General features: G+C 35.4%; 2 protein-coding genes, 1 long non-coding RNA gene and 1 other non-coding gene across 8 annotated transcripts; 2 read left to right on the top strand and 2 right to left on the bottom strand.

Moving 5' to 3' along the window:
• Nucleotides 1-9,290: 9,290 nt before the first annotated feature.
• On the bottom strand, nt 9,291-11,216 carry LOC103500068 (protein ANTAGONIST OF LIKE HETEROCHROMATIN PROTEIN 1). The gene is made up of 2 exons (XM_008463260.3): nt 10,924-11,216; nt 9,291-10,544 (listed from the first exon to the last, which is right to left on the bottom strand). Exons 1-2 carry the CDS (start codon nt 11,069-11,071, stop codon nt 9,490-9,492), a joined length of 1,203 nt encoding a protein of 400 aa, XP_008461482.2. The 5' UTR covers nt 11,072-11,216; the 3' UTR covers nt 9,291-9,489.
• An 8,222-nt stretch (nt 11,217-19,438) lies between these two features.
• On the top strand, nt 19,439-19,827 carry LOC107991833 (uncharacterized). Its single transcript, XR_001764105.2, has 2 exons — nt 19,439-19,510; nt 19,583-19,827. It is a non-coding gene; the product is annotated as an uncharacterized LOC107991833 (long non-coding RNA).
• Nucleotides 19,828-26,260: 6,433 nt separating this feature from the next.
• Nucleotides 26,261-26,332, top strand: TRNAE-UUC (transfer RNA glutamic acid (anticodon UUC)). Its single transcript has one exon. It is a non-coding gene; the product is annotated as a tRNA-Glu (tRNA).
• Nucleotides 26,333-28,468: 2,136 nt separating this feature from the next.
• Nucleotides 28,469-47,144, bottom strand: LOC103500067 (factor of DNA methylation 1-like). 5 transcript variants are annotated; one of them, XR_007824232.1, is made up of 10 exons: nt 46,932-47,115; nt 45,871-46,762; nt 45,369-45,550; nt 45,020-45,109; nt 44,573-44,860; nt 44,155-44,370; nt 36,018-36,284; nt 34,419-34,562; nt 29,169-29,296; nt 28,469-28,768 (listed from the first exon to the last, which is right to left on the bottom strand). XR_007824232.1 is itself a non-coding variant. In XM_008463258.3 (8 exons), the coding sequence occupies exons 2-7, from the start codon at nt 46,760-46,762 to the stop codon at nt 36,054-36,056; spliced, it is 1,899 nt and encodes a 632-aa protein (XP_008461480.2). In that variant the 5' UTR covers nt 46,932-47,144; the 3' UTR covers nt 34,184-34,562; nt 36,018-36,053. The 5 variants fall into 5 exon arrangements, 2 of the variants coding, with proteins under 2 accessions (XP_008461480.2, XP_016902700.2); XR_007824236.1 differs by having other exon boundaries at nt 28,469-29,215; XR_539969.3 differs by having other exon boundaries at nt 28,469-29,296.
• Nucleotides 47,145-66,326: the final 19,182 nt, after the last annotated feature.

The following is a 66,326-nucleotide window of genomic DNA, read 5'->3' on the forward strand; positions in this document are numbered from 1 at the left end:
TTGTAAGTGCCAGCAACACGCGTACCATATGCAATCGCTTAGCATGTAAACGATTGTTTAAGCGCTTAGCGTTACGCGTACCTTACGCAATCGCTTAGCGGATATACGATCACTTCAGAGGTAAACGATCGTTTCGCGCTAGCACAACACATACCTTACGTGATCGCCTAGTGGGTATACGATCGTTTCTTACGCAAACGATACACGTACCTTACGCGATCGTTTAGTTGGTAAGCTTGATGTTCACTGGCTCAAGCTATACGCATACCATATGCGATCGTTGAAAGGGTGAACGATAGGCTTGATTCATCTCCTTTTGAGCTTCTTTAAACAACATCATCTTCTTCTTGAATGAAAAATTTGCAACCTATACTCAACTCTAATGACTCCAATAAATTACAGACTCTTTGCAAAAATAAATTAAGCCACAAACAGGGTTAATTACAAAGATTAAAGCAAATAAACAACTTAATTTAGAGCCAAAACCAAAACTAATCTATTTTAGTTCAACCACATCAATTTATCGCATAAATTGTAAGAACCTACCATATGCATATGAGTGAAGCTAAGCATGCTTTGATACCACATGATGGAAAAAACACTAGAGGCATGCTGTAGCAGAAGATATAGATCATGCTTTACTCTATATGCATCTAAACGATTTAGAAGCTAACATGCACATGCTATGCGATGGACCTAAAAGAAAAGTGTGGAAGGTAAATGATGTATTTACCTTTGTAGTTCTCAACTTCTTCTTCGATCCAAAGCTTCTTCTATGCCTGAAAATCACGAGCAAGGATAACCACTAAACTGACCTACTATGCTCAAGACCAAGAACAGAGTTGTGGGACTCGGTTTTTTGAAGTGATATATTGAGAGAGATGAGGAGTGTATCGTTTAGATGTTGATTTTTAGAGAAAACCTCATCCTTTTTTCATTCGGTAATGAGAAGTTTTTTATATGAAATTTACATACAATTTGAATGTAAATTATTTCATATATAATCAACACCTAATCAGAGTTAGTTTATTTTCCCTTTTTCCTCTACAGAAGCATGCTTAGGCTTGAGTTTTTGCTTTCTCTGAGTTTTTTTTTTTTTTTTTTTACAAATTGAATTCTATTTGCAAGACATTCATACGCTTCCGCTTTGAAAATTTCATTCCTTAACTATCAATGCAATGGAGGAAGAATGCATCATTTCGAGATCAGTAAAGAGGAGGGAGTGTCAAAAGATCTATCAAGGTTCAATGTCGATAATCTATTACCACTTCCTCAAGAAACCAAAACCATTCTTATTAATTCATTGTTAAATTCAAGAGCATCAAGTTCAAGTGCTTCGACTGCAACATATGAAAGTGCTTCTTATTGTATGTTTATAGGCTTCTCAAATGAGGATTTGTTGTTGGGATCCAAACTTCATAGTAGATCCTTGTATGTCCCTGGATACGTTTAAGAACATAAAGTCGACCGGATTCTCATTGATAATGTATTGACTGTCAACATAATGTCGAAGTCGACTATGACGCAATTAAGCATCTTGATGAATGAACTCTCAAATAGCAAGTCGGTAATCCAAGGTTTGAATCAGGACAACCAAAGAGCAATAAGCATGATACACTTAGAACTCATAATTGGCAACCTAAAGGCTAGTGTGTTGTTTCATGTCATAGACTCAAGGACCACTTATAAGTTGTTACTAGGTTGTTCAAGAATTCATGGAAATATTGTAGTAACTTCAACACTACATCAATGTTTTAAATTTTATCAAGACGGTGTAGAGAACGTTGAAGCCGACTCTAACCCATTCTTACAAGCTTAGTCTCACTTTGCAGATGCAAACTTTCATTTGAAGAATGATAATATCCCAGACGTTATGCCGGCAAAAATTTTCCTCATAAAAGGAGAACATAATTCACAACTAAAGTCACTTGCAAGCATAAGAAAGGAACCACATGAAAGTACAGGAACCTTTAGCTCTATAAAAGGTAAGGCATCTTCTAGCATTACAAAGAGTATGATCTTGAAGGATGAAAAGGCTTCAAACCCGCCAGTCTTACGCTATGTCCCTTTGTAAAGGTGTAAGAAGGGTGAGTCACTATTCATGTAGTCACCAAAGGGCTTGAAGGTTGGTGATATCGAAGTATTAAAAGAAAGCTCCACTACACCACTGATTAAGATAACGAAGCAAGAGATAAAGTTAGACCTGACGAAAACAAACTTGCCCTAAAGGTGAACGAAAGACGGATTTGAATCCAAAAGCAGTTTATGACTTCACAACTCATGTCGTGTTCAAAAGCTTGAAAATTCAGGAACAATCTGAGTGCTCCTTAACCTAAAAGAAGATTTTACGGGAAGGACATGCTATACCCATGTCAAGAAAAGTACTCAGATACAAGTTGCCAAAGTTGATCCATATAACTACGATGGAGGAAAGAATAGTTGGCAACAATTATATAATTATAGAAAATGTTAATAGTATGGAAGAAAAATGAGGTGATAGTCAAAAAACCTCGGTGATTGACCAAATTAGACCACTCGTTTCACGCACCCTAGTATTTGAAAGACTGAAGGCAGAAAGAGAAAGTCACCAGTCAGTGCCTAACCTTGATCGATGTTCAACCTTTCGAAGGCTAACTATGACTTCTTGAAAAGAGAAAAACACATGTCAGGCCTCAACGACTACAAGACCATCAACCTTTGAAAGGCTACGCATGGCTAGAAAGAAAAATATACGGTTTGTGCTCAAATTTTTTATCATTTTGGATATGGATACCCACATGTCAAAATTGGTTCCAACATAGGTACATAGAAGAAGAATCAATATCTCACGGCGTTAGTTTAATGTTGCATTAAGCACAAAGACATCAAGAATTTCCATGGTAAGGAGTTTCCTTGTGAGGCAAAGGGGAGGGAGAAATTCATAGCAAGATTCCTTGAAGGTGAAAATGTGTGATGTTATACTAACTAATCCTGAAAAGGAAGGCTCAAAACAGGGAGAAGGTGAAATTTCATGTCATCACATCACCATAATTGAAGAATCAGAGATTGAAACTCTTAAAGAAGACGCAGAAGATGTCCCACAGAGTTTAGAGAATGGTGGTTAATCTACCATAGATAAGCTAAAGAAGGTGAATCTTAGTACAATAGAGGAACTGGACCCAACTTTCATTAATGCATCTCTCTTTTATGAAGAAGACGGTAAATACATAAGTTTGTTCACCAAGTATAAGAACATCTTTGCTTGGTCATACAAGGAGATGCTGAGACTTGATCCAAAAGTAGCAGTTAATCATCTTATAATCAAACTAGGGTATCAATCGATTAACCAACCGCAGCAACACTTTCAACCAGAGCTTATTCCCTAAATAAAGGCTGAAGTCAAAAATTTGATCGAAGCAGAATTCATTCACGAGGTCAAATATGCAACCTGAATAGCAAGCATTGTCCTTGTTAGAAAAAAAAGAATGGCCAGCTTTGCATTCGTGTAGACTTTCGTGACTTGAATAATGCATGCCTTAAAGATGACTTTCCTCTGCCCATCATGGAAATCAAGGTTGTTGCAACCACTAGGCACGAGGCATTATTCTTTATGGATGGTTCGTTTGGATATAACCAAATATGGATGACCCTTTCAGATGAAGAAATGACAACCTTCAAGACTCTAAAGGAAATATATTGTTACAAGGTGATGCCTTTCGAATTGAAAAATGTTGGTGTTACTTATCAACACACTATGCAAAAAGTGTTTAACGATATGCTACATAAGCATGTCGAGTGCTATATTGATGACCTTATGGTCATATCTAAAAGAGGACATTAACATTTGAAGGATCTAAAAGTTGTGTTTGATTGCTTACAAAAATATCAACTGATAATGAACTCTCTCGAGTGCGCACTCGGTATGACTTTAGGAAAGTTTCTTGGTTTCATTGGAAGCCACCAACAGATTGAGATAGTCCAAGATTTATGTCATTTAAAAGATGTCAAGGCCAAAGGATTTATACGACCTAAGAATTCTCCAGGGACGACTGGCTTACATTCAAAGGTTCAATCCCAATCTGACTGGTTGATTGTAACGTCTCAAAGATTAAAGTAATTTTAAATTTAATTACCTTAATTTTATTTAATTATGTTGGAATCATTGGGTGTAAATTTTTAGTTATTTTTTTTAGAATGAATTGATTTTATGAAAATTAAAATTAATTAAATATTCGATGGATCAATTTTTAATTAATTAGAGGATTTGATTTTTGGTGTTATGGAAATTTAAATTTAAGTTGTATGATAGGTGGTTTTAAGTAAAATGGTGAATTTTTATGGAATTATGGTTATGTATATATATACATATAATCAATTTATGGACTGAAAATAATTATATTGTGATAATATAATTATCTAAGAAGTATATTATATAATTATGTTTTTGGGAAGAGAAAAAGTTGATTTGATGGAAGTTATGGAGGAAAGAGAAAAGAAATTACGGATATTTGTTCTTTGAACAGAGAAAATAAGAAGAAAAGATAATAATAATAATAATAAACAAAGGAAAATATATTATTATTACTATTGTTATTATTATTAATTTAAATAACAAGTGTCCCTTGAATCACGTGCCTCTACAACTATTCATCATCTTCTTCACTCTCCTTCTTCTCCCTTCAACCCTAGCCGCCACTTAACATTGTCGTCCACCTTTCGTTGTCGAGCAGTGTCGTCCAGTCGTTAGTCGTGCTCATCATTCTCCGACCATGCTCCAACGAAGCCCATCTGAACCCAATCTTTGTCGTCGTTGCCAAAACACGTTCAAAATTGTTGAAGCCATTCCAAGCCGTTTCTATTTTGGCTAGCAAGCACATCCAGGATCTAGCCGTGCGCGTCTGCCATCTGAGTTGAGTCCTCTGTCCAAGCCATTCGAGCCACAAGTTGTCCTCCTTCTTTCCTCTTGTTTAGCCAAGCCACCAGTGAGCTAAGTTAAACCATTTTCCTATTTTGGTGAGTATTTGATTGGGTTTTAGGTATGCTCATTAAATATTAAGTTTGGTTCTAAATAATTTAATTTTGGATTTGAGTGGATTATGTTTCCTTGAAGGCTATTGGCAAAAATTGTTGGAGTAAATTGTGGAATTCTCCCAACTAAGGTTGTTTTGGTCGCAACTCAGCTTTGGGGATTGGGTTATTTGAATTCTAACTGTCAACCAAGATTTTTAAGCTAATCTCTCCGAATTTTTAAGCTTTCTCTCATGTAAGAGATTCTACTACTAGACCTCATAAATAGAATTAAGAGCTTGCATGTATTTATTGTTATGCATTGATGTAGTTAAGATGCATAATGTGTTGATATTGAGAACTGGTATGAATTACTGATATTGATGACTGATATGGATGATTGATATTCACTCCATGTTATGATATTTATAATATGCTACATGTTATGGACTATGGTATTCTGTTAATTTTGTCTATTAGGGTTGTCCCTCGAGATTACCACCTTCACATATTTATGATTGTGTGAGTTCAACAGGACCACCAGTCTGTCATAATATGTTTTATGAGTGGTTTGACGGGGTCACTTATAACCCAATTCTCTTAGGTGTTCCTTCGGGTTCACTAACAGACCAGATATGTTCCTATGGGATCACTAGATTACGTGTACTCGGGAGCACGATAGTTTTTTATACTTCTTTTCGGGACCCTAATGGAAAGTTAACAGACACCTAGCAGGACTAGTACTGGGTCCTTTACAGACGATATATTTATACTAGGGTCCCTTAAAGAGTATATACTTATACTAACTCTTTTTATGTTTAATTTTTCAAGCAAAGGTAGAGGTAGAGGAAAGCTGGCAAATGACAAGGGTCTGTGACGTGCCATAGGAAAATTTTATGTTGCTTCCACCTTCCATGTTTTCAGTATTTGATCTTTAGTATTTTTGTTTGAATTTATCGAACTTATAAAGTATTTTTATGTTATTTTTCTTTAGAAGTTAGATAAAGCACGAACTAGGACTAAATTTGTTAGTATTTATTTCTATTTTTTTCCAAATTATTAGTTATAATGAGTATTTGAAAGTCTTTATTAAGAACTTAGTTTTTCTCTTTCTCTTTTGAATGGAATACGAATTTTATTGGTTTTGATAGTAATGACCACAACTTAGTATAAAAAGTTGGGTCGTTACATCGGTGCCAACCTTTTCAAAAGTTAAAGAGAAAATGAGAAAATTTGGTGTGGGATAAGGCTTGCCAAAATGCCTTTGATGGCTTAAAGAAATACTTGCTTAGTTCTCTAATTGCTAGGAGCTCTTGTACCTGACAAGTCATTATACTGTACATTGTTCCACAAGGAAGGTCACTAAGGGCATTGTTGGCATAAGAGGAGGATAAGGGAAGAAAACGTGCTCTCTACTATATAAGCATAACCTTAGTTGGCCGAAGCCAACTATTCTTCCATTGAGATAATGTGCCTTGCAGTTTTCTTTGCCATCTATAAGTTGAGGTATTATATGCAAGCCTCCACGATTCATTTAGTGGCAAAGGCAGACCCTATAAAGTACATTATGTCCAGGGCAATCATCTTTGGACGCTTAGCCAAATGGGCAGTTCTGCTCTAGCAATATGACATTGTCTATATTCCACAAAAGGTGATAAAAGGACAAGCGCTAGCAGACCACCCGACTCCGCCAAATTTGAAGTTATGTGAAGACTTGCCAGACAATGAAGTTTTCTTCATGAATCATATAAAATCAGGCATAGGCACTCAACCGAGAGAGAATCAGATAATCAATACAAGTGGTGTGGGAGCATGTTTATGACTTCAAGTCTTCATGAATCATATAAAATCAGGCATAGGCACTCAACCGAGAGAGAAACTCCTGAAGCTGACCAGATTACAAGGCTCCAACTTTAAGAATATCACGTGCTCCGTTTTCTCAAATCAGGCATAGGCACTCAACCGAGAGAGAATCAGATAATCAAGCACTAGAGATCGAATCACATTTTTATCTTGCCTTAAAATATTTTAAGTTTGGTTTTGTTTGGTATTTTTTTACTCCAAAAATCTCGGTATTTAGATCTTTTACATTTGTTTTGCATCTAAGTTAACTTTTACAACAGTGATTTTAGGATTGAGTTATTGATTTATTGATGTTATGTTTTTACTTTTTTATAAAAAAAAATGATAAATGATTTCGTAGTAGAAGAAGAAGTATATTGGAATGGAAATTGGATTTCAGCTGAGATAAGGGATTACCTTTAAAATTGGGTAAAGACTAGTTTGGGTATTATATTTTTGTATGGTGTACTTGAATGTCTTGAATTTAAATGCAAACGTAGATATATAAAATGTCATTTATGAAAACTCTTCCTAAGAAACAAGATGTGAATTGTATATGCTATAGCTATGTTTTGCGGGAGTCGTGAATACCATTTTTAGTTTAAGTTAGAAAAGAAAAACATTTAAGTTAACCAAGTGATTTAAGTCATATAGGTTAAAATCTTTGTCATGTTAAAGACTATTTGTCTAATGCTAATACTCATCAAGATAGATGGGCAAGGTAAACTACTTCAACAATATATTATAAATAACAATATTTGCATTTCAAATCGACGTGAAAAAAGCTCAGTCCAAGTATATCTTATGTTGCCTTTTCAATTGCTAACCACAGTTGTTTAGAGGGTTGAAGTGTAATTCGAATCGTCAGAAATCAAAGGAGTGTTGGAGAGCATGAGTATTAGAAGATCGAGTGGAAATGAGATCGTGAAGTATGAAAACAGTGAGAAAAAATATAAGTAATTGAAAAAGGAACAAAAATGAGATCCTGAGGTTTGAAAACAACGAGAAAAATGGTTCAATTGATTGTGGAAACAGAATAAGTTTTGTATTACAAATTGAACTCAAAATGTTAAATTTATGCATGGATTTTGGATTACATTACGTTACAAACTCATTACATTAAAGTAGATCACACCTTAGCTACAAAATGAGCAGCTTGAGTCAAATGTGTTGGGAAGCCATCCAAAACATTTGGATGCACCAATGCGTAATTTAGTTATAATTGGAATAAAATTACAAAGAAAATATATGAGTAAGAAAAACACTCACTACAGCTTGATCTTCTCCAATTATCTTCTGGTGTCTTTCTTTGCACACTGCAATCCCTCTGATATAGATGCAGAATAGTTCTCCCTCAAAATGTACGGCTTCAAAATTATAGGATTAAAGATCAAATGCACAAACAAAAGAAAGCAATAAGCATGCGTCTTAAGCTGTGATTAATTCATGAGTCCAACATGGAGGAGTTGTGGGCCCTAGTCGCTCTTTTTTATTCTACTTGAATGAAATGAATTAAAAGCTTAAAAAATGAAATTTTGTGAGGTCAGTTGTGGAGTAATTGTACTCGAACATAAATTTCATGTAAACTAAGTTGTCTGTTACGCTTTCCAGATGCAACTTCTACATTTTCCTGGGAAACCATGAAAGGATTAAAGGAACCAAAGATAAACTCAATGAAAAAGCTTTCAAGGTGCCGATAACAGGCTTCAACTCTATACTCATTTCCTTCATTTCTGTTATCAGAATGAGAAAGTTACAATCCACAACCCGAAAGTGCTGCAATTTGACTCAATAGGCTAATAAGGAGTCGACTCCTCTTAAATGATGTGAGATACTCCGTTCCCTACACCGTGCTACTTTGTAACTTCATCTCCTCTCTTGCATAACTGTAGCAAATAGGAGCTTTTTTTTTTCCTTTTTTTTTTTAAGAAACAAATTTCATTGGTAAATTGATGCTCAAATTTACAAAAGAAAGGCGAAAAGACCAACCCAACGGAGCTACAAAAGATGTCTCCAATTGGTCAAAAGGGAAGAAAGAGAATAAGATCTATAGACGGTTGTGCATTTGCACCAAGTCAGAGCAAGGAATGTAATGTGTTCTATCAAAGGCGATTCCCTTATCGTTTGGAGAAGCGGTTCACGTTCATTCCAAATGCCCCATAAGAAGGCCTTAATAAGGTGCATCCACATAATTCTCTTACCATCTGTGAATGGTTGACCGGTTAGGGTATAAGTGAGGAGATTAATGATCTCATTCAGAAGGGCAGTCAGTAACCCAAAGGAGAGAGCAATTTCCCTTCCAAAATCTAGCAGCATAATTGCAAGTGATGAACAAATAGTCAGGTGTATCAGGTTCTGCCGTACATAAGGGCTGCAATTAGGTGAGAGAGCAATGGGGCCGTACATAGGGGCTGCAGTAAGGTAAGCGCCGCTGAACTTTGCCACGTTTATTAAGAGCCCTGTAACTAATCTCCCAGAGGAAAATTGGAGTTTTCATTGAAGAATATATACTTACAGAAACTAACATGACATGACTTAAATACTCCTCTTCACAATGGGGAAAATTTCGAACAAAATATGCATTGCTTCATCAGTGTAAATACAAATCTAAGTTATACTAGATCGTTGACAAGTTCTGGGAAACCTATGCAATTTTGGGTCTTATGAAGAACAAACTCTCTCTTTATTTTGATGCAAGTGCTTGGCTAAGTTTTCCCTTAGATTGTTCCCCAATGGATCTAACTGTTTACAACAATGCTCCTGATATCCCAAATCGTGATGACCAGATAAAGCAACATCTGGTTGCAACTCATCTCCATTGTCAATTATAATGTTTTGAAGTAAACAGCATACCAGTATAATGCTTGGCAGCTTCCGCTTATCGGGTCTCCACATCACCTTGTTGAGGATTCTCCAGCTTCCCTTCAACTGAGAGAATGCCCTCACAGCAAGCGATTTCGCAGCTCCTTGCACAGCATTGAAGTTGAATTTCAACGGCGATAGGTTGTCACTTTCGTAAGGAGTAATCAACCAAGGAAGAAGAGGATAACCAACTCCACCAACTAAGTATTCTCTGATTTCTGACCCTCCAGAGAACTTCTTTACATTCCCATTCAAGCGTTCACCGGCATCGCATAGTTTGAAAATTTGTGAGCACTTCAATAACCTACTAGTTGTCATGGCCCCAGGCCAACCAGTTACAATGTCAAGAAATCTCATCTGGTGATCAACAATTCCCTGCAAGAACATACTGTAATTATTGTTGGTATCACACCAATCATCTGATGTTTGTACAGCTGGAAGTGTCATAATGATGTGCGTTGCATCTATGGCTCCACAACAATTAGGCAAACTAAAGCAAGCTTCAAAATGTGATTTGATTTCCTCCAACCTAGAGGAACTCGGCCACTGAAGATGGTGCTTCGCACGTTGCTCCAAAGCTTCGACAAATCTCCAAGTAACCTGAGAGACTGTGGACTGGCCAACTCCAAAGGCAGCTCCCACAGAAACTTGTGATTCTCCCGATGCCAATCTTCGCATAGCAATTGCAACCTGCTTCTCCACACTAAGAAGTCTCCCTTCAATATTGATAAGCCCAGACGGTGGCCTTGAAATGAGATCTTCTCGTACGAGGGAACAAATGTAGTCGAAAGTTTTCTTCGAAGTTCGAAAGAAATACTTGAATCCAACTGCTTCATCATCACCTCCAGGAGAACCTATATTTAGAAAGATGTTTGAAAATGCCTCAGCAATCAAAGTTAAGACTGAAAATGTGTAATGAGCAACAGTTCATAAATTCCCAACTCTTCAACCATAGCACCCTAAACCTGAATCATTCTCAGCATTCCAATTATTACAAAAAAAAAAAAAAATCCTATTCAATTCTCAGAACTGATCTAAATGGCTAAAATTTTCAAACTTTCTCTCTCGACGAAAGCTCTCACACTACTCCTACAGCTACTAAAAAGAAAAGGGCAGAAAATATTCAACATTTCAAAATGATCCAGCCAAAAGAAATATGAAGTTCAACTCAAAAAAAAAAAAAAAACAAAACAAAACAAAAATGAAGTAGAAATGTTAGGATTGGGGAGTGACCTGAGAGGGAACAGTTTTTGTGCCAGAAAATTTCCCACCAATCAGGGTCTGATGCTCTGGGTTCCATGGGAACAACGCTCAAATTTTTACGTTTCTTCAGTTTCTTGGAATCCTTGTTGCGCTTTTTCGATTTCTTTGTAGGCGCCATTTCTGATTGAACAAGGAATCAATGGTCCAACGCCCGGACTCTTCTCTGTTCCGTTCGTGGGTTCGTTCGCACCGCTCGTCCTGCTTCCAGATTCGTGATTTGCTCGTGAAATCTGTCAGGTTCGTTCGCAAGGTTCGAATTTTGGATTTGCTCTTTAATCCTTACTCGCGATATCCAAGACCCCCGCCGGTTCGGTCCGGTCCGATAAAAGTGGTTGGTTTGTTTATTCTGTTTTTGGTCCAAAAGTTTGGTTAACTTATAAAAGTCCATTCAGACAAATTATTTTTTTAGAATTTCTGATTTGTTTTTACTCTTTTATAACGATCTTTCAAATCTAATAGTTCTTCTTCTTCCCGATTTTTTCACGATCGTTGTTTTCGAGTTATTCATCTCATCTTTTATATATCTTTCATCTTGATCATTCTTTGCCTTTTTCGTAATTTTCAACAACATTTGCTCTCATATCCATCGTCTTTGATAACATTGTTTCTCTTTTTGTCATCTTGAACAATCAAGATCATCTATATTGCTCTGTTAATATCGTCTCGATGATTTTGGTTTCCGTGAGTATTCTAAATATTGTTTTTTGTTTGAACTATTTAGTTGATTATAAAATTTTGTTCGGAATTATATATTTCGACATCAAGATAGAATACTTAGATAGTTTAGAATATGTAGGTATTAAATTAAGACATTTTGTATTTCGTTATGAATATCGTTGAAGATTTTAATGATCGTTTATACGTCGAACTAAGAATTTATATTTCAGTATGAATGTCGTTTTTGTTTTTTGTTGTTTGTAAGAATTTAAAGTTTTTTTTTCGTTTAGAACTTTTAAGAATTACTGTAAGAATTGTGTATTTCATTATGAAGATCGATAATTTGAAGTTTTTCACGATAATTTTTATTGAATTACTTGATCGTTTACCACTATCAATATCATCATTTATTGATAAAGACAATTGTTTTGCTATGTGTGAACACGATCTTTCATCTTTATGAACACAAAAATTTTCAATATTTGTATGATCAACGTCTTTAAACAATCCTTTAGTTTATTTTATACGATGGTTTAATTTATTTTATACAATCGTCTATAGTTGTTAAATGATCGTTTAGTATTTAAAATCTTTTTTGCACAATCATTTATTTAGTTTTTGCATTGTGTTTATTTTTATTGTTTAGTACATTTTATTCTCTTATTCTGTGATAGATATCTATCTAATTCTTTCTTTCACCATTAAATACTTAATTATATTTCTTTTTTTTTTCAGATTATAATGTATATTTCTATTGTTGTTTTTCATAGAGGTCAATGGAATGGCTGCAATGTTTATGAAAATTACTTAGTGTCCGAAATTTTGATAGATATGCAAGTTAGCTTTAATTCTTTGGTTGCTTTGACATGTGAACAAATTGAATTGGATAAATCAGTAGAATTATCTATGTTACTTGATTTTGATAAAACCAATGTTCAAATTATGGTGCCAATAAAGAAAGACAATAATGTTGTGACAATTTAAATTCTGAAATCAATTTAATTTCAAGAATAAGTTTCCAAAAATGGTATTGTCTAATTACATTAAAAATAGAAGATTTCAAAATTACTTTAAAGGCACTAATAGACATATACCCAGAAAGAGACCCACTATTAGGTCTGTTAGGTTAATAACAATTAGCTTTCTATTAAGGGGTACCCTACATAAAACAGTCTAGTGGTTCCGTAGAACGCACACATCAATCAGTCTAGTAATCCCGAAGGATACACGTATCAGTCTAGTGATCCCGAAGGATATACGTATCAGTTTAGTGATCCCGAAGGATGCACATATCAGTTTAGTAATCCCAAAAGATGCACATATCAGTCTAGTAATCCCGAAAGATGTACATATCAGTCTAGTGATCCCGAAAAATACATGAATCAGTCTAGTGATCCCAAAGGATGCACTTATCAGTCTAATGATCCCGAAGGATACACGTATCAGTCTAGTGATCCTGACGGATGCACCTATCAGTCTAGTAATCTCGAAGGATACACGTATCGATCTATTGATCCCGAAGGATGCACATATCAGTCTAATGATCCTGAAGGACACCGTGCCTACAAGGTACACTACCCCAATAAATAAAGCTAACCATTACCCCTCAATCCATACTAAATCGTCTACAACAGTCACATCATAATATCGTTCAACTAGCAATTCAATTTATAAGCTTAGTCAGTCAGATAGTTTAGGTTTAGTCAACAGTTTCATCTATCACTATACATATATCCAATCCACACGATGCTGTTACATTACCTAAACCCAGTCAACAAGTCAAATCATCACTTTGTAAATTCATCTGACAGTCACTTCGTCTCAATCCAAACCCTAGCACAACTACAAGTAATCTATATTGTGCTTAACGTCCATATTCAGTCTACATCAGAGTCCATCAGCGAATACACAACCTACACATGAGGTTTTGAACCTTTAGTCCATCAATGGCATAATTCAGTAATATGTAACCCAACAACATAATTCAGCTATACACAAAATCAAGATTTTCTTACTCCATCGACCTCACTATTTCAATTAACAGCACGACCCATCAATATAGCTATATTACACAGAACATCCGGGCATCCGTACTCCATCAGTAGAACAACTCATTCAAATGTGTACAAACTATGCATAACATTTTAGGCATCCAAGCCTCATCAACAGAACAACCCATTCACATCTATATAAGTATAAGCTACAACTAACAATCATGTCACCTTTAATTAGTCAAGAGTGCATACTAGTGATGTTTTCTAGGCATACATGCATCAATTAGTTCAGTATAGTCGCTATTGTATAATCTTCATATGAGTTACTACGTTTTCTGTCTCGATTTGGGATCCAGTAGTAAGAAATCCCTTACCTGAGATTTAGCTACAATCCTTGTTCGAGTCAACATCCAAATGAATCAACCTATACACGAACATAAGGATTTAAACAATAACACGACCAAAATTCACATTTAAAATGCTCCAACACAATAATAAACCTACTGGTTTTTGCGTTTGTGCTTTAACCTGCTGATACACCAAACATTTACTGACAAATTCTGCCACCTCTCTCTTCATATTACGCCACCAATAAACTCATTTCAGGTCCTGATACATCTTTGTACTACCTGGGTGCATGGAAACTGGGAAACTATGAGCCTCAGTCAATAATTCTATTTTAATCGCGCTGTTTACAGGCACACAAAGGCGCCTCTCAAACAAAAGCCCACCATCAGAGGATATGGAGAACTCAACAGCTTGTCTGCTTCTGCTAGGCAACGCTTCTCAACCAAATAAGGATCGTTACGCTGAGCAACAATAATCTTCTATCTCATAGTCAGTTGCACCGACAATTGAGTTAACCGCGAGGTAACTGAAAATCTCGATATAACGGAGTCTGTCTGGTAATAAGTGCTGCTGAATGTGATACCTTTCTACTAAGAGCATCAGCTACTACATTCTCCTTACTTGGATGACACAATATCTCATAATCGTAATCCTTTACTAATTCAAGCCATTTTCGTTGTCTCATATTCAACTCCTTCTGAGTGAAGAAGTATTTCAAACTTTTATGATCCGTAAAGATCTATATCTTTTTACCATACAAGTAATATTTCCATATCTTCAGTGCAACAACTACTGCTGCCAACTCTAAATCATGGGTAGGGTAATTCTGCTCATGACTCTTCAACTGATGAGAAGCATAAGCGACTACCTTACCTTGTTGCATCAAAACACAACCCAAACCTTTCTTAGAAGCATCACTGTAAATTACAAAACTTCCTAAACCATCAGGTACAGTAAGAATCGGTGCAGTAACGAGCTTCTGTTTAAGGTTCTAAAAACTATCCTCATAGGCCTTGCTCCAAACAAAAGAAGCTCCCTTCCTGGTCAACTCAGTAAGAGGAGTAGCTATACAGAAAAAGTCCTCCACAAACTGTCGGTAATAACTTGCTAAACCCAGAAAGTTACGAACTTCACTGACTGTGGAAGGTCGAGGCCAACTAGTAACTGCCTCTATCTTAGCTGGATCCATAGAAACACCAGCTTTAGAAACCACATAGCCTAGAAAAGATACCTGCTTCAACCAAAACTCACAATTTGCAAACTTTGAATACAATTTATTAGCTCAAACGGTTTCTAAAACCATGCGTAAATGCTCCTCATGCTTTGCCTCTTTCTTGGAATATATCAAAGTATCGTCAATAAATACAATCACAAAAAGTGTCTAAGAAATCCCTAAACACTCTGCTCATCAAATCCATAAGCACTGCTGGGCCATTCGTCAAACCAAAGGACATCACAATAAACTCATAATGCTCATATCTCGAATGAAATGTTATTTTCAGTATATCACTATCCTTAATCCTCAATTGATGGTATTCTAATCGAAGGTCGATCTTAGAGACCACAGTAGCTCCCTGCAACTAGTCAAATAGATCATCAATCCTGGGCAAAGGATACTTGTTCTTAACAGTTACCTTATTCAACTCTTTGTAGTCAATACACAAGCGCATCGACCCATCTTTCTTTTTAACAACAAAACTGGTGCTCCCCAAGGTGACACACTCGGTCGAATAAAGCATTTGTCAAGCAACTCCTGCAACTGCACTTCCAGCTTTTTCAACTCTACTAAGGCCATTCTGTATGGAGCTTTAGATATAGGAATGGCACCAAGCTCTAGCTCAATTGAAGAATCAATCTCCTTTTGAGGTGGTTATCCTTGAAGCTCTTCTGAAGAGACATTAGAATACTCCCACACCACCGATTCAGATAACAAATAAACTTTGGTCTCCCTAGTGTCTACCACGTTAGCCAAGATACTCCAAGTAACTTGGTCCAGCAACTTACTAGCTTTCATAGCTAAAATAACTTTTAGTAGAACTACAGGTCTAGCCTCATTGTACTTGAAACTAGCCTCTATCGGAGCTACCTGCTTGCTTAACAGTCTAAGTTTGCATGGTTAAAACCACATTTCATTTTCAAACTTCAAACTAGTAACTTTTATTCATGGTAGACTCAAAATAGTTTCTTAAAGTTCCATCAAAACAGTTATGCACAAACGATTTCCTTGTTTCTTCTCCAATATCTCAATTCTAAACATAATCCAATGCACTTGCTAATTTGATCTTAGCTACGTACTTAGTTTCCTTTAAAAATACCAATACAACTTTTTGCTTAGATTTACAATTACAAAACAGTCAATTAAGTTGATTACATCCTACCTCTCTGCGTACTTGACCATCCATTCGAGCACCTCTAAGTGGTGACTTTTTTTTTTCTAAATTTTACCATCAAATCCTTCGCCATTAAATCATAACATTCATGTAATTCAACTTTAATACAGGTAAACTTATGTGCATAAACATAAACTTGTATCTTAGAAACATATCTGGTGAGTGACGAAGGACCGAATAGCCATAGGGACAAAAATTAAAGACTCACATCGTAAGTTAGTTTACAGAACCTAAAACTTAGGCTCTGATACTAACTGTAACGACCCAACTTTTTAGACTAAGTTGAGGTTACTACTTATTGTTAAGACTCGATAGTAAACACACAAACTAAAAAAAAGACCTGCTTACGATTCATTAAAAACCTTTAATACATAAGAAAAGCAATTTCGGACACTATTTTAAATCACTTTCCAAAAGTTTCAAAACATAATCCATGAAGTCATCAAAACAAAACAGAAGAACATTTGCTCTAACCATGACTCCATTTAATAATTAAAAAGAAATAGAAATAACAAATACGTTCAGCGGATGCATTAAAAATTAGACATGTCCATCTGGCCTTCATGCATCCTTCTTGTCTCTCGTCGTTCTGCTCCTCGCGTTACCTTTGCCAAAAAAAGTTAAAGAGTAAAGGGTGAGTATAAAAAAATATACCCAGTAAGGGACCCACTACTGGGGCCGTTAGGGTAATAAGAGTTAGTTTCCTATTAAGGGGTACCCTACATAAAACAGTCTAGTGGTTCCATAGAATGCACACATCAATCAGTCTAGTAATCCCAAAGGATACACGTATTAGTCTAGTGATCCCGTCAGATTCACATATCAGTCTAGTGATCCCGAAGGATACACTTATCATTCTAGTGATCCCGAAGGATGCACATATCAATCTAGTGATCCCGAAGGATACACGTATCAGTCTAGTGATCCTAAAGGATGCACATATCAGTCTAGTGATCCTGAAAGATACACGTATCATTCTAGTGATCTCGAAAAATGCACATATCAGTCTAGTGATCTCGAAGGACACAGTGCCTACAAGGTATACTAACCCCATAGATAAAGCTAACCATTACCCCTCAATCCATGCTAAACCGTCTACAATAGTCACATCACAATATCGTTCAACTAGCAGTTCAGTTTATAAGCTTAGTCAGTCAGACAGTTTAGGTTTAGTCAACAGTCTCATCTATCACTATACATATATCCAATCCACACAAAACTGTATAACTCAAGAATTCGAGCGTCACCTCTTTAACACCTTCAAGCATCAAAAGTTAACTCGACCAATAAGTCGAACGTTTTATTCCAACATTTATACTCAAATCGGTTGTAGAAAATGTTAAGAACTCATTAAATCACCCTTACCAAAACTCACCATGACTCAGCGCGGATGAAAATGGCTTAAGTGGCTCGGTGAACAAGGAGATCGACTTGGCTTGGGAGGCAGCTTGGCTAGAGTCGGCTCGGATTGGCTCGGTTCGGATTGGCTCGACTCGATTTAGCTTAGCTTTGTTCACGGTTCGGCTCGGTTAAATAGGCATCGGCTCGAGTCTGAGCACGGTGTGAACCACTTGAAGTCAGCGAACACGAACGACTGCTTTCGAGGGTACATCAGTGGCGAGCGTTTTGTGGATGATAGGCGAAGAAGCAGCGGTGGATTTGAGGGCTTCGTCGGACGGCACACAAGGACGAAAAGGTGACGACACGAACGGCAGGGCTTCAACGATGGAGATAGATCTGGTCGATTGAAACCTTCTCAACAAATTGTCGACGAACACGAGACGCTTTGGCTTAGCTAAAAAGATGCGACCGTGACGGCTCGACGTCCGATTGAAGACATAAAACTGACGGTTGTGGCGGTGAATGGAGGACAATAACGCGGTACGGAGTATTGGTTGCTTCGATTGAGCAAACGGCGAACGAAGGTAAGCCGAAGCTTCCACGAACCGCGCGACTTAAATCTGAACAACAGAATTTCGTGGAGCTACGACTTGGGCGACTGAGATGGTGGTCGGACTTCGCATGAGTGCAGCGAACGAATGGGTGCGCGACCGTGGCGGCTTGCGCGGACGACGAAAGAGAATGAGAGATTAAAGGCGATGGTCGGCGTGAAGAAAAAGAAGAAGAAATCGATGGGGGTTTGCAGCGCGCGGGAGAGAACAGAGAAAAAGAAATTTAGGTTAGAATTTAAATAAAAAAATATATAAAAATATATAAAAATAATAAATAATAATATAGTAATAATATTTATATTATATTATTATTATATTATTTTATATTATATCATATTATTAAAACTTTATACCCTTCTTTTCCTTTTTCTTTTCTCTTCTAGCCAAATAAACCCAAAAAATTTTAAATCCTCAAAAATTAGTATAAATCGTTGAAATTACCTCAAAATTTTGAGGCGCTACATCTATCATCCAGAAAAAAAATTGAAGACAACAAGCACCAATGGAGACCAATTCCAAAGAGCTAAGATGAAATTATGTATTTCATGGAATGTTTGACTACGTTTGATGGTCCCGACCATAAGTCGCAATCATAAAGTGCGGTGAGTCCATTGGTCAGTCAGTAATCCGTCGTAGGGAATACGATTAATGGTATACATGATTTATTACTTGCAAGAAAGGACAAAAAATATAGAAAAAGCTTCAATTTCTCCATGGATCAATGACATCTATCTTCCTACTTATTATAAAGCTAATAATAATATTAATAATAAATGAATAAGAATAATAAATATGTTAGTTATTAAATATGTACAATAATTAAAGTAATGTCATTATGAAGTTGTTTATTAAGTGGAAGAAATTTCAACAGTTTGGTTTAGTACGAAGATGGATTCTTATCCATTATTTATTATTAGTATAAATAAATATAGCTTTTAGGATTTTAAGATCAACAAGAATCTTATCAGATAAGGTGTCTTATCTTGTCTTATTCGATCTTATCTTCTTTTTAAAAATCTTATCAGATAAGAGGTTTTTTCTTGTCTGATTTGATCTTATCTTTTAATTTTTCAAATTTCAATTATGTTTCAAATCTGGGGTCTATAAATAGACTTCCAAATTGTAATGCAAAGCATATTGCGAAATATCATCGAGCTCTAAAACACTAAGCTCCTAATATTCCGACTGCTTCCTTCTTGTGTTGACATTACAAAAGGTAAAATCTTATTATATTCTTAGATTGATGTGTAGAGTCATACTCTAAACTGAGGTTTTGTTTTCTTATTAGGTTTTGCAAGAATCTATCCATTGGAGCAGTGAAGCCATATTGGAGTAACTAATTGATTTATAAGACTTTTTGTAGCGTTGGTAGCAAATTTTTGGTTGCAATGTACTTAATTTAAGCTTGTTGATAGCAAAAAGACGTCTTTGTTTATTCTTTCATTGTAAACTCTTTACCAAAAAAAAGATTGAACAAATATTACAAAGTGTGTGATAACATATATATATTAAAGCATTGACTTTTTGTTTCCATATAGGTGTGTTGTATGGTAATGTTTGATTGAACTGGTCTGTGTAATGGCATGGCGGCAAGAAAAATAGGGATCATAAAAAAAATAGGGCAAGAAAAAAAATGTAGTAATATAGGAGTATATGACATTTGATTTTTTAAAAAAACTGTCAAGGAAAAGGTATTCTTAACAAACAATTAAAGTCTTGCTAGGTGAAATGATGACAATTAGTTATTGTCATAAAATATAAATAATGACATTTATTATCTGTCAATAATACTGAATATATGACATTTATTTTCTGTCATAAAATATAAATAATGACATTTATTATCTGTAAACAGTAAGAGATATGTGGCATTTATTTTCTGTAATGAAAAACACTTATCGTGACAGTTTTTTCAAACTGTCATAATAGACTTTCCATGACTACCAGAACAATGACTGAAAATAACTGTCAAGAATTTTTTAAATATGACAGAGTTTAACTGTCATCTTAGGCCACTTTTCTAGTAGTGGAAAATAAAAAGCGATTAACAACGTTTTGTAAGCTTGAACTAGATTTTATATGATTCAACTATAAAGATTAAATGAAGAGTAATTGTTTTAAAAGGAAAACTACTTGAAATATTTCTTAAATATAGTAAAATAGCATTATATATTAATGATGGATATTGATAGAGGTCTATTAATATCTATTTGTTTCTATCGCTGACACCAATAGATAGATGTTGACATTTATCGATAGTGACGTTTTGTTATATTTATAAATAAATTTGCTCATTTTTCTATCATTGAAAACATCCCTTAACTTAAAAATATTATATAATATGTATATGTTTATATTTTAATATATAAATGAATTATTTATAGTATTTATAGTTTGAATTACAAATTATAGTTTACATTTCTTTAAATAATATGGTAAAAGTATGGGAAAAAATCATTTTTTATATGTGTATGTTGTTATTTCAATTTAACTATTATAGTATAAGTTTTTAAAAGATTACTGTAATGACCCAACTTGTTATAACAAGCTGAGGCCATTACTATTAATATAACTAACAATTACTTTTGCATTTAAAAGAAAAAGGTGAAAAACTAAATCCTTAAATAAATAAATTCAAATACTCGTTCATAAATCATAATTTGGAAAAATAAAAATAAATGTTAGGTGAACATAGTCCTAGTTCGGGTCCTATCTAAATTTTAAAGAAGATAACATAAAATAATTAACGAGTTCCAATAAATTTTAATAAAATAATAAAAATCAAAATACTATAAATATGAAAGGCGGAAGCAATGTAATTCCCCTTATTGGCAAGTCATGGACCCTTCTTGTCATTCGCTAGATTTTCTCTACCTTCTACCAACTTTCCTCTACCTCTACCTTGCCTGAGATATTTAATATAGAAAAGAGTGAGTATAAACATATACTCAGTAAGTGACCAACTACTAGTTTCGTTAAGTGTCTGTTAACTTTCCATTAGGATTTCGTTGGGAGGTACCCAAAACTATCGTGTGTCCGATGGAACGCGCGCAATCTAGTGATTCTAAGGGAACACTCTCATCAGTCAGTAATTATCCCGAAGGAACACACATGATACTAGACTATAAGTGAACTCATCGGACCACTCATAAACATAACATGATAGACTGGTGGTCTTGCCGAATGCACACAGTCATAAATCTATGAGAAGTATTGATCCCAAGGGACATCGTACAACCTAAATTGTCAAAGTTAACAAAACACCACATGTAGCAACATCATAACATGACATGAATATCAATCGTAAAGTCCTTCATCATGTGATTAATATATCATGCATCATAAACAAAGCAATCATCACCTACAGTATATTATGCATCTTAGCTACATCAACGCATAACAGAAATTACATCCAAGCTCTTAATTTCATTAAGATTTGAGGTCTAGTAGTAGAATCTCTTACATTAAGATTAGTTAAAAATCCTCAACCAGTCAAAGCTCAAATAAACCAATCCTAAACAACATAAACAAAATTAAGTTAATAATTTTGTTAACCAAATCATCCAAATATTTATTTAGGCTTCCAAACTTATCAAAAACTTCGGTTGAAACCAAATCAAACTTGAATGGGAAAAATTGAAAAATTTGCGCCAAAAGAGTAGTCAACACCCCTTCAAAGAAAAATAATCCACCTTAACCCAAAAAATTAATTTTCTTCTACCAAAAATTTAATATTTAACTGGCATACCTAAAACCCAATCAAATATTCACCAAAAACCCCAAAAAATTGGCTTAAAGGCTACAAGTAAGGGACTACAACGGCTTGGGTCACGTGCGGCTCGGGTTGGTAGAAGGAAGGCAGCTCAAGGTAATAGAGACAGATCGGCTCGAACGTGATTGCATGGCTTGATAAGGGAGAAAAGGACTTGGACTTGGACAGAGGAGAACTCAGCACGCTCAGATCTGAGAGATTGGCTTGGATGACAAAGGGTTCGGCTCAAGAACATTCTTCGGCTCATACTAGATAAAGCTTCGTCAACGGCTGCGCGACGGAGGACATAACTATTACGACGCAAAGGCTTGACGAAAAACAAAAGGGAATGGGTCGGCTGGCTTCGAACGAGACAAAGACGACAATCTAACAATGAAGGATATGGCTGTACAGTGGATGGAGCTTGAGAAGAAGGTCGAACAGCGTTGAAGGTGATGGGCGGCGATGGGTTGCTAGGTCACGAAGAAGAGAATAATGATCAGTGATGCACACAAGTCTATGCCTTTTAAATAATAATAATAATAATAACAGTATAATACTTTTTGGGAAATTTTCATAAATATAACAAACCGTAAAATATTTACGGCTCGTGTAACAAAACCCATGAAGCTAGCCACTTTTTAAATATTTCAGGTTTGCCCTTCCCTTTTCTCGTCTTTCTTTTTCTCTTCATCTGCGATTTGATTTTTTTTTCTTTCCATCGTCTTCTTTCTTTTCCTTTTCTTTTTGTTTTTCAAACTATTATTTGATTCAAGATTGTGTATCAAATATAAAAGATCTATTTTTAAAAAACTTTTATTTAGTTATTCAAGATCGAGTAGACTTGAAAAAAAGTCATTTAGATTTGAGTAGCCAAATCTAAACGATCATGTACAAAAAATAGTCAAATCTAAACAATCGTCTACAAAAAAACTCTTGAAAAAAATTGTTTAGATTGGGGTAACTAAATCTAAACGATCGTGTAAAAAAAATAAATGATCGTGTATCAAAAGAATCTTAAAAAAACCATTTAGCCAAATTTAAATGATTGTGTACCAAAGAATCTTGATAAAGGGTTGAGAGCCCTTGCACAGCGGAATACATAACAGAGACCTTAACTCAATTTAATTGGAAACCTAAAAATACCAATACATTGGCAAAAGAAATTACAAAACTAATTTATATGGCTATAGCTAAGCATGCTGTCTTAAAAAGATTACAAAGAAAAGGGAAGAAACTTACTCACGTTGATGTCTCTGTATCTACAAAACTTCAAATTGGGACACCACCACTTGGAATTTTTAGAGAGAATTTTTTTTTTTAGAGAATTTCAGTATGCATCACAGAACAATTATGTGAATTTCGTATAACTCCCCCTTCTTTAAACTGAAGAAGATGGAAGTTGGAGAGAATCAGGGAACGTAGAAAAACCACCCACATTCCCTATTAATTTAATTTTATTAAATTAAAAATAACATTTAATTTTAATTAAATCATATTTAATTAATATTTCATTTAAATCATATTTAAATGAATATCTCTCACGTAACCTATAGTTTTAATATAATTAATTTAATTTAATTTAACTATTAATTAATTCTCTAATTAATTAATTTCTAAACTAAATATCTTATATTTAATTTAATCCAAATTTGAATCATATTCAAATATAAATTTCTCTCATAACCTATCATTTTAATATGTACCATATAAACATTAAATTTTAACATATAGTTTTAATATGACTCTAATTCATATTAAATTAATATTTAAACTCATTCAAATATTTTATTCTCTCATATTAATTTTGAATCATATCCAAAATTAAATTTATATAATAAAATCGAATTAAAATATAGACTTTATATTATAATGTATCACCCTACATTATATTAATTTTCAAAGTAAATTTGAACATTTCAAATTACAACTAATACAATTAAGTCTCATTATCCTTTATGAGTTAAAAAGGAGATATAATGGACTTACAGATCAGAAACTACAACAATATGAGATTAATTGGCTACATTAACCACTTTAATCAACATTCGTTAACTGTGTGTACACTCCACTAAATACTCACAGATGAACTTTTCTCATTGTAGATATATTTTTGTGTCCATGGATATAGACCAATACCAGTAAGTTAGTCCTTCACAAGTGTTCGTAACACCAGCTAGGTCAAATTACCGTCTATCCCTGGATTACTTCTAGTCCTTAAATATTAGTGCTCCTCTAATGAACAACATGTTTATGGTCCAACCATTAAACAGAAACCCCTCTCATGCCATAGAAAGGGTAGGGCCTTTTGTTCAAGTCTCAGAGACACCATTTAAGGAAACACTCATCTATTTACCCTAAAGTCGAGAAGAAGTGAATTCTATCTTGTGTGATTATGTTTCCAGCTCCCCACTCGGTCTTGTCCCCAAAAATGATAAGCATATTGAGTCGGCAATCTGACTACTTTCACTTGTACAAATCAAAGGACAATCCCTTGCAAACAGGAGTTCATAATACACTCCAGATTAAGATTAAGTTACCAAGGTCATCCTAATGAAATAGAAACCTACCTAGTTAACGGAGTTACATCTATTGGTTACTATTTTTCAATCCGATCTTATGCAAACTCATTCCATACGATACGCTCACTCGCATGTCATGTACACAAACGTGTTGGATCATTGCGTTTGTATCAAATGCAAAGTGAGTCGTATTCATAGTGTTACTAGGATAAGGTACCCAATCTTATCCTTATACTATAGACCCTTTAAGCTGATCTTAAACATTGATACTTGTATGTCTTTACATACTATTCAAGACTCATCAAACAGCTTAGGATGTTAGTCTATTGGATAGGTTATTAAGACAAAACTAATAATAAAATCAATAACATTTATTAAAATTATAATAATAACACTTTATTAATAACGGTCAATGGATTATATTTATCATCTACGAGTTTTAGGACATAAAACCCAACACTTGAAAAAATAAACAATCGTGTACTAAAAGAATCTTGAAAAAATTCATTTAGCCAAATCTAAACAATCTTGTAACCAAATCTAAATGGTCGTACAACAAAATTAAACGATCATGTGACCAAATTAAATGATCGTGTATAGAGAATTGAAAAAAAATAAATCGTTTAGATTTGGCTATCCAAAACTAAATGACCAAATCTAAACGATCGTGTAACAAATATATTATGCGCGTGGTTGAAGGGACATTTTTTGTTTTTCCAATGCATCCCCGTCCCGTGGATATCTTTAATCGTTAGAGTTCATAATCTGTAGATCCAATAGATCCCCAACTAGCTCATATCGATATTAACCTTAAAACAGGTTGATAAGGTAATTTGAATTGTTCAGACTAATTTAGAGAATAAGATGTTAAATAAATTTGATATAATTAACGTAAAATGATATATGAATAAGAGTTTTAAATATTAGAAATTCAAAATACTTCCATCAAAATGATTAAAACTAATTAATTAGTTAGTTTTTTAATTTATTAATTGTATAAAATTAATTAACTGAATTAATTGAAAGGGTCAAAATTGAAATTTTCAAAAACATTTGATAAAAAGTGAAAAAAAATTGATTTGTGACCATTGGAGATCAAAGTCTGACCAAAGTCGAATGGTTGAATTTTAGATTTGTCCCAAAATGAGTGAAGTTATGTGTGAGGAATGTTTTGCATTTGGTGTCTTCAACTGGAGATAACAATAATCCCATTTCAATTAAATGTTAATTATTTATGCAAGTCACATTTGCATGAGTTTGGCTATGGAGCTTTATTTGATCAAAACTTCTTTGAAGAGTGTGGGTCTTTGTTGAATTCTTACATTTGTTCATTCTCCCTCAAAGTTATCAGAGTACTAAAAAATCAATTACATAAACAGTCCTACAATTCCGTTCTAAGACCAAACAATTGTTGGGAGACATCATGGTGGTTTACTGCAACCTATTTTTTATCAATTACAACGTTACTTGCGAAAAATTCGAGCTATAACTTAAACTTAAATAAATAATTTACACTTCAAACACATCTATAGCAAATGACTCCCGACCTCAAATATATTTTTAAGTCCTAATTTTAAGAACAATGATGTGTTATTTTCAAAATTAATAGTTTTGTTTTATTACTATTTTGTAAAGAAAGTTATGAAGTCGAAATAACGCTTATATTGAATAATTATATACTTAAAATTCAAATTCCGTTGTCGTCCAGCGGTTAGGATATCTGGCTTTCACCCAGGAGACCCGGGTTCGATTCCCGGCAACGGAAGATTTTTTTTTTTCCTTTTTTCTCTATTGATGAGTGGGGTATTATAACCTATCTAAATATTGAAGAGTATTTTGTATGTATAGAGAAAATAAATTATTTCCGCTTAAATAAAATCAGTCTACTATACTTTTTCTTTTAGTAATTTTTTTTGTAAGTGTAAATCAAAATATTAAAAAGAAAAATTTACCAAATAGCAAGGGAGTGTTGAGGGTTGCTCTCTCTCTCTCTCTCTCTCTCTCTCTCTCTCTATTGTATGAATTAAACAAAAGCTCTCTTTTCTGAGAATAAAAATAATTCCTTCCGTTTTGTCTTCCCAAAGGCCACTCCCACAAGTGTACGCTTCCCTATAAATATGGGTAAGGAAGAAGTTTCGGTACCGTTCTCAACAAAGAAGGAATGTCAATCAAATTGGAAAAGCTAGATTTCACTTGAAGAAGAGTCTTCAAATACGACAAATTAAACATTGATTTGACTTTATCTTTCGCTTATAAATTTCTAATAATTTGAACCTGTTTTCTATAAATTGTATTTGATTAAAACAGTTTCCATCACAAATACATCAATTGGGGCACAATCGCAAATACTTCTATCCAATATACACACCTGTGCGTGAGTGTCAAACCATTCGATAATATACTAACCATTTTTATAACAAATTTTTACCGATTGTACTTTGAAAAATAGAATGGATAGATTCGAGTCCCTTCAAATCCACATGCTAAATGAAGAACTATTGTTAAAATTTAATACAATTAAGGTCAGACAAATTGAGAGTTTAAAGAGATTAAAAGATAAAGTTCGAGTTATCTAAAATCCCGTTTGGAAGAAGGAAAAGAAAAGACTATATAATCTTTTACATGTTTGGGACAAGGAATAAGGGAAAAAAAGAAATATATTTAGTCTCCCTTATTCCTTCTTAGTCCTTCTCTTTCTTCCTCCCAATTCTCTCTTATTCCTTCTCTTCAGGTGTGATATCATTTATAATAATAATTATTATTATTAGTTGTACGATGTAATTGATGTTTGTCGTTTAACTGCATTCGAAAAGAAAAACATTTGTTTCCTATATTTCATTTCGTTTCAATGTTATTACATTGGTCATCATTTTTTTAAATCGATACGTAATTTTTCGATATTGTACTTACAACATCAATTTAAAGAAAATGCATGTAATTTCTTTCGTAAGTAACGCACCAATTAATTTTTTGGTAGGGAAAATTTGCGTACAAAATGTTCAAAATTAACATCGTATTTACAAAAGCTAATGAAATATGTTTTCCAATAAAAATTCTAAATTTTGGTAAATAAAATATGAATATTTGTATATTGAATTTACAATACGAATTAAAAAAATACATTTATATAAATTAAAAAAATAATAATTAAATTTTTTAAATCGATTGTTAACGATACACAATTTTTCGATATTGCACTTACAACGTAAATTTAAAGAAAATACGTGTAATTTCTTTTGCCCGTAATGTATCAATTAATTTTTTAACACTAGCTTACGTACAAACATTCAAAATTAACACCGTATTTACAAAAGTTAAGAAACATGTTTTCCGATCAAATTTTTAAATGTTAGTAAATAAAATACAAATATTTCTACATTTGATTTACAATATGAATTTAAAAAATATACATTTGTACGAATTAAAAAAAAACTAATGAAGTTTTTTAAATCGATTGTTAACGATAAACAATTTTTCGATATTGCACTTACAACATCAATTTAAAGAAAATACATGTAATTTATTTCACATATAATGCATCAATTAACTTTTGGCACAAAAAACTTGTGTAAAAAATGTTCAAAATTGATATTGTATTTACAGAAGCTAATGGAACATGTTTTTTTATAAAAAAAATTCAAACTTTGGTAAATAAAGTACAAATATTTGTATATTTGATTTACAATGTAAATTTTTTAAAAAAATAAATTGTCATATTCCTTCCCATTTATTTTCTACCAAACATGAATTATAAATAATCGCTCGTAATCCTTCCACTTATTCCTTTCCCCGAATAAGGATTATTATAATCTTTCCTTTTCATAATCTCTTCTTCTCTTTATTCCTTTCTCCCTTATCCCTTTCCTTCCCCGAACACCCCTAAAGGATTATGAATAACCTATTTGGCCATCTGGAATGACATGAGATTCATATTCATATTGAATTCCTTGGTAAGGAATTTAAGCAACATAAACACCAATAGACAACGTAGAAATGATGAAATTAACAAGAAGCAACTATGAAAGTTCATAATGGCCACAATTTCAAGCCCTTATCTAAATTGAGACCAAATATTTTGAACTGACCTTTAATGTAAAGCTGGTGTTTATGAACGTTATGATTACAGAGAGAGTTGATTGCAGAGAGAGTTGGAACGTTACGATTACAACCAGGCAGCCTACTGCCATCTACTTTGAGAAAGCTGAAAGAAAATTTCTTTAATGGATCTACGAAAGAAATAAAAATATGCAGGAACCTATCTGATAGACCACCGGTAATCCATCAGTATAGCAGAAGAAAGAAGAACAATTAGTTGAGTAAGTAGTTACAAAGTTAGTTAAGAAAGTCAGTTGAAGTGTAACTAATAGTAGCGGGGACCATTGGGTAGAACAGAAAGTTATAAATAGGACTTTAGAAGAGGGAGTTAGTAGGTATAATTTGAATGAATCATTCTGTTCAACCTTGAGAGATAGGTTACAAATTTGACAGGGAGAGTTTTATGAATTGAAGACATGTCTTCAATACAGTTCCTATATTGTAACGAGTTTTTTCAATAAAGTTCATCATTCATACTATCACAAATCATTCATACTATCACATACCTGTGTTGGAATTGGATTCCATCATATTGGTATCAGAGCAGAAAATCCTGAGAAAACAAAAGATGGCGAAGAAGCATGAAGAGACATTTGAGGCATTGGAGCAAGAAGTTGCTGGTATGAAAACGGATCTGCAGAATTTACCGGCCATGGAAGAGAAATTATCATAGATAATGAAGAATATAGAGCAACTGAGTATTCAAGGTGATAAGCAGCAACAACAGCAGCAATTGTTGATGAAAAATATGGATGAGCAGCAGCAACAACATCAGATATTAATGAAATATATCGAAGGTATCTTCAACGATAAATCAACGACTACTTCCAATGTGGAAGGATTGTCTAGCAATTCAAAATCGAATCAGAAGATGGAAGAAAAGGACACGACAAACGACAATTCATGTGACGAATTGAAGAAAAAAGGAAAAGAAGAACAAGAACAGAATGTCAATCGAAGCAAATTTAAAAATGTTGGGATGCCAGTATTCAATGGGAGCGATCCGGACTCTTGGATTTTCAAAGCAGATCGATACTTCCAAATACACAAACTCAGCAAATCGGAGAAGATGACCATATCAGTAATTAGTTTCGACGGACCAGCGCTCAATTGATACCGATCACAAGAAGAAAGAGAGAAGTTCAAGGATTGGAGCGATTTAAAGAGAAGATTGTTAGAAAGATTTCGCTCAATCAAATAGGGCTCAATATATGGCAAATTTTTCGCAATCAAACAAACTTCAACTATCGAAGAATATCAAAATCTTTTCGATAAATATTTTGATAAATTAGTAGCTCCATTAACAGACCTGTCTGATAGGGTGCTAGAAGAAACTTTCATGAATGGGTTAGTCCCATGGATCAGTGTTGAAGTAGAATTCTCAGAACCCAAAGGATTAGTGTAGATGATGAGGTTGACCTAGAAGGCAGAAGTAAAAGAGATCATCAGGAGGGAGGCGAATTTAAGTGGATATTCGGTTTCAAATGAGACAAAAGCGGGAACCACTTTCCCAATGAGAACGATCACTTTAAGAGCAACACCAACCGGAGAAAAGAAGGAAGGGCCCTCAAAAAGACACTGATGCAGAATTCCAAGTGAAGACAGAAAAAGGATTATGCCTTAAATGTGACGAAAAGTACCATTCTGGCCATAAATGCAAAGAAAGAGAAGTGAGAGCTACGAATGTTTATGGTAAGACTAGATAATACAGAAGAAATTGTGGAAGAAAACAACTGTGAAGTAAAGGAGCTGAATACTAGGGAATTGAGAGAAGAATTGGAAATGGTAGCCGAATTATGCATTAATTCTGTGGTTGGTTTGACCAATCCAAGTACAATGAAGGTGAGAGGAAAAATTCATGGAGAAGAAGTTGTCCTCATTGATTGAGGAGCAACACACAATTTCATCTCAGAGAAATTGGTTGCATCACTTAAACTGCATACAAAAGAAACATCCAATTATGGTGTGATTCTTGGTTCCGACACTGCTATTAAAGAAAAAGGAGTTTGCAAGAAGGTGGAAATTATGTTGAATGATTACTCGTGGAAAATTTCCTACCCTTGGAACTAGGAGGGGTTGATGTCATATTAGGAATGCAGTGGCTCTACCCTAGGGGTCATGGAGATGGATCGGAAGAATTTAATCATGACTTTTGTTCACGATAATAAGAAGATTATCATCAAAGGAGATCCAAGCCTAACCAAAACTCAAGTCAGTTTGAAGAGTTTGGTAAAAATGTGGACAGATTTTGATCAAGGCTATTTGACTGAATTTAGATCATCGGAAGCAATCATGCCACATACAGAGACTCAAGAAGAAGCACCCGAAATAGAGGAAGCTGTCAAAACAGTGTTAAGTAAATATCAAGATGTTTTCGACCGGCCTGAAGAACTACCCCTAAAGAGGATGATTGAACATCATATACATCTGAAGGCAGAAACCGATCCTGTAAATGTGAGACCCTACAGATATGGATTTCAACAGAAAGACGAGATGAATGATTATAGAGCTCTCAACAACATAACCATCCCAGATAAGTTCCTTATCCCTGTTATAGAAGAACTTTTTGATGAATTGAATGGTGCTATTCTCTTTTCTAAAATTGACCTAAAATCCAGATATCATCAAATAAGAATGTGCAAAGAAGATATAGAAAAGACAACATTTAGAACGATGAAGGGCATTATGAATTTTTAGTTATGCCATTCGGATTGACTAATGCACCAGTATCTTTTCAGTCCTTGATGAATAGCATTCTTTGCCCTAACTAGAAAGTTTGTTCTAGTCTTCTTTAATGATATTCTCACATATAGTAGGGGATTAGAAGAGCACTCACAGCATATAGAGTTAGTTTTAGAAGTGTTTTGAGAAAACAAACTATATGCTAATAAAAAAAAAAGTGCAATTTTGCATATTCAAAAGTGGAATACTTGGGCCACATATTATCTGAAAAAGGGGTAGAAGTAGATCCTGAAAAGATCCGAGCAATCAAGCAATGGCTAGTTCCTACCAATGTACGTGAAGTCAGATGGTTTCTAGGCCTAACCGAATATTATAGGCGCTTTGTACAATACTGAAGAAGCTTTTCAAAGATTACAGAATACTATGATGACATTATCTCTTCTTGCATTACCTGATTTTAGCATACCATTCGAAGTAGAAACTGACCCTTCTGGATATGGTATTGGAGCAGTACTAATGCAGAACAAGAGACCCATAGCCTTCTATAGCCATACATTGGCAATGAGAGATCGTGCCAAACCAGTCTATGAGAGAGAGCTAATGGCTAGTAGTACAACGATGGAGACCCTATCTTTTAGGTAGGAAGTTCTTAGTCAAGACTGACCAGCGCTCACTGAAATTCTTGCTTAAGCAAAGAATAATACAGCCACAGTACCAAAAGTGGATAGCAAAACTACTCGGGTATTCATTTGAGGTGGTGTACAAGCCCGGATTAGAAAACAAAGCAGTAAATGCTCTATCTCGAATGCAACCTATTGTACACCTTTATAACCTAACAGCTCCCACATTGACCGACTTAAAGGCCATAAAAGAAAAGGTGGATAATAATGAACGATTGAAAGAAATTATCAGAAAGTTGCAAAGTGGTGAAGAAGTGAAGAATTATTCTATGCAGCATGGTATCCTTCGATATAAAGGAAGAGCGGTGATTGCAAAGGAATCATTGATACCAACGATAATGCATATGTATCATGACTCTGTCTTTGGAGGGCATTCCGGGTTCCTGAAGACTAATAAGAGAATGACATGAGAAATATATTGGGAAGGAATGAAACAAGACATCCAGAAATACTGTGAAGAATGCAAATAAGTCCTTAGCCTTAACTCCAGCTGGATTATTAATGCCTCTGCAAATTCCAAATAAAGTGTAGGAAGATATTTCAATGGATCTCATCAAAGGCTTACCCAAGTCAGCCAGTTATGAAGTAATTCTAGTAGTGGTAGACCAATTAAGCAAATACGCCTATTTCTTGACTCTTAAACATCCATTTGATGCTAAAACAGTGGCTGATCTCTTCACTAAAGAAATAGTAAGGCTGCATGTCCTCAATCCATTGTCTCAGATAAAGACGAGATATTCTTGAGTCATTTTTGGAATGAGTTATTTCGCCTAGCTGGAACTAAGCTGAACAGAAGCACAGCATACCATCCACAAACAGATGGCCAAACGGAAGTGGTGAACGGATCACTAGAAGTTTATCTGCGTCTGCTTTTGTGGTGAAAGACCTAAAGAATGGGCGAAATGGATCCATTGGGCTGAGTATTGGCAGAATACTACATACCAAAGATCATTGGGGGTCTCTCCTTTTCAAGCGGTTTATGGAAGATCACCACCAACACTCATTTATTATGGAGATAGAGAAACCCCCAATTCAACATTAGATGAACAACTGAAGGAGAGGGATATAACTCTAGCAGCATTGAAAGATCATCTACTGATAGCTGAGGAAAAAGATGAAAAGCTACGTTGATATCAAACGTAGACATATAGAATTTGAAGAAGGGGAGATGGTTTACTTGAAAATTCGGCCATACAAATAAGTGTCAATGAGAAAGAGGCGAAATGAAAAACTGTCCCCTAAATACTTTGGCCCATATCGTGTTCTTAAAAGGATCGAGTCTGTAGCATATAAGCTGGAGTTACCACCCTCGGCCACCATCCACCCTGTTTTTCATCTCTCAGCTAAAAAGAGCATTCGGAGAATGTCAAGAAAGACAAGATGTAGTACCCTACTTGACTGAAAATCACAAATGGCTAGCTGTGCCTAATGAAGCTTATGGCTATACTAAAAATAACAAAGGCGAATGGGAGGTCCTAATGAGCAACATGGGAGAAATATGATGATTTTCAGCAGTTTTTTCCTGATTTCCACCTTAAGGAAAAGCCGAATTTGGAGCGGGGATGCAATGATAGACCACTAGTAATCCATCAATATAGCAAAAGAAAGAAGAACAATTAGTTGAGTAAGTAGTTACAAAGTTAGTTAAGAAAGTCAGTTGAAGTGTAACTAATAGTAGTGGGGACCATTGGGTAGAACAGAAAGTTATAAATAGGACATTAGAAGAGGGAGTTAGCAGGTAGAATTTGAGTGAATCATTCTGTTCATCCTTGAGAGATAGGTTACAGATTTGAGAGGGAGAGATTTACGAATTGAAGACATTCTTCAATTCAGTTCCTATATTGTAACGAGTTCTATTAAAAAGCAATAAAGTTCATCACTCATACTATCACATACCTGTGTTGGAATTGGATTCCATCATATTTAATGGATCTATGAAAGAAATAAAAATATGCAGGAACCCTGTATAATTAAGGAGCTGAGAAAGGAAAACTCTCAAAAGTAGTTTCATCTAAACTACAATACTTCGTTCCCTGAATCAACTTTTGTACAATAAATTTTATAAATATATTTAAAACTCGTTGGATTATTGCTGAATAAATGAGAACCTCTGCCAAATGGCTAAATGATATATACTGCATGCATTCTCCAAAGCAGACTGAAAACAAGTCTGAAATTCATAATCAGTCAATTCAGAATCAAGACCCAACTTGTTTAGGACCATTATGGCTAAGCATACATTAAATGAGAGGAAAGCACAATAGAATCCAAATATAAGATGTCAAGGGTAGATGTCAGTGGTCCCCACGATCAGATAGGTGATCTAATTTTCCTTTTTTTTCGTTTCTTTTTTTTTTTTTAATTTATTTATTTTTTCACTGGTAGCCCCTTTACCTTTGGACGAAATACTACAAACAAAAGCCAGCATGATGCATTTGCTTCCCAGGTAGGAATTGCTTGCTCCATTTACCATAGGAAAAGGTCCCACTGGACAAGTTACAAGCAATAAGGCCTGGCAATTCTCTTCCAATCATTTCCCTGTTATCATGGAAGTCAGATCAGCTAAACTATAATAGTTGAGATCAAGTTTCTTGAACATTTGGTAGTACACAACTATTCAAATTAAATTTTGACAGAAACAGCTTTCATTGAGAGAAAAAATGAAAGAAACAACTATTCCAATAGAAATTGAATCTGGTTGCAGCAAGATGTGTATAATGCAACACTAGTCAAGCTTATACAAATTTATAAATTCAATAACAATAACTACATCATCAAATACAAACCGTTACATGTATGTCTAGCTCACGGACAAAACCTTAACCAAAGTCCATTTCTTTCTTGTTCCAGAGGATGTACATACCTTTTTTATCGCATGGTTTTCTTAGAACAAGACCTATGCATAATATCGTGAAAAAGAAAAACTATACTATGTTTTAAATTTGATTGTTTGTCAAGTGGTCAATATTGTTCTGTTCCTTGATTATTGTTGTCAAACTTTCGTGGGGTGTTTGAGCTCCAAACTTGCTTTGGGTGAAGTGAGCTATTATAAGCTACTCGTGTTTTCACCACTCATTGTAATAGTTGAAGTTCTCAATTATTATAACTTACACTTAGTTATAATAAAACTATTTCAAAACCCGACCGTCTATGGTATGTTTACTATTTTGTAGCCACCCTCTCCCTCAGTTCTAACCTAAACTAAAACAGTCTGCATCACAAACAGACGATTATAATTCACAAATGATTATCGCACACACAGACTATCAATAATAAATTTATTCTATATTTTGGTCGTTTTGGGCTTCTGTGTCACTAATGGAATGCATATGATGCAATGCAAAGGCATCTTTTGGCAAGCCCCGGACCAAAAAATGCAGGAGGGTCAATGGATCTTATAGTTGTTCATTGCTGTATAAAAAAAACTTTGTTTTCGGCAGAATCCTCTATCGTGAAAGGATGAGCATTGGGATAGGCTTGAAATTAGAGCAAGGTTGAGGGTAGTAGAGGATGAGGGATAGACTTTATTGTCAATTAAAAGTTATCAAGACACAAAGACAATTTCTCAATCTATAGAGAATTGAACAGCAAACTAAGCCTAATCCTAATTTATCAAAGAAAACTAATCATAGTCCTAATAAACCAAGGAAACTAATCATAATCTAGTCAACCAAGGAAACTAATCTTCATCCTAATCAACTAATGATTTGACCAAGTACCCTAATTTACCTTGATCTTACTACATCAGCCAGGGCGTGGGGGCAGGTGACAGACAAAGAAAGAGAGAGAAAGTCATGTTTTCTTCTTTTTTTTTTCTAACCTACAAGTTTCAAACACCAAATATTGTGATTGTTTGATGGACGAGCTAATGTACATGCAAATTGACCTATATACCCTGGAATGGTTACTGAGAAGGAAAATACAGCCTCTACTTGATAAAATAAGGAAATTTAAAAATTGAATTCTAGGTAACAGAGAAAAATGAGATAACACCTTCCACTCATGTTCTCTTCCCCTTCTCGGATCTTCTCATGTTCTCTTTCGTTTCAGTGACTTGATGCTCTTAACAATATAGTTGATGACCTCCTTCAAAGTAGCTTTCCTGTCTTCCTTAAAGTTCCATAGCTCAGGTACAGAATAACGACCACTTGGATTATATTCATTCATTTCTTTAAGGGCAGTAACAACGGCATTGTATATCTCATCGCCCCATTCCTGCTTGAGACCTTTCAGTTTCTCATCGTCCTCATCAATATTCTCCTGTCATACATCATATGTTTTATAATATACTTTTTAATTAGCCAATCCAGAAGATGGAATGAAAATACTACTTTAGTCTAAACAACTATGTGAAAAACATCATTAAAACATTTTACTGGCTATAATGTCCACCAAGACTACTCAAATAATCAGAAGAGGTTTCTTACAATGAAGCATAGAGGACATGATGCATGTTATCAACAGACTGGTATTTGCGAGAAACAAAGTTCGGTGGGAGAAGATGTCTTTGAGGGAATATAGCGAAACAAAAGGTGTTTCAAAATTTTTCTCTGAGTGAAGGTAGGATATGTTTTTTTATAAAACAGAAACAGAATTTTTCATTGATACAACGAAAAGAGCAAATCTCAAATTAGAAAGAGACATGAACCAAATAAACCGCTAAGGATTAGGAGATGCACCCTGATTTCAACTAGGTTAACACAAATCTTAGCACCACCATCATATTCAATATAAAACAAGACTTCTGAGATTAAATAGATCTCAAATACTTGATTAGATAGAAGAAACAAAAGTAATACAATTGAGGCAAATATCCTGAGTAGAGAAATCTTCAAAGAGCTTGGACTGCGAACTTCAAGAAGTAGCTAGAAGACAAACTGAACCCCATCTGTCTGATCAATCCTTGAAATTATGTTCGACCCCCTTAGATTTGTTTATAACCGGAGAAATAAGGGTAAAAATATATGTGAGGAAAGTAGGAGAAATAAGAGTAAAAATATATGCGAGGAAAGTAATGAAATTGAGGAAGAAAGGGCTAATTATTCTGGTGGGACCCAGGGTTAGTTACAGGGAGTTAGAAGGAGAAGTTACAGAAAAACATGATATAAAAGGGAGGAAGTTAGAAGGAGGAGGTGTGGAGAATGTTAGTGAGAAGTGGGCTGCCAAATCCCGAGGGTGGAGGGCAGAGGTTACTGGTTCTGTGTTTCTGTTCTTGTTGTACTTTGATATTGTAGTTTGGTGTTTTATTTGATAGGTTGTAGATCTCGTAGTAGTTGTACTTGTGTTTTCTTGTTTCAGTTTCTTTTGAAACTTTGTTGTTAAAGTTCTGTAAATTTTCAATTCATATCAATATAATAGACACAAAACTAGTGTTCTATCAAATTATCATGGAAAACTCTCTGATAGTGCTCAATCCAAATCTTTGAAACCAAAACTTTAACTGCATTCGACCATAAAATCTGCGCTCGAGAAGATAGAGAAGGACCAATCAAAAGATGAGAAATATTGTCCTTAGAAACCCAGGTTCTGGGAAAATGTATGGATGGATCAAGTGTTAATTGGCATTTAAATTGCCTTAGTTAAATGGGATGATGGAAGTTCCAATCAGTAAATGAATCATGTGATTGAAGAACAACAAGCTGGAATTCCACAACTAGAAAGATCTTTTTATATAGAAACCACATTCTTTGAGAGAAAAATGAAAGAATAAAAGCACGAAATACAAAAACCAAGCCCACAAAAAGAGAAACTCCTCTACAAGAAGAAACTCCAACTAGGCAAAAGAATGCCTATGGAGTAGTTACAAAAGGAAATTGAAGCTTAAAAAGAAACATGATAGTGAACCAGAGACCAAATCTCACACGGTCCCACTTCCACACTCTAAAAGTCTTATTGTCCCCTCACCCCATTAGGCACATACCCCAGCATATCATAAAAAACGACCCTTCTCCCCCCTAGCGAATTAAGGAAGAACTCCTCGATCACCTCGATCATGCTCCTAAAAACACTCTGATGAGCCAAAGAGAAACGAAACGTCTGAAAAAACAGCTCCCAAACAAAACTAGCATACTTACATTGCCAAAGGATATGATCCAGATCTTCCTCCATCTTTCAGTAAAGAATACAACAAAAGAACTCAACAAGCGAAGGTTACTTTCTCGACAACCAATCCATCGGATTAGCATGACCGTGAAGAACTTTCCAGGTAAAGAACATCACTTTCCTAGGAACCTTAATCCTCCATAGAACCAAAAAGACCGAGACTCCTACAGAAGAATGATCTACCAAACTATGATGGAAAGATTAACACGAAAACCCCTCTAAAAAGAGAGGCTTCAAGTCAAAACATAAATACATGACTTGTTAGTCATCCCAAATGAGATCATCAAACAGCAGCAAGAAGATTGAGGACCAAACTTTTAAGGTGTAGAAGAATAGTTCTGCAGAGAAGGTGAAACCAATGAGTACGAAAAACAGAGTATGAGCCGTTATTGGATTATCAAGAATCTTGAATAGATTTCAACAATCTTAGGACTGTTACAAGACTGTTTGAGTTTGATGAATGGACAGAAATAGCTTGCACACTAAAATTATACTTCGAACCTGTTGTCAGTACCAATCCTTTGTCAGCGGAAAGTGTTGTAATCCATTTGGATCAAGGTGAGTTGGACGATTTAGTTGAATACCCGAGAAAATGGCAAGATAGTCATCAGTTTCATTTAAATTTTGAAAGTGGAACAAGCAGCTACATAGTTGTACGAAAGTATTGAAGGTTTATGGTGGGTGGATCTCGATTAAAAACTTACCTTTAGACTACTTGAGCCGGAAAACCTTTGAAGCTAATTGGGTCTTATTCTTTCGGACTAGTATCTATTGCAAATGAAACATTGAATGTTGTTGATGTTGCTGAAGCAAAAATTCAAGTTCAGAAAAGTTTATGTGGTTTTAAGCCATCTACCGTAGAAATTTCATATGAAAAAAGAGCTGACGTTTTTCTAAATTTTGGAGATATTGAATGTTTGGACCCCCTGATTAAAGTGCTTTATTTATAGAAGATTTCTCCAACCCAATTGACTTGGCTCGTCTAAAGCAAGTTTTGAACGATGAAGATTTAGATTCTTCTGGTTCAAATTTAGAATGGGCTTGTCAAGCTACCCCTTGCAACCTAGAAATTTCTTAAGAAATCTATTTATGTTTTTTTTATGATGCTTCAAAAAGAAAACCAAATACAGATCCCACTGAAAACTAAAAACAGAGACTCCCCGACGGCTTTCTTCCCACCAACGATGGAAAAATCAAGGGGAAACGATCGGACTCATGTTTTTCAGAAGAGAGAGGTTACAGCGGCGCTATGAGCTCTTGAAATAGTCCAAGGGTCGCACATCCACTTGGTGTAAAAAGCCTTCTTCAAATTTCGTCAATTGTAAGCCCTCGGAAGGAAGCCCAAAAGTCACATGATATTAAAGAGCCACAATTAAATAGGAGAGAAAAAGAACTTCAAACTGAAAGGAAAAATGCGGAGGAAGTCAAAGAGAAGCTTTTAGAAAGGAAAGAGAATATTACGGTTGACCCTTCTTTATTGCCCATTGGATATCCAAGTGTTGGTGCAACTGGGAAGGCACGTTAATTGAAGTGAGGCCCCTCTTTTGTCGCTCTTTCTTCCTCCCTTAGCAAGTCACTTCCCTCTGCTTCGTCAAAGCCTTTTGTTACCATTTCCTTGGTGGTTCTATGCCCACTGAAAGCCCAACCGGAAAAGCTTCAATTTCCAACTCTTCCTCCCCTGCTCTTTCTTCTTCTTCCCTTTCATCCTCGGCCAAATCTGGGTCAAAGGCCAAGTCTAAAAAACATCCAAAATCAAGGATTCTCCCACATCCCTTCAAGACTTTCCCAAAGCATTTTGTTAAAAGGAAAAGGGTAAAGGAGGCCTAAAAAAAATTACAAAGAAAAAATTGATTTTAGATCAAAATTCTGACTTTTTAGAAACAAATTGGCCCTAATTCAAGCCCCTTCTCAATCAAACAAGTCAGATCGTTAGAGTTCCGCTCATCTTTCATCTTCATTTTGAATACTCTATGTTTCTCTCTGCTTAATTCAAAGGTAAAATTTTTAGAGGTTCTCCTAGCAAAACTCCAATCTCTTTATCAAGAAAGAAGAGTATCAAATTTTGAGTCTTTTTTTAGTGTGAGCAGCGAGGAAGCAGAAAATTTGCCAAAGACAACGGAGAAGGATGACCAGTCGATTAAGGATCCTTTCAAATCTGATCTTAATACCATGTTTCAAACAGAGGAGGATTTAATTACTGAGAAGCAGGCCTTTTTATTTCCCTCACAAACCCAGCACTGTAAAATTCCAGATCACTCGAAGTCAATTATTGAGAAATGTGGAATTATTTTGGTTTGAGTACATAATTCAGACTTTATTTTGTTTTTTCAGCCAATTATTTTGAAGTCTGTTTTAGTGGATCACGAGAGGTTCGACGGATGCTTCTACTATTTTGATCCTCTAAAGTCCTGAAATATTCTGGTTATAGTCACTCACTCACTCAAGATTTAAAAACGATTAGGAGGCATATTTTTTCAACAATTCTCAGTGGGCATAAGAGAGGTTTCCATTTGGAAAAAAAAATTAAAGTTTATCATTTTCTTGTGGTTGAAAGATTCTAGCAAAGCTTCCCGGTCACTGAATCATTTTTTTTTCTAATCAGACTTGAAACTGCATGGTTGTTTGCTCTCCCTTTGTGTTTCCTCCCCATCCATTTTGAAGTTTTTGGTGTGCAATTTTCAGCAGATATTAGGCTTCTCATTGAAAATTTTTCAAGTTTGCTTCGTTCTCAATTTCCAATTGTTTGCTTAGGATTTTGAATGTTTTGATCAGTTCGTCTGTACTTCTGTTTGTGATCGTTCTTTTCGCTCTTAGTATAATTTTTTTTTGTGCTTTGAGCATTAAAAGAAAAAAGAAAAAAAGAAAATATTGGGTCTCCAGACTCTCACATCCCTTCTCCCATGCCTAAAAAAGTGACCTTCAAGTAAAACTAATGTAGAGAAGAATGGGTTAATTGAGTAATTAGATAATAATCTAGGTTAATTCCCTTTTTACTCCCACCTGTAAATCTAATAAAACTCTATAAATAGGAGTTTTTTTTCTCTTGTATGAAACACATTGTCATTCTAATAAAAGATCCGAAATCTTGACTCTTGGAAGATTACTCCTAGAAGCTACTTAGGCTACATAAAAACCAAGAAGAGAGGCCACATCTAAGGCTTCCCTATTGCAAAGAGAACAATGGAAACCAAACAAAAAGGAACACGAACTCCCAAACCACACATGGAAACCACAGCTAGAAAGATCTTAAAAGAAAGGGAGGAAAGTAAGTTGAGTTTGCTGGAAACGGTCAAGTGGCATGAGCCAAAAGATGATGATGATTCAAACCCAGGATTTGGACTGGATTCAGTCTAGGATTCAGAATTTGGATTCGGCAACTGATGGTCCCAACATTCCCCTGCATCCTCTACGACCTGACAACATCGTCTTTACTTCTTTTAAATGTTTATTAGAGTGAAAGTTGCCCCCACAAACGAACTATGGTCCTTTCAGCATGTTTTGTCCTCACTCATATTTATCTTAGGAAAATTCCTAAGAGACCGCCCAACTAGAATTGTTCCAAACTAAGCACACTTAACTATGGAATTCCTATGATTGAGCCACCAAAAAGGAATGTGCGCTTTGTTGGTATAGATAGTGACTTTCAATTCTTTTAACCCATTCTCTACTTTACTTTCATGTCCTTGGGATCTATTTCATTCAGATGTAATATCGGCTCATTTATGTCCCCTCCTAAACTCAGGGTGTTACGGGTTTACTTAGATGTTGGGATCAAATAGTTCCATTTCAATCAAATCCTTCTCTCATAATTTGTTAAAGGGTGAAATAGCTTTTGATACAAAAGGAATAGGATATTATGGTCCAATCCTTAATTTATTAGGATTAGGATTAGGATTAGAATTAGTCTCTTTTATTATCTAGGATTAGGATTAAGTTTCCTTTTATTAATTAGGATTATGACTAAGATTAGTTTACTTTTGCTATCAATAGAGTAGTTATCTTCTTGTATTCACAACTTCAAAAACATTAATAAAATTATCTCATTTGGTTTACATCAAATTGGCATTAGAGCACCAAGAAACTTGGACCTGATGGCGGGAAGAAGGCCTACCGGCAATGACCCATGACAACCTTTAAAGAGGCGGAGCAAACAACTGTCCTATCATCGAAGACATCAATCCAACGCTTGCAGTCAATCGAAAGCACTATCGATGGTATCTTTTGTTCACTTGAATGCATGTCCTTGGCACTTGATTAAATAGAAAACAATATGGGTTTACCGTGACCACGAATTGGAAAAAATCAACCAATAATCACAAATTACCCCCAACAAAGACAGAATTTGAACGTACAACAAATTCCTCCAAAACATGTCCAAAATTTGCCATTGATTATCCAAGAACGACCAAAAAGGCAAGTTTACCAAAGAAGATACTATGAAAACAGCATGCCAACATTTGAAGAAAATGAACAAGTAAAGAAGATGAGAAAGAAATAAACTCAAAGAAGCAGGAATATTATAACGTAAACCACAAAGAAGAAGAAACTGCTTGTGGGAATAAAAACGACAAAAACATTTTCAATTTCGAGATTGTGTAACCTAATTTGAAAGAGAAAATGGTGTCGACAATTGGGGAAAAATCGGGGAATAACCCTCTCAAAATTTCAAACACGAACAAAACTCTAAACGTTGAAGTGAAAATCGTTGACAACAAAAAATGGGGATCCACAAAATTACCTACTTTGGACGGAAGATGAAGTCAAGTGTTGTAGAGAAAACCAAACCAACCAAAATTGATGTTTTTGCACAGAAATAAAGAAACAATTATCTATGATTGGGCTACACTAATCCTGGATGGATCACAATTTACGAAAGAGTCAATGAAGAAAAAAGAAATAGCAATATAAAGATGGATATTATTGATGTGGGATGTTCCAAGATGCCTCCATTCGACCGACTTACATTTTTATTTTTATCTTCATTTTCGTTTTAAAACTTGAGGAACAGTGTTTTTTTTTTTTTTTTTTTTTTTGGGAGGGATAGAAATGATGTTTTTTTTGGGAGGGATAGAAATGATGCAGTAGGAATAGGGTATTATGGTCAAATCCTTAATTTATTAGGACTAGAATTAGTTTCTTTTATTCTTTAGGATTAGGATTTAGTTTCTTTTATTATTTAGGAATAGCATTAAGTTTCTTTTATTAATTAGAATTAGGATTGGTTTACTTTTGCTATAAATAGAGTAGTTGTCTTCTTGTGTTCACAACTTAAAAAGATTAATAAAATTCATTTGTTTCGTTTACATCAGCTTTGGATGGTCATTTGTCCACCGGCATTTGAAAGAAAAGTGCCCTGAAAAAGTAAAAGTGTTTGATTGGACAAGTTGTCTCCCGAGTCCTTTCTGCAATTCAATTCATCAACGTTTTTTTCAGTCATCAATTTTGTTCATTTATGGTCTAAAAAAATTAATTATTGGTTCAACAGAAAGATGTGGCAGTGGCGAGTTTGTGGGAAGTTTGGATCCAGCAGTCATCTGCTAAATGGAAATATTGGCCTCAATCTGAAACGACTAGACAGCACGGAGTAATATGGTCATTAGAAAGGTAGTTTGTTAAAGCATGTTAAGAGACTGCTTGTTATAACTAGTGTGATCACGAGTTAAGGGAAGAGCCAAATTGTGGTGATTTAGTCTTGAATACACTTAAAAAGGGAGGTGGATCTAACAACCTCAAGTTACTTGGAGTTGGGGACAAGGAGTTTTTTTCATTTTTTAGTTCAATTTCAACATGTGGTGGAGGGATTCAAACCTCTGAAAGTATACATTTAAGGTCAATTCAGCTATACTTTGGCTTGGGAGTATGTTACTGTCTTTTCTTCTTGTTCTTTCAAGAGAATTTCCCAAGCCTATAATAGCACTCTAACCAGTTTTCAGCCACTACTAAAGAGATATAGGTCACTTTTGAAACATTTGGAATCTTAGCTTTCCACAGTGACCAAAAGGATGATGAGAAAGACAAATTCAAGTACCTGGGAATCCCCATCGATAGTAACAACTTTAAATGGATGCCAATTTGGATCTGTCAAATTATCCTGCCACAAGGAGCATAAAGTGGAGGCTTGCACCATTGCCTCATCAGGAGAAAACTTCTGTTTGCAGGTGTTCTGGAACGGTTTAATGTCAATATCTCCCATTCTCTTTATTCCAATATTAACACGAGCATTTGATGATTGATCTTGCAATCCCTGTACAACAAAATAACTGGTTGATGAGAAAAGAGTATATGACATCATAATTATAATTCTTAAACATTCTCTTCCTACTGGGAATAAGTTGGAGAACCAAGAGAGAATCATAAGTAATAAAGGATTTTTCTTCCTAGTGTTTGTCCATGGAAACATAGTAAAGTTTAGGATGCACAAATTAGAGAATAGGAAAGAACATTACACTTATTAATTCTTTACGGGCCTCTTGTAACTCATCGTTGCTTTCACGCTCCTTTGTAACAAGAGTTCGATTCAACTCCTGCAAATCATTCAAATCCTCAACCTTTTGATCTAAATCATCGCCCATTTCTTTCATCTTCTGTTGCACTCCTTCATCATCTTGATCCTCAAGATGCTTCATAACCTGTAGTTTTCCTTTCAATTCTTGAATTTCCATTTCCAGCTTCTGCTTGGCATCCAGCTGCTTTTCCAGCTGAAGAATTTTGCTTAAAGCCTCTTCTTTCTCTCTCTGAATGAATAAAAGTTATAAAATCATTGTTTCTTAATGGGGGGAAAAAATAATACAGACAGTTAGGACATACCAACTGTACTAAAATCACTAACAATGAGTGAATCCAAAACTTCAAGATATAAATGGCCCAAATGAAATCACTAACAATAAACAAACCTTCTGTTCTTCAACAAGACGTAAGACATTTTCATCAGCCCTTCTCTGTTCCATAGAAGCCAATTGGAGCGAATTGTTCCTCATATCATTCTAGGACAAGGAAAAAATGGAAATGATTATAAACCATGACACCTTTAATCATAGAACAGACATGAGTTTAAGCTCTTTTATGGTTATTAGACCCCACACCTTAAATGCGAGAGAACATCATATAGCATACACAGTAAACAACGATAGGGTAAATACATCAACTTAGCAAAACGGATGATAAGAGAACATGTAAACTGCAGAAAAAGCAAGTCATTCCTCAATTGTCTGGAAGTTATGAACACAGGATGCATCATATCACCTTTTTCTTCTCTTCATCAAGTTTTTGTCTCTCAAGTTCAGTCAATGCTTCACGTTTGTTCAATTGCTTGCTCCAAGAATCAAGTTTCTTTTTCTTCGCCTCCAATTCTTGGTGCAAGTTTTCTTGTTCTTCTAATATTCTTTGAACATTATTTCGTGCAAGTCTTTGTGTCTTTCTAGTTTCTGAGCAGAATAAGACATATCATAAACATCAATAGCACATTGGTTATGCAACATAAGTATACACTTGGTGACTATTTTATAAATCTCTTTGCCCTGGGATGATTATAAACGTTGAGCAAATATGTTCATCATCTTTCAGGGTGGTTTAGAGATGATCCATTTCAAAATGAGCTCTTAATTATGGAACCCGAATATGTGTTCATGTTATCATGTGCATATCAGTGTTATGAATATAAATAGTAAATTTGACCAAAATATAAAAGAAAATGAGCTCAACATTCATGCATATATGCTCCCACACACAAACAAAAGAGAACAACCTTCAACAAAAGCTTGGTGAAGCTGGTCTTTCTCTGCAAGCATCCTACTCAAAGACATTGTCTTCTCATTGTACTTGTAGTGTAGTTCATCCAGGTTTTCGTTTGTCAAATCAATTTCATGTGTCAGATTCTCCACAACAGTATTTCTACTTCGAGTTGCTTCATTCACAATGTCTGAGACAGTCCTCAATTTCCCTCTTTGTCGAAGAAACTCTCCTATAGGTTCATTTGAATTATAATCATCAGCCCGTGCACACCAACCATAAATATCCAAGCTTGAATGAGTCTTGGTTTTCCAATTCCTTTTGCTATGATCGTTGGTCTCAAACAACTTTTCGAAGTCCGTTGCATTCACAAAACCATTCCAATCATTGTTGAATTCAACTATGGCCTGAGCTTTCGGTTCATTATCATTCCAAAAAATAAACACATCTAAAGGTCTATATTTAGCGAACTTTTTTATCCAATATGCTGAATCGCAGACTGTATTTCTGTCCTCCCCTACCTCTATATTGACTATAACACCCATCCATGGCCATACATAAAGCTCCTTTTCAGAATCCTGACTGCTAGGAGTTGGTGGAGTTGGACGCTGTGTCTGGTCTGCTTCAGAAGCAAGCTCATTCTCCAGATATTTGGCTAAAGCAAGATGGTTGGCCTTTTGTTTAGCATTCCTGTTCTTAGAGCCTTTACTGACTCCAGAAGCATGCTGGAGTAAATCCTTGTATTTGTAGTCCTGCTTCTTCTTGCCCATACAGAACGGGCATCTAAGAATTCCATTGGCTGTTTTTACAACAAGCTTTCCGGTTCTGAGCTGTTCATATGGTTTCTCAGCGTAATCATTGATCTCTGAGTCACTAAAATCTGACTCTTCTTCACTGCTGTACTCCATCTAAACAAGCAAATCAAAAACGCCAGAAGTATAATACACCATTAGCTATTGAACATTCAAGGAAATAAAGCCACATATCAAGAAATGTCCATCTAATTATCAAATGTCCAACAACAAGATTTGATAATAGAATGAAAAGGAAAACCCTAACCGCCGTCGCGCACAATACCTGCCGTGAATCTGTAAGTTAGTAGGTTCGTGTTGTTGGCGAAGGCTGGAGAAGAACGCTCGAGATCTCTCCGAAAAACACTCGACTTTGCCTCCAGTTTGCTCGTAGAACCGTCGCAGGTTGGTTTTCGTTGTTGAAGCCTTCAGTTCACTCCACTCCGATCGTCTGTCAACGAGGATTTGATTTCACAACGACTTCACAGTCGGGTCTGGTCTGGTCTACTCTCACCGGTTCGGTCGGTCCACAAAACTCCCTTGGGTTCGGTCTGTAATAAAAAAACCATCGAGACACAAAAATATTATTCAACCAAACCATCCTCCTTATCCCAAATAACATGAAAAAGCCACTAGAAAAAGTAGAAGCCAAACAATGAGACACAAACAAAAAAAACATAATTGGTTAAAGAGTGAGCCACAACATTACAAGCTCTAGGAGCGACGAAGTGTACCTCACTTCTAAACTTTAAAATAACTCAATAAAAAAGTCACCTCATCATATATGACACAAAGGAGAGAAGGAGAAGAAAAGAGATAAGAGAGCCTTAACCACACCAATGGTGTTAGACTTCAAACAAAAACCCACAAGCCCCAACTCCCCAACTAATGGTAGATCTTATAACAAAGCAAAAGTTTCACCAGCTTCAACCACATAAGAGCTCTGCCAGAGTAAAGCAACAATCGTAATAGCATCACCATCCATATTTCTCACAATCATCCCAAGCCAAGCCGTAGGCTAGCTGTGAAAATTTCAAGGTCACAACTTTGAAAAATTGCATAGAAATTGCCAAAATTGGAAGGGACTTAAACCACGAACCCTCAAGATTTTTAACACATCTAAATGCCAAGTGAGCTTAGTTCATATTGGTTTTTAACTCCAAATCAAGAATGGTTCCATTTGAAGTCTTTTAATTGTTAAACTTCAATTAGAGGGTGTTCAGCACACCAACATGAGATCAGTTGAGTTGGTACAATATATTAACTCATTGTTTGGGCCTCTAACTTTATAATATGTCAACTCTCTAACATTTCCAATGGGTTCACCCATCAACCACCATTCACGATTACTATTGTCACACTTCTAGAACCTACTTTGATGACTATTGAAAGCGCTAACAAAGATAAAACACAATTTTACGCAAAAACCCTAGTACATGCAGAAAAACCACGATGTAGAAGTTTCTTATTATTTATTTATGAAGATGATAATATAAGGAAGAAAATTTATGGGCAACAAGAGCCTAATTAGAAAGGAAATAAAAATAGGGTAATATACATTACAAAACTTGTAACACCCAAAATTCAAGGGTTTTTTAAAAAATACAACAAACCAGTAAAATATTTATATTGTATAAAACAATTTTGAGAACTGAAAAAGAAACCCACAGGCCCACAATGAGAAATACAAAAGTTACCCCAGTCAACACCGTGCAAGTAATCTTCTTTTAAACGATCGTGTACTACAATCTAAATGAATGATCCACAATCGTTTAGGTCATCACAATCATGTAGTTCTTTTTAACAATAAGAATAAGACTTCAAATTTAAATGATCGTGTTGTCTATGCTAAATGATCGTGTTGTCCATGCTAAGTGATTGTGTTGACTAGGTAAGGATCGTTTAAACCATATCAACACAACACTGTAGTTATTTTTAAATGATGGAAAAAGGGATTCAAATTTTAAGATCGTGTTGACCATGTTAAACGATCGTGTTGGCAATGGTAAACAATCGTGTTGATCGTGTCAACCCGATCGTGTTGATTCATTTTAAACAATGAAAAAAATGTTTCAAATTTAAACAATCATGTTGACCATAGTAAACGATTGTACTGACAATGGTAAATGATCATGTTGATCATTTAAAATGATATTTAAGCAATCTTAATATTCTTGAATATAAGGAAGATGAAGAAGAATATCAAAACAATAATGAAATATGATATTTCCTTTGCTTTCTAGTAGGTTATGGCTTACTGATTGTGCTCCTTTTATCCAACGTATTACTAGTCGAATTCGTTCTTGGGATACTAGAGTTTTGTCTTTTGCTAGTAGATTATAGCTTGTTCAATCTATGTTGTGTAGCTTTTAGGTTTGTTGGGCTAGTGTGTTTGTGCTGCCTGTGGGTGTGCATCTTGTAGTTGATAAAATTTTTAGGACGTGTCTTTGGAAAGGGAAGGTGGAGGGTAGAGGGGGTTCCAAGGTTGCTTGGGGGGAGGTGTGTCTCCCTTTTGATAAGAGTGGGCTTATTATCTGTAATCGGCAATCTTGAAACATTGCAGTAATCTGAAGATTCTTTGGTTGTTGCTGACTAGTTTCGGTTCTTTGTGGATGGCTTGGGTGGAGGTCTACATTATAAAGGAGGTCATTGTGGTCAGTTGATTATGGGATGGATCGGCCATGGTGTCTTCGAGCTATCTTACGTCAGCATGATAGGCTGTGTAGAGTGTGGCTTGACCCATGGGTGCAAGGTGGTTCGATCCTTAAGCAAGTAGGGGAGTAGGTGCTTTATGATGCGACTAGTAGGTGGAAGGTTAGACTATCAGAGTTTATTGGTCCAGATGGGGAGTGAAAGTAGTCGTGAGTGTCATTGAGTTGATTGATCTACGGAATAGGGTTTAAGCTGTTTGTCCGTGTCTGAGTGTTGGGGATTTATGGGTATAGGTTTCAGGTCATCATGGTGGGTTTTCGATGAGAGTGCGTAGAGGTTATTCATCCTCTTAGTGTCCAGGTTTATTGGGCGACTTTGTTGTGGGATAAGGGGAATATTCCTGAGCATTCCTTTTGTGCTTAGTTGGCCATAAAAGATAAATTGGATACTAAAGATAGGTTATATAGGTGGGATAGTTTGGTTCTCTCATCGTGCATTTTATATGATGGAGGTTTTGAGTCTCGTGACTATTTGTTTTTTCGTGTCCTTTTGGGTGTGATATTTGGTCTTGTGTTCTTTAAGTCATGGCTTCCTCTCACAAGCTTAAGGGTGGGATGTTGAGTTGTCTTAGGTTTGTCGTCAGGGTATTGGGAAGGATATGAGGAGGAAGTTGTGGCATGTGTCTGGTGTGCTACGATCTATTTTATTTGGCATAAGTGTAACCATCATCTCCATGGTGGTCAGGCTCATGAGCCCATTGTTCTATTTCATGTTATTCGAACTTGTGTTTGTGCTTTTGTTGTATCTTGGCATGAGGATGTTTGGGATCTTTTTTTTTTCCTTTTCGTTTATGTATAATAGTCACAGATTTGAAAGTCTTCAACAATTAATTATTGAAGGTGAAAAGACATTCAAATGATTGTGCAATTTGTGAGGGCTCAGATTCGAAATAAGGAGTCATGTTGAAGAAGGGAGGTACCAAGGAGTGGGATGATTTTTTCTAAAATGAAAGGAATGTTTATTATAAAGATAAAGTTCAAAGGAAGGAAGGAAGTTGCGTTTGAAAGAAGGGAATGGATGAAGAATGTCGCGACGAAGAAGTTCTATCACAAAGAGAGTTAGGCATTCTAGTGAAGTAACGCGAAGCAAAGTTAGAAAAGAAGTGGGCGATTGTGGTCTGTTGCGAGAAACAGAAGGCAAGGAAGGAAAAGGTGTGAAAAAGAATTTGGTTTCTCGAGGAGTAAGCAAGAAAGAGTTTGGCTTTCCGAGAGGATAAGGTTTGCGTCTCGAGGGAATGTCTAATTTAGAGTTGACCGTCAAGCTTACGCGTCGAGTTTAGATTTGGTTGCATGGTGTAGCAAGTCGGTAAGGCAACACGTGTAAAGAGGTAACTCAATACTAGCCGGTAAAGTAAATAACCGGTCCAAAGGATTAGTATAAATAGAGCTGGAGGCCCTAAGTGAAGTGTTGTTATTTGAAGATTTTGCCAAAAGAGTGCAAGGAGTTGAATTATGATGAGGAAGTACTAGGTGAGGAAAGGCGTTCGGTTGAGGAAGAAGAGGATCAGATATTTGCATGAGTGACCTTATATTAAATACTCATGTGTAGGTGACTTGTAAACTACACATTTTGTAATGTTTTCTTAATACATCTGAGTCTGAGTTATGCATAATGTGTTCTGTATCTCTCTATGTTATTATTGTTGTTGTTGTTTGAAAAGAGAAACTCTTGCTTTCTATGTGCTGATTGTGATGGATGCATGCAAACTTTAGTTTTATTCATATCAAATTAGCAGTGATTATGTGGTGTGCACTTAATGTAAATGGCATCGTGTGAGCCACCAGTGCAACAAGAAATGAATCAGGAAACTTCCTAGATGCTATGAATGGAGTGAACGTCACAATAGCTAAATCATAAGATACTAGCGAGAGTGAATTGCAGTAGGCTTGGCGAGGGGGAGGATTCATGTTCTTGGTAGAAAAGAATAAGAGAAACTAATGTGAGATTTCTGTGATTTATGAAATGAGGCTTTGGAAGACGTGTTTGGGAAATGAAAATGAATTTGTGCTTAACTTGTATTCCCAAAAAGGTTTTTCAAAACCTTCACTCATTAAGTATTTGACTTACGTGTTTAAGTTTCTCTTCCCTAAGTGTTGAGGCGTGGGGCCAAGTAAGGAAAGGTAAGATAGGTTGTGACGTTGGAAAGTTGAACAAGTTTTTCATCTCTGGATGGTTTAGAGTTATTATGTGTAGGGTGGTTTGCATCCCAGTTTTATGTGTGAGATGTGTCTTGTCTTCAAGATGGATTGCTTGGCGATCAAAGAGAAGTATAAGAAAGGGGTTTTTATACTCTTGAACACCTTGACGCGAAGAGTAGCAATCCAGTGGATGAAGGAAGGCGGGGAGCTTAGGTTTTATTTTTGTGCCTTATGAGAAAAGAGATGTAATTGTAAAATATTGGATGAAATAATAAAAACAAAGTTGTGTTTTCTATTTTTGTTGTATTGGGTTGTGTATCTCTTTCGTGCTTATCGCTTAATTGCTAAAGAGTTTAAGCATTAAAGGCTAGGCGATTAAGCTAAGTTGGCTATTTAAGTGTTTTCCGTTGCGTTGAGTTGTAAAGATCTCTTGAGTTCAAAGTGGAGGTATGTGTTGGAGATTTGCAGAAGAAGTTTCACTTACTAGGCGTTCTACTCGTTATCTCGTTGAGAGGTATGCATTGGGTGTGTAGGCGACACGCCTCCTTTTGGTCGCATGAAGTAGCCAGGCGGGCAGAGCGTGACACAATTGACCTAGGAAATGATAGAAAGATAGAAAGAGTTAATGTAATAACTCAATTATACAAAATTTGATTAAAACTCAAGATTAATCACACAATTTGTATGAATATTGCAAGAATAATTTTTTCTTCTTCTCAACTTTCGTTTTTCTTCACAACTCTTTTTTTTATTATTATTTTTTGCTTTTCTTCTCAATTTTTTTAATAAGTAAAACATAATAAGATGAAAATAAAACAAAGATATAAAGAACGATAGATGAAAAGACAAGAAATGATAATATGAAATTAAAAACTAGAATTAAAAGTTTTCAAGAAAGAAAGATAGAATAAACCCTAGAGTAGGCCACAAAGATGTAACCTATGCTTTAATACCAAATGACAAGGCAATCCTAAACCTCAATCTAAAGATTCAAGTTATTAACTAACGTAGCAAGAAGCTTTGAAATAAGAAACTAACACCTCCTTATACTAAATTAGATCAACCAAGAGAAAGTTAGGATTATATTACATCTTAGTCCAAGGATCTAGAAGCAAGATTTGGAAATATCACTCATTGTTAGGATTGGTCTACCTCTTATTCTAAATTGAATCACTCCACTATCAAACTTGATCAAGTTTAGATTAAATGACTCACATGCATTCTATCACAAAAATTGCAAAAATTTAAGGGAAAAGTCTCAATATGAGATTTCAAATAACATTCATCAAAAGTCTTCTTTTACAAATGGAAGGATAAGGGCCTTATATAGCATTTTGGAGATTCTATACTAATTAATGAAAATACCACAAAGTCAAAATAACACAATAACTAATTAAGCTTTTATCTTTCAACAATTATCTTCCAACCACCATCTTTAATACTAATCTATTAATGGTAGTTACCCTAACTTGTCAAATTAAAACAAATGGAAATACAATAAAAATGTGATATTAGCTAAATCATGAGGTCTTCGATGTGTTGGGTTCATGGAAGCTTAATGTGTACCCCATAGTTCACTTCAATCGAGAAAACATTAACATTCAATACTCAAAATGGTTCTTCGTCTCTTGTATTAACATGTGGCACATGGAATTAATGATGAACTGACTCTATCCATTCTTGTACATGCAGAATGAATGATTGGTTAATCTTTGATGCCTCCGATTTGGTAATTGGTCCGTATGGAACATTATGATTCTTATCAAACAATGTAGCTCATGTACTTTTCAATCGCAAATACTACGACGAGTAACTTCTTTCTATAGCTATGTAATTCTCATGAGCTTCATTCAAGGTTTTGTTCACATAGTATATTGGATGGATCACCTTATCTTTCTTTTGACCCAACATAGTCTCTACTGCAACATCTTTGACGTCACACATCAATTCAAAAAGTTGTGACCAATTAAGAGTGATGAGAATAGGTATTGAAGTCAAAGCGTCTTTCAATGTTTGGAATACTTGGTGGCACTTTTCATCAAAGATATAAAGTTGGTTGGCGCTCAAAAGGTTGCTTAGCGACTTGGCAATTTAGGAGAATCCTTTGATAAATCTTCTATAGAATTCGGCGTGCCTCGAAAAGCTCTGCAATGATTTAATCTCAAAAGGCATTGGTAACTTACTTACCACATCAATCTTCGTAGGGTCTACTTACAAGCCCGCATGGAAGATCTTGTGCTCGAGCACAATTTCCTCTATTACCATAAATTTACACTTCTCATAGTTCAATACGAGTCACGTCTCTTTGCATCTCTTTAACACAGCTTCCAAGCCATTCAAACATTCATTGTATTGAGAAGTCATCCATGAGACTGAGAATATTTCCATCATATACCTTTGAAATGTCCCTAGCGTGTTACACAACCAGAATGACATACAACAAAAGGAAAACGTGTCATAATGACATGTAAACATAGTCTTTTGTGCTGATCTTTTGGTACAATTGTGATATGGTTATTTCCAGAATAGCCATCCAAAATACAAGTTATTGTAGCCTTTTATGTAAAATAAGAAAGCCCTATTGCATTGGATTAGAAGAAAACACTTGAAAAAGTAGAATATTTGGTTAACTCATGTTTTGCAAACTACAAAAGAACAGTATCCCTATTTTATCGTGTTTTATACATCTTATCGAAGTATTTTAGTCAAAAAGAAAGTAATTCCTTGGATAGAACGTTAGGCGAGGAGATGCACGCAACCAACTGGGTGACAATTGTGCAGCCATAATCTAGAGAAAGGGAGTCATGTTGAAAATGAGCCTTACTGGGAAGTTATTTTAGATAACTATAGGCATGGGACATCCTGTAAGAAAGGACACGATAGGAGAAAAGTCGACTCGAAGACAAATGTTTGAGCTAAAGGTCTACCGCGATAAGGTAAGTGATGTGAAAAGAATAGCCAGCGAGGAAGAAACATGTGTTGGATGCTAAAACCTAGGCGTTTAGCATAGTAATGCAGGAGAAGTATCTACGCCTAGAGAATGTGGCGAAGAAGTAGGTGTCCTGCTGAGGTGACTAGACAACTCGCTGTGGAAAGTAAATGTTTATTACTTTCCGAAAAGATAGAGAGAGAGTCAGGAGATTAAAGAGTTTAGATTTCTAAGAAGGTAAGGTTGGTGTCTCAAGGGAACGTTTAATCGTCATTGATATTTAGCCTACATGTCGAGACTGGATTGGCTGCATGGTGTGACGAATTAGTAAGGTGACACATGTAAAGCGTGAAAGTGACCCTTGGATATGAAAACTTTGATGAAGAGTCAGTTAGCTTGAATAGAGGTACAGAAAACTTTGATAAAGGAACTAATAGTAACCCTTTTGATGAAAGAACTAGTAGTAGCCACTTTTATGAAGAAGATGATATGTTAGGTATCCTGAATGGTTTACAAGCTCCGATTGAACAAGAAGAGAAAACAGAAGAAGGTCGTTTAGACTTTAAAGGATGAAATGTCGAGGAATATTGGGGTAGATATAGAACAAGATATAACAAACATATTTTAGGACTTATTGAATGAAACACGTAATGAGCTGTATCCCGGTAGTTCTGAATTTTTCTTATTGAATTTTTTGGTTAAGTTGATGCACGTTAAGGTTCTAAACAATTAGAGTAACAAGTTCTTCGACATATTGTTATAACTCTCAAGAGCAACATTTCCAATGTCTAGTAGTATTATCCCTAGTTCATTTTATGAAGCCAAATGAAAACTTCGTGACTTGGGCTTGGGATACGAGATTATTCACGCGTGTATGTACGACTGCATATTGTACTGGAAAAGGTTTGCTAATTTGTAACATTGTCTTACATGTGGCAAGGCTTGGTACAAGGTTAATCATAATAAAGGAAAATTTTTTTGCATAAGGTATTACGCTACTTTCCGTTGGTACCAAGATTTCAGCACTTGTTTGTCTCGCAAGAAGTGTTTGTTGACATGAGATGGCATAAGGGTAAACATGTTAAAACAGATGATTTGTTGAGATATCCAGTTGATGCGAAAGGATGGAAGCACTTTGATTGTGAATTTCCTGATTTTCCTTTTAATCCACGGAACGTGCGTTTAGGGTTAGCTTCATATGGGTTTAATCCATTTGATCATATGAGTACCTCGTACAGTATGTAGCCTGTTGTGTTAATTCCTTACAATTTACCACCTTAGAAGTGCATGAAGAAGACAAATTTCTTTATGTCATTGCTCATACCCGATCTTAGATCTTCTGGTAGGAAAATTGATGTGTATCTTCAACCATTGATTGATGAACTAAAAGAGTTATGAAATTCTAGGGTGCATAAGTACGATTCTTTTACCAATTATTTATTTCAGCTACATTTAACCTTGTTGTGGATGATTAATGACTTCCTGACATATGGTGACTTATCAGGGTAAAGTATGAAGTGGTATCAGGTATGTTCCATATGCATGGGTGATAGATGTCGTTCAGGATGCAAGGTAGAATATCCTTCATGTGACATCGACACTATCTTCCAGAGAACCACATGTGGCATAGAAGTTGGCTACACAATAGAAAGGTAGAATGTAGGGCTCCTCCAATGGTGATGAATGAGCATGAAATACTGTAACAACTAGATCAGTTGGAGTTTCCAGTTATGAATAAACATCTTTCAGTAAAAGATAAGAAAAGAAAGAGAGCTCTAAATTGGACAAAGAAAACTATTTTTTTCGAAGTTCTTTAGTGGTCGAGACTATTGTTACGTCACAAACTCAACGTATGCATATTGAGAAGAATGTTTGTTACAATTTTGTTGGTACTTTGTTAAGTATCGAAAGAAAAACCAAGTATACCACGAATGCTCAGTTGGACCTACAAGATCTAAAAATAAAAAAGGATTTATACTTGATAGAAGTTGGTAATCGATTGGTCAAGCCACATGCGAGCTACATGTTGACTAGCAACGAGCAAGTTGAGTTTTGCAAGTTCCTAAGATCAGTTAAATTTCCTGATGGATTTGTTTATAATATTTCACGATGTGTGAATGAAAGAGGTGGGAAAATATCAGGTCTCAAAACGCATAATTTTCATGTTTTATTACATCGACTGCTACCTATTAGTATTCAAGCATTCTTATCAAAAAACGTGTACACTGCTATTACCGAACTATGTAGTTTTTTTCGTGACTTGTGCGCTAGAATGATAAGAATAAGTGATTTGGATAGATTGCAAGAAAATATCATAATCTTTTATTGTAAGTTGGAAAGAATATTTCCACTTGCCTTTTTTAGCGTTATAGTACACATTGTCGTTAACTTACCATATGAAATCAAGGTTACTGGTCCGATTTCTTACAATTGGATATATTCCATTGAAAGAAGTTTACGCACTTTGAAATAGTATGTTCGAAATAAAGCACATCATGAAGGCTCTATTACAGTAGCATATGTGATAAATGAATCGAGCACCTACTACAAGAGACGGGGGAACTCCCGATGCACAAAAATGTCGGCAAAAATGGAAAATACGTCAGGAAAGGATATGCCGATATTTTTCACAGTGTCGAAAAAATGTCGAGAGAACCGAGTCGGGAGAGGTATTCTCGATGTTGTGTCGATACGACATCGGGAATACCTCTCCCGACGCCGTGACATGCGTCGGCCATAGTGGCATCGAGAGTTCCTCTCCCGATGGACCTTATGTCGAGGCAAAGTGCGGCGTCGGTAATGCCTCTTTCGACGTTTTTCTCCAATGTCTGTTGTGCATCGGGATATCCTTCCCCGATGTATCTTATGCATCCTAGTCTCGATGTTTCATTGCGTCGAGAATTATATTTTATATTTTTTTAAATATTTAATTTCTAATTTTTTTCCCTAAAATATTTTGCTCAAACATTTACAACGACATTCAGATTGCTTACATATTTTTCCCGACGTTTTGAATTAAATTAAAACAAATTCAATATAAATTAATAAATACAAACACAAATTTAAAAAGATTTAAAATTAATAATACGAATAAGTTCACAAAATATTAGTAAGTTTAATAGAAAAAATGTAGTTCTCATAATACAGAAAAACGGAAACATAATAAAAAGTCTCCCAACGAGGCAGGTACGCGTCATTCTACACCTTCAATCCTAAAATGATATAACAATAATTAAGTTTAGTACATATATCCATATGTTCACTGTATACTATCATTGCAAAAACTTAAGAATAATGGAGACATATATACGTACTGCAGAGCTAGGGATAACGTGGTGGTCCCTGTTGTGCACGAGTGAAGTCTTTTATCAGCTTTTGCATTTGTTCCACTTGTGAAGCTAACGCTTGGTGAATTCTATCTTGCACGTCAATCCGTTCCAAAGCTTCATTAAGTTTAGCTTGTAATTCAATCTCTTTTTGTGTAGACTGCGAACAAGATGTCGACGAACTGCTCGCACTCATCGTCCTGCGGGCCTTCGACTTGGGTCCCCAACCAAGGCCTTTTGAGTAGCCTGGTCGTCTATCCAACACCTGATCGCATATCTCATGCCCAGAGAGTGGCTGATTACCCTCTGAGGTAGGCTGGGATTGGAGTTCCAGCATTTGATTCTGCAATAAATTTAAAAACTATGTTAGGTAACGCGCAAAAATATATAATGAAAGAGGATAATTAATGAGGGCATAACTTACATGCGCATCCTCTGCGGCCTGCGACACGAACGTCCCAGCTCGAACGTGCATTTCCCAGAATAACTCCACATGATCGATCGACTCCCCTTTTCTCCCAGCGAGCTCGTACTGTCGTTGTAGAAACGACTTGGACCCGCTACTATGATTGTAAGGCTAGCAGCCTTGTTCGTCCGTGATTGCTCCTGCATGAAAACAATTATATTGTTTATTTCTTATACATATTAAAACTTGTTATCATAATTAATCATGACAAATACCTGGAATGCACGGCTCATATAGTGGTCGCAGAGGAAGTGTCAATTCTTATGACGTCCAACCAATGCGTTTGGTGGGTTGGCACGAGCCTCCTCCGGGTCACTGTATTTTTTGAAATGTCTGTGACAGTCGGCCCGAAACTCTTTAAAGATCATGAACATCTGAAGCTCAACAAATCTATTCATTGCTTGATCATTGAAATCAAGCACAAACAATCGCTACACATTACAAACATAACACATTAGATTGGTTAAACTTAGATATGTTTTAAATGAAATCATAAATATGTAGTCCACTTAATTACCCGGAGGTCGCCCTTGACGACCTCAATGTATTCTCTCCCAACGTCTGCCATCTTAAGGCCGTGGACGAGAAATGTCTTTTGCACGCACATGCCTATCGCCTGGCTGAAGCGAACGGCGTGTGGAGAAATAGGCTTCTCCGCTCCAGGGGCGATCGTCATCGGAATGCGCCCATTTATTGCAACGTGGCGCTCTAACTCCAAAAGTCGAGACTGTACACGTCTCCTAGGAGTTGGAGTCGCAGGTTGTTGAGAAAAAGACCCTGCTCAATAAATCGATAATAACATATAATGTTAGAAAAAAAACATGAAATAATAGTAAGTTAAAATGAAGGAAATTCTTAGACTCACCCGTATTGTCGCCCACAGACTACGACCCTTCCACGATGTTATCTAAATCGTCCTCAAACTCGAGGAACATAGCGTCCGTCTCCATAAAATTATTACTTAGATATGATGATGACATAATGGCTATGGACATAGAAAATAAACATTGAATAAGCAAATACGAACACATAGCTAGAATCAAAATATATAAACTACATAAATATATGGGTACGTGGTTTGTTACTATAAACGTCCTCGCTTACATGTGACAAGTGTTCATCCACATCGTCGATGAAGTCGTCAGTGATATGATGCACAATCGATCTTTCAACGATTGTAGGATCAACGTTAGTTCTGCATAGAGTGTCATCCTCGATGTGGTCATCCACTTGATGGCTTACAACAATTTCTAGTACATTAATATGGTCGTTCTGAACATCCTCCACTTTTGGCACGTCCCATATATGCTTATTTTGGACAACTTTCACAACTTTTCAATTGTTACCATTTTTTGGGTCATCTACGTAAAAAACTTGATGTACTTGAGTTGCAAGAATTACAGGTTCCTCCGCGTAGCAAAAACGGGATGTGTTGAGAGATTTGTACCCTACTTCAATGTGTGTTCTTTGACTTTTGTTTACGTCGATGTCATACCAGTGACACTTAAATAGCCTGATACCCCTTTGTACTCCACCTTGATAGGTCACCATACGTCGGGAAGTCATTAATCTTCCACAACAAGACTGCGTATAGCTGAAATAACTGACCTGTAAGAGAGTCATACGTACGTACCCCAAAAGTCCATAACTCTTTCAATTCCTCAATAAATGGTTGGAGATACACATTAATTTCCCTACCAGGAGATTTAGGATTGGGTATGAGCAGTGACATAAAGAAATTTGTCTCTTTCATGCATTTCCATGATGGCAAATTGTAAGGAAGTAACACAACAGACCACATACTGTACGAGGTACTCAGTTGACCAAATGGGTTAAACCCATCTGAAGCCAAGCCCAAACTTACATTCCATGAATCAAAAGCAAAATCAGAAAATTCAGAATCAAAGTGCTTCCACCCCTCTGCATCAACTGGATGTCTCAAGACATCATCTGTTTCAACACGTTTATCCCTATGCTATCTCATGTCAGCAGACCCTTCCTGCAATACAAACAAGCGTTGTAATCTAGGTACCAAAGGAAAGCGGCGCAATACCTTATGTTTAATTTTTTTCTCTTTATTATGATTACACTTGTACCTAGTCTCGCCACATGTAGGACAATGTTGCAAATCAGCAAACTCTTTCCAATACAATACACAGTCATACTTGCACGCGTGAATAGTCTCATATCCCAAGCCCAAGTCACGAAGTTTTCGTTTTGCTTCATAAAATGAACTAGGGATAATAGTACTACACATTGGAAACGCTGCTCTTAAGAGTTCTAACAACATGTCGAACGACTTGTTACTCCAACCATTTAGAACTTTCACAAGCATCAACTTAACTAAAAAATTCAACGACGAAAATTCAAAACAACCGAGGTACAACTCATTACGTGCTTCATTTAATAAGTTCTGAAATATATTGTTTGTTCTATCTTCATCTATATCTACTCCAACATTCATCGGCATTTCATCTTCCAAACGAAGTTCCTCTGTTTCTTCTTCATGTTCAATAGAGGCTTGTAAATCATTTAGCATACCAAACATATCACCTTCTTCATTAAATTGCCTACTACTAATTCCTTAATCAAAAGGATTGCTACTCATTTCTTCCTCAAAGTTTTATGTACCTCTAGAGCTTAATGACTCTTCATGATACACACATTCTGTGTAGTAGGGGGATATTCTAATAGTCAGTATATGTCGTTCCACACCCTCTAATGAGCTTCAATTTAAACTCAAACATCTCTTGCATGAACACCTTAATCGTCCGTAGGCATCAACGTGAAACTTGGCAAATTCTAAAAATTTGGTCACTCCCTGTCTATATTTAAGGGAGAACTTATTTATAAGTTTCATCTAACCCTTATCCATCGTTTTAAGTCCCTAAAACATAAATTGGTTTGATTAGAAACATATCTCTCTCACTCTCTCACATCTATAACTTACTCCCCTTAATTTTCACTATTTTTCCATAACTAACTTCAAACTACAGAGGCTATCATAACTGCAGGATAGCCAACACAACCTGATTATTAACAACAAAATACTTCAAAATCTTCGCATCCTACAAACCCCTCAAAACTACAGAGGCTACAATAACTGCAGAATAGCCAACACAACTTAATTATTAACAACAAAATACTTTAAAATCTTTGCATCCTACAAATCCCCTACAAACTACAGAGGCTACCATAATTGCAGGATAGCCAACACACCTAATTATTAACAACAAAATACTTTAAGTTATCCTACTACCTGTTGGGTTTTATGTCCTAAAACTCGTAGATAGTAAATATAATCAATTGATCATTATTAATATAGTGTTTTATTATTATACTTACAATAAGTGTTATTGATTATATTATTAGTTTTGTCTTAATAACCTAAATCCAATAAACTAACATCCTAAGTTATTTGATGAGTCTTGAACTGTATGTAGAGATATACGAGGATCAACGTTCAAGATCAACTTAAAGAGTCGATAGTATAGGGTTAAGGTTGGGTACCTTATCCTATTAACACTATGGATACAACTCACTTTGTATTTGATACAAACACATCGATCCAATGCATTCATGTATGCGACATGCGAGTGAGGGTATACTATGCAATGAGTTTGCATAAGACTAGACCACGAAATAGTAATCACTAGATGTAACTCCATTAACTAGTTGAATTTCTATTTCATTAGGATGACCTAGGTGACTTAGTCTTAATCCTGAGTGTATTATGAACTCCTATTTGCGAGGGATTGTCCTTTGATTTGTACGGATGAGAGTGGCCAGATTTCCGACTCAATATGCTTATCATTTTTTGAGACAAAACCGAGTGGGGAGCTGGAAACATAATCACACAAGATGGAATTCACTCCTTCCCATCTTTAGGGTAAGTAGACAAGTGTTCCCTTAAATGGTGTCTTCGGGACTTGAACAAAAGGTCCTTCCCTCTCTATGGCACGAGAGGGGTTTATGTTTAGTGGTTGAACCATAAACAGGTTGTTCATTAGAGGAGCACTGGTATTTAAGGACTAGAAGTAACCAAGGGGTAATAAACGGTAATTTGATCCATCTAGTTTTACAAACACTTGTGAAGGACTAACTTACTAGTATTGGTTTAGATCCGTGGACACAGAAATATATCTACAGTGAGAAGAGTTCAGTTGTAAGTCTTTAGTGAAGTGTACACACAATTAACGAATATTGATTAATGTGGTTAATGAGTTTAGCCAATTAATCTCATATCGTTGTAGCTTCTGATCTGTAGCTCCATTAGGTCCCCTTCCTAGCTCATAAAGAGTAATGAGATTTATTTATATTGGTTGTAATTTGAAATGTCCAAATTTACTTTGGGAATTAATATAATGTATGTTGATACATTATAATATAAAGTTTATATTTTAATTAGACTTTATTAAATAAATTTAATTTTGGATATGATTCAAAATTATAATATGAGAGAATAAAATATTTGAATGAGTTCAAACATTAATTTAATGTGAATTAGATTCATATTAAAACTATAGGTTAAAATTTAATTTGTATGTGATACATATTAAAACTATAGATTATGAGAAAAGTTTATATTTGAATATGATTCAAATTTTGGATTAAATTAAATATAAGATATTTAATTTAGAAATTAATTAATTGGAGAATTAATTAATAGTTTAGTTTAATTTGATTTAATTAAATTAATTAAATTAAAACTATAGGTTATGCGAGAGATATTAATTTAAATATGATTTAAATGAAAATATTAATTAAATATGATTTAATTAATTGTTAAATTATTAAATTATTAAATTAAATTAATTAATTAGTTTAATATATATTAATTTAATAATATTAAGTTAATAGGGAACCTTGGTGGTTTTCCCACGTTCCCATTTATTCTCTCTAACTTCCCACTTCTTCCATCTGAAGAAGAGGGAACTTTTGTATAACAAAAATTGAAGGTGCGTTCTACAAACAACGAGACTCTCCCATTCTCTCTAAAAAATTATTTTGTAAAGAAAAATTCCCTCAATTCAATTTGGTTCCTACAAACCATCTCAATCAGAGAATAGGAAGATTTCCAATTGGTGGTGCCCTAAGTTGGTGTTTGGTAGATTCAGAGTCGTCAATGAGAGTAAGTTCTTCTTCTTTGTATTTTATTCAAAGCATGTTTAACCATAAAAATTAGTTTTGTAATTTTGCCAATGTATTGGTATTTTTTAAGGCTCCAATTAAAATTAGGCCTCTGTAATTTTTTCACTCTAAAGGGCTTTTTATCCATTCACTACCACCCCTTGAAACCATCCCAACAGAAGCAAATTCAAAACAAAAAAGACAACCATAACTACAGGATAGTCATCTCAAATCAACAACAAAAATATTCAACACAAACAAGCTACCAAACATATTACATTTTCAATTCAAAACATAAACCCCCCTTCAATTTGAATGCAACCATACCCCCCTTCATTCAAATTTGAATTCAACCATAACCCCCTACAAAAATTTCAATTTAGTTGGTAATCCCCCCTTCAAATTTCAATTTAAGTATAACCACATTCAAATTTCAAATTAACTAAGCCCCCTTCAAATTTCAATTCAACTATAACCCCCTCCCCCCTCCAATTCAATTTTCAATGTAACTATAAACCCCCCACACCCAATTCAATTTTCGATTTAATTATAAACCTCCCCTCCCCCCAAAATTCAATTTTCAATTTAACTATAAACCCGAAACCCTTCAAATTTCAATTCAACCAAAAATTACACACATTCTATACAAAAATACATAAAAACAAACAAAAATCTATTCCAAAAGAAAATCCTAAAACAATTTTCTTAAAAAAACCCTAAAACATAAATTTAAACCAAACAAACTTTATATTTAAACTTACCTAAGGTGGCAGACGACGACAGACGGCAACGACGATGGAACAGACGGCGGTGAGCTATGGACGGCGAAGGCTCTTCGTTTCTCTCTTCTCCCTTTCCCTTTCGTTTTCAGTTCTGTGTAAAACAGAACTGAAACATTTATGAAGGGGATTTCTCAATGCCACACGACGACATCAGAAAATCCCCTATATGGCATCGGGAATAATGGTATTCCCCCGACGCTTATTAAAAGGGTTTTTCGATGCGCTATGGTATGTCGGGAAAACTCCTTATGCCTGACGCCTCTCCCGACACACTCTGCATAGTGTCGAGAATAAGGTGTATTTGAAGTTTAATTGACCTATTCCCGACGCCGTTTGGCCGATGCATGCTTGACGCGTCGGGAATACCCTTTTTCCCGATGCGTTATGCATGACGTTGGGAATACCCTTATTTCCGACGTTCTTTGTGCCGGCGTCCTTTTTTATGTCGAGAAATCCATGTTTTCTTGTAGTGACCTTTTTTTCGCGTTACCTAAGTGGTATTAAGACTTGATTTACTAAACATGAGCGAAATGATGATACCATTCAAGATGACGAGGTGATTAGTGAGTTTGAAATTTTCAAGCAGAAAGTACTATTATTAGGTGTGTCAAGTGTTCAAACTCATCATAGGAAGAGAAACGCATCTTCCATTGTTACATCCTCAACAATTTAGATGAAATATTTGAGTATCGCAAGTAATCATTTCTTATCTTCTATTTTTAGGTATAGTTGTTCAGTATTTATTATACATTATTGTCACATAAATTAAACTCATAATCATCCCCGTCAGGAAACATTTAAGATTAATATGTCGGCAGCCTTAAAATGCTACTAATTTGTACAAAAGACATTAACGGAGATTCCCTGAATGGTTGTGAAATAAGGTATATAGCATACACGCATTTGATAGTTGTCATGTACACACTAATGTATTTGAACGTAAATGTATATAATCATTTTCACATGGATTTTTCAAGTTATAGAATTGCGTGAGACTGAAAATCTATCTCACGATTTATTCTCACTTGTGATGGGACCATCACTTGACGTTCTATGTTATAATGGATGCATTGTGTGTGGGTGAGATTTCACACGTCAAAACATAAGTCCCTGCGCACTACACAAAATAGTGGAGTGGTCGTAATCGGTGAAAGCAATGCAAGTGGAAATGGTGACAACAATTCCTATAGTATTCTGGACGAAGTGTTGCACATTCAATATCTGATGGAAATAAGTATTTAGCTATTTAAGTATCGGTGGTATGACACCAACGTGAACAAAAGTCAAAGGACACAAGTGGAATTAGGGTACAAAGCTATCAGCACATTCTATTTTTTGGATTTCGTCGAGGAATCGGTAATTCTTGCGACGCATGCACATCAAGTATTTATCCTAGATGACCCAAAAAATAGTAGTAGTTGGAAAGTTGTTTAAGTGGTCCAGAATAAGCATATATGGTATATGCCCAAAGTGGACGATGTTGAGAATGAGCAACTGAATGTACTCGAAATCATTGTCGGTCATAGAGTAGATGAGCACATTGAGAATGACACTCTATGCAAGACTAACGTTGATCCTACAATCCTTGAAATACCGATTGTGCATCATGTTGCTAATGACTTCACAGATGATTAGGATGAACAATTGTCACATCCAAGCGGAATAAGTGACGACGAATATAATGACGAACCACGTACCCACATATTTAACTAGTTTATATTTCAAATCTGATTATGTGTTCGTATTTACTTAATGAATGTTTGTATTCTATGTCCACATGTACTATATCGTCATTCCCGAGTCGTTTCAATGAGAAAAATGCAATGTTTCTCGAGTTTACTGAAGATCTAAATAACATTGCGGGAGAGTCGTCCTCGGTGGGTGGCAATTCGGGTGAATCTTTGGTATGTTAACTCACAATTATTTGAACTTATTTCTCACATTAACTTTGTTGTTTTAATTTATTCAGTAGAAACTACTCAACCATCTTCGAATCCTAGGAGACGTGCGCAGACTCAACTCCTAGAGTTGGAGTGGTACGTTCGCGCCAATGGCAGAATTCCCATGTCCATAGCCCCTGGCACGAAGAAGCCTATTTCACCACAAGTTGTTCGGTTCAACCAATCCATTGACGTGTACGTAAGAAAGACATTTTCAGTCCGCTACCTTAGGTGGGTGGGCGTAGGAAGAGAATACAT

Source organism: Cucumis melo, chromosome 1, assembly GCF_025177605.1.
Source record: "Cucumis melo cultivar AY chromosome 1, USDA_Cmelo_AY_1.0, whole genome shotgun sequence".
In the NCBI taxonomy this organism is placed as follows: domain Eukaryota; kingdom Viridiplantae; phylum Streptophyta; class Magnoliopsida; order Cucurbitales; family Cucurbitaceae; genus Cucumis; species Cucumis melo.

What these genes read in the sequence shown, in the direction of transcription:
- LOC103500068 (XM_008463260.3), bottom strand. Translation starts at nt 11,071, where the DNA reads ATGGCGCCTACAAAGAAATCGAAAAAGCGCAACAAGGATTCCAAGAAA. An exon ending in CAAAAACTGTTCCCTCTCAG is followed by an intron (nt 10,545 to 10,923) that starts GTCACTCCCCAA and finishes TTCTAAATATAG; the next exon opens with GTTCTCCTGGAGGTGATGAT.
- LOC103500067 (XM_008463258.3), bottom strand. Translation starts at nt 46,762, where the DNA reads ATGGAGTACAGCAGTGAAGAAGAGTCAGATTTTAGTGACTCAGAGATC. An exon ending in TCACCAAGCTTTTGTTGAAG is followed by an intron (nt 45,551 to 45,870) that starts GTTGTTCTCTTT and finishes TATTCTGCTCAG; the next exon opens with AAACTAGAAAGACACAAAGA. An exon ending in CCCGTAAAGAATTAATAAGT is followed by an intron (nt 44,371 to 44,572) that starts GTAATGTTCTTT and finishes TTTGTTGTACAG; the next exon opens with GGATTGCAAGATCAATCATC.